This window comes from Heptranchias perlo, chromosome 14, assembly GCF_035084215.1.
Source record: "Heptranchias perlo isolate sHepPer1 chromosome 14, sHepPer1.hap1, whole genome shotgun sequence".
NCBI lineage: Eukaryota > Metazoa > Chordata > Chondrichthyes > Hexanchiformes > Hexanchidae > Heptranchias > Heptranchias perlo.
This window is the reverse complement of record NC_090338.1, coordinates 67033309-67105397: the sequence shown is the minus strand read 5'-3', so window position 1 is coordinate 67105397 and position 72089 is coordinate 67033309. Positions and strand designations below refer to the sequence as shown.

At 44.0% G+C, this 72089-nt stretch overlaps 1 long non-coding RNA gene across 1 annotated transcript; it reads right to left on the bottom strand.

The window, feature by feature from the left end:
* Window positions 1-40754: 40754 nt before the first annotated feature.
* LOC137332189 (uncharacterized) lies at window positions 40755-69092 on the bottom strand. The gene is made up of 3 exons (XR_010965616.1): window positions 69004-69092; window positions 43045-43157; window positions 40755-41619 (listed from the first exon to the last, which is right to left on the bottom strand). It is a non-coding gene; the product is annotated as an uncharacterized lncRNA (long non-coding RNA).
* Window positions 69093-72089: the final 2997 nt, after the last annotated feature.

The window sequence follows — 72089 nt, the reverse complement described above, 5'->3', positions numbered from 1 at the left end:
GGGCTGGTCTCTACAGTGAGATATTAGGGGGATCAGGGGGTTGGTCTCTACAGTGAGATATTAGGGAGATCGGAGTGGTCTCTACAGTCAGATATTAGGGGGATTGGGGTGGTCTCTACAGTGAGATATTAGGGGGATCAGGCTGGTCTCTACAGTGAGATATTAGGGAGTTTGGGGTGGTCTCTGCGGTGAGATATTAGGGGGATCGTGGTCGTGTCTATAGTGAGATATTAGGGGGATCGGGGTGGTCTCTACAGTGAGATATTGGGGGGATCAGGGGGTTGGTCTCTACAGTGAGATATTAGGGAGATCGGAGTGGTCTCTACAGTCAGATATTAGGGGGATTGGGGTGGTCTCTACAGTGAGATATTAGGGGGATCAGGCTGGTCTCTACAGTGAGATATTAGGGGGATCAGGGTGGTCTCTACAGTGAGATATTGGGGGGGATCAGGGTGGTCTCTACAGTGAGATACTAGGGAGATCGGAGTGGTCTCTACAGTCAGATATTAGGGGGATTGGGGTGGTCTCTGCAGTGAGATATTAGGGGGATCAGGCTGGTCTCTACAGTGAGATATTAGGGGGATCAGGGTGGTCTCTACAGTGAGATATTGGGGGGGAACAGGGTGGTCTCTCCAGTGAGATATTAGGGGGACTGGAGTGGTCTCTACAAAGAGATATTAGGGGGATCGGGGTGGTCTCTACAGTGTGATATTAGGAGCATCGGGGTGGTGTCTACAGTGAGATATTATGGGATCAGGGTGGTCTCTACAGTGAGACATTGGGGGTTTGGGATGGTCACTACACTGAGATATTAGGGGGATTGGGGTAATCTCTGCCTTGAGATATTAGGGGATTGGGGTGTTCTCTGCAGTGAGATATTGGGGTGATCGGGGTGGTCTCTACTGTGAGATATTAGGTGGATTGGAGTGGTCTCTACAGCGAAACATTAGGGGGATTGGGATGGTCTCTGCCGTGAGATATTAGGGGGATCGAAGTGGTCTCTGCAGTGAGACATTAGGGGGATCGGGTGGTCTACAGAGAGATATTGGGGGTGGTCTCTACAGTGAGCTATTAGGGAGATCGAAGTGGTCTCTGCAGTGAGATATTAGGGGGATCGGGTGGTCTACAGAGAGATATTAGGGGTGGTCTCTACAGTGAGATTTTGGGAGGATCGAGTGGTCTCGACAGTGAAATATTGGGAGGATCAGGTTGGTCTCTGCCGTGAGATATTAGGGGGATTGAAGTGGTCTCTGCAGTGAGACATTAGGGGGATCGGGTGGTCTACAGAGAGATATTAGGGGTGGTCTGTACAGTGAGCTATTAGGGGGATCGAAGTGGTCTCTGCAGTGAGATATTAGGGGGATCAGGGTGGTCTCTGCAGCGAGCTATTAGGGGAGTCAGGGTGGTCTCTACAGTGAGCTATTAGGAGAGGGGTGGTCTCGACAGAGAGACATTAGGGGGATCAGGGTGTTCTCTGCAGTGAGATATTAGGGGGATGAGGGTGGTCTCTGCAGTGTGATACTAGGGCGAGAGAGGTGGTCTCTACCGTGAGCTATTAGGAAAATTGGGGTGGTCTCCACAGTGAGATATTAGGGGGATCTTGGTGACTCTACAGTGTGATATTTGGGGGATCAGGGTGACTCTACAGTGTGATATTTGAAGGATCAGGGTGTCTCTACAGTGTGATATTTGAACGATCAGGGTGACTCTACAATGTGATATTTAGGGGATCAGGGTGACTCTACAGTGTGATATTTGGGGATCAGGGTGACTCTACAGTGTGATATTTGGGGGATCAGGGTGACTCTACAGTGTGATATTTGGGGGATCAGGGTGAATATACAGTGTGATATTTAGGGGATCAGGGTGACTCTACAGTGTGATATTTGGGGATCAGGGTGACTCTACAGTGTGATATTTGGGGGATCAGGGTGACTCTACAGTGTGATATTTGGGGGATCAGGGTGACTCTACAGTGTGATATTTGGGGATCAGGGTGACTCTAAAGTGTGATATTTGGGGGATTAGGGTGACTCTACAGTGTGATATTTGGGGGATCAGGGTGACTCTACAGTGTGATATTTGAAGGATCAGGGTGACTCTACAGTGTGATATTTGGGGATCAGGGTGACTCTACAGTGTGATATTTGAAGGATCAGGGTGACTCTACAGTGTGATATTTGGGGATCAGGGTGTCTCTACAGTGTGATATTTCGGGATCAGGGTGACTCTACAGTGTGTTATTTGGGGATCTGGGTGACTCTACAGTGTGATATTTGGGGGATCTGGGTGACTCTACAGTGTGATATTTGGGGGATCAGGGTGAATCTACAGTGTGATATTTGGGGATCAGGGTGTCTCTACAGTGTGATATTTGAAGGATCAACGTGTCTCTACAGTGTGATATTTGAAGGATCAAGGTGTCCCTACAGTGTGATATTTGGGGGATCAGGGTGACTCTACAGTGTGTTATTTGGGGATCTGGGTGACTCTACAGTGTGATATTTGGGGGATCAGGGTGACTCGACAGTGTGATATTTGGGGGATCTGGGTGACTCTACAGTGTGATATTTGGGGGATCAGGGTGTCTCTACAGTGTGATATTTGAAGGATCAAGGTGTCTCTACAGTGTGATATTTGGGGGTTCAGGGTGTCTCTACAGTGTGATATTTGAAGGATCAGGGTGTCTCTACAGTATGATACTTGTCAGAGTAGGAAGATCTCTGCGGCGTGATTTTTGGGCTATCAGAGCAGCCTCTGTGCAATAATTGGGGAATCAGGGGAGTCATCTTTGTGCGATCAGAGCATTCTCTCCTTCGGGGATCACAGCGGAGTGATCGCTGCAGAGAGACAATCGGGGGATCGGGATGGACTCTACAGAGAGATATTAGGGGGATCGGTGTGGTCTCTGCAGTGAAATATTGGCGGATCGGTGTGGTCTCTAAAGTGTGATATTAGGGGGATCAGGTTGGTCTCTACTGTGAGATATTAGGGGGACTGGAGTGGTCTCTACAAAGAGATATTAGGGGGATCGGGGTGGTCTCTACAGTGTGATATTAGGAGCATCGGGGTGGTGTCTACAGTGAGATATTATGGGATCAGGGTGGTCTCTACAGTGAGACATTGGGGGTTTGGGATGGTCACTACACTGAGATATTAGGGGGATTGGGGTAATCTCTGCCTTGAGATATTAGGGGATTGGGGTGTTCTCTGCAGTGAGATATTGGGGTGATCGGGGTGGTCTCTACTGTGAGATATTAGGTGGATTGGAGTGGTCTCTACAGCGAAACATTAGGGGGATTGGGATGGTCTCTGCCGTGAGATATTGGGGGGATCGAAGTGGTCTCTGCAGTGAGATATTAGGGGGATAGAAGTGGTCTCTGCAGTGAGATATTAGGGGGATCAGGGTGCTCTACAGAGAGATATTAGGAGGATCACGGTGGTCTCCACAGTGAGATATTAGGGGGATCAGGGTGGTCTCTACAGTGAGATATTAGGGGAGTCAGGGTGGTCTCTACAGTGAGATATTAGGAGAGGGGTGGTCTCTACAGAGAGACATTAGGGGGATCGAGGTGGTCTCTGCAGTGAGATATTAGGGAGTTTGGGGTGGTCTCTGCGGTGAGATATTAGGGGGATCGAGGTCGTGTCTATAGTGAGATATTAGGGGGATCGGGGTGGTCTCTACAGTGAGATATTGGGGGGATCAGGCGGTTGGTCTCTACAGTGAGATATTAGGGGGATCGGAGTGGTCTCTACAGTCAGATATTAGGGGGATTAGGGTGGTCTCTACAGTGAGATATTAGGGGGATCAGGCTGGTCTCTACAGTGAGATATTAGGGGGATCAGGGTGGTCTCTCAAGTGTGATATTAGGGGAATCAGGGTGGTCTCTACTGTGAGATATTAGGGGGACTGGAGTGGTCTCTACAAAGAGATATTAGGGGGATCGGGGTGGTCTCTACAGTGTGATATTAGGAGCATCGGGGTGGTGTCTACAGTGAGATATTATGGGATCAGGGTGGTCTCTGCAGTGAGATATTAGGGGGATTGGAGTGGTCTCTACAGCGAAACATTAGGGGGATTGGGATGGTCTCTGCCGTGAGATATTGGGGGGATCGAAGTGGTCTCTGCAGTGAGATATTAGGGGGATCGGGTGGTCTACAGAGAGATATTAGTGGTGGTCTCTACAGTGAGATATTGGGAGGATCGGGTGGTCTCTACAGTGAGATATTGGGAGGATCAGGTTGGTCTCTACAGTGAGATATTAGGGGGATCGAAGTGGTCTCTGCAGTGAGATATTAGGGGGATCAGGGTGCTCCACAGAGAGATATTAGGAGGATCACGGTGGTCTCCACAGTGAGATATTAGGGGGATCAGGGTGGTCTCTACAGTGAGATATTAGGGGAGTCAGGGTGGTCTCTACAGTGAGATATTGGGAGAGGGGTGGTCTCTACAGAGAGACATTAGGGGGATCGAGGTGGTCTCTGCAGTGAGATATTAGGGAGTTTGGGGTGGTCTCTGCGGTGAGATATTAGGGGGATCGAGGTCGTGTCTATAGTGAGATATTAGGGGGATCGGGGTGGTCTCTACAGTGAGATATTGGGGGGATCAGGCGGTTGGTCTCTACAGTGAGATATTAGGGAGATCGGAGTGGTCTCTACAGTCAGATATTAGGGGGATTGGGGTGGTCTCTACAGTGAGATATTAGGGGGATCAGGGTGGTCTCTACAATGAGATATTAGGGGAATCAGGGTGGTCTCTACAGTGAGATATTGGGGGTGGATCAGGGTGGTCTCTACAGTGAGATATTAGGTGGATTGGAGTGGTCTCTACAAAGAGATATTAGGGGGATCGGGGTGGTCTCTACAGTGAGACATTGGGGGTTTGGGATGGTCACTACACTGAGATATTAGGGGGATTGGGGTAATCTCTGTCTTGAGATATTAGGGGGATTGGGGTAATCTCTGCCTTGAGATATTAGGGGATTGGGGTGTTCTCTGCAGTGAGATATTGGGGTGATCGGGGTGGTCTCTACTGTGAGATATTAGGGGGATTGGAGTGGTCTCTACAGTGAAACATTAGGGGGATTGGGATGGTCTCTGCCGTGAGATATTGGGGGGATCAAAGTGGTCTCTGCAGTGAGATATTAGAGGGATCGGGTTGGTCTCTACAGTGAGATATTAGGGGGATCGAAGTGGTCTCTGCAGTGAGACATTAGGGGGATCGGGTGGTCTACAGAGAGATATTAGGGGTGGTCTCTACAGTGAGATATTAGGGGGATCGAAGTGGTCTCTGCAGTGAGATATTAGGGGAGTCAGGGTGGTCTCTGCAGTGAGATATTAGGGGGATTGGGGTGGTCTCTACAGTGAGATATTAGGGGGATCGGGGTGGTCTGTACAGTGTGATACTAGGGGGAGAGGGGTGGTCTCTACCGTGAGCTATTAGGAAAATTGGGGTGGTCTCTGCAGTGCGATATTAGGGGGCTCAGGGCGTCTCTAGAGAGAGAAATATTTGGGGGATCTGGGCGTCTTTACAGCAAGATAATTACTCCAGAGCAAAATCTTCCACTGCTGAGTTTTTGAAAATTAGCATAAAAAAACAGATGTATAGACAGATGTGTGGTGGAACACTGATTAGGGAAAGATAGAATATAATAAGAGAATAAATACCTGATTAGGAATAAGATTAGGTTATTAGCATAGATAAGCATCCTCAAATAGTCCGCGGAACACAAAGCAGTACCATGGAAATATCGTACCATGAATGTCAACCTGTCAAGGGTGAATTAAATAAGATGCAAAATGATATGGGTAATTATCTGAAACTCCGGGGGGGAAGTGGGTAGATGGAAGCGCAAAGACTTTCGCTGTTTGCTTTCTGTTCGTGACATCGTAAACATGGCATGTAGATTGCCTCTGGTCACTCTTCTAGTGAAGCTGTAATTGTACAATTTTGCTATAAATAGTGAACACAGGAATTCTTTCCACAATGTCACAAGCACACGCGGTCTCTAAGCATCGTGTGGTAAACATGGAAAATGTGTCTGTGAAGATTTCCTCGTGCATTTCTCGCACAATCAAAATCTTCACAAACACATTGTTGCACACAGTAACCAGAGGAAATTTTACCACAGACCATGCTTGGCAGAGAATCCGGCCCTCAAGGGATTAAACAATATGGTAAAGTCCATAATAGAGTGCATTATATAAGGGCTGTGGAAGGAACAGTTTTGAAAAGCTAAATGGTCTTTTCTTGATTCATACTTTTTCATGTTTTAATTTATAACATTTTAAAAATTAATTTTTCCACCGGTAACATTTTGCTCGGCCTTAAATTTTCTAGTGGTAGGCGGGGGTGAAAGCGGGGAGGGGAGGGTGCGAGAGGGGGAAAGAGAGAAAGTGAGAGAAAGAAAGCAAGAGAGAAAGAGAGATGAATGAATAGATTGTGAGAATTTAAAGAGAAGAAATGTTGGAGAGGAAAGAAAAAGACAAAGGAAAACATTACAGGGCAGATCAAAGATTGATAGTGAGAGAATTGCTACAGAAAGACAAGAATATCAAAGGGCAGTGATTAACAAAGAGGGAAATCACAGAGGGAGGTACTGAAGGACATGGATAGAGAGGGGAAACCAAGAGAGAGATAGATAATTTAACAACAGAAAAACATAGCTGGTACTCAAGGGCAGAAATAAACAAAAGGGAAAAACACGAGGGAGATTTTGAAGGAAGAAAGAAACATTGGCAGTGACAGAATAAAGTGGGAGAAGACTGGATAGCAATCTATTAAAGAAACAGAAATGGCTAGAAGAAATTAAAGGGTGAGGAACATGTGAAGGTGAAACAAAGCCAATCGTTTAGAGTACATTTTAAATAAGAACATAAGAAAACATTGGCCAAGCAAAGGCCCGTCAGCCGAGCCAGCCTGTTCCTCCCACAGTCCACTGACATCCCAACCCACCATGGACCCTGTCCAGCTCGCTTAGGCTCTTGAGGAAAGTTCAGAGTTTCTCTCTGACCACTTGTCCCACAGAGGTAATCAGGTGAAACTCCAGCAAATCTATCTACCCAAATAATCTACAATATTCATTCCTGACCGGCTGCTTTCCATAGTATGATACTTTCACCATTAGTCAAGAACCATCTTGTCCCAGACTATTTGATTGTTTCTGTTCATACTTATAACCTTCAAACCTATTTCTAACCAGATATGTTTATAGTCCTCGGTCCCCCACCCCATTGATCCCCTCCTCTCTGATTCATGCCAGAGGGAAGGAGTCCTCATGTGCTAGCAGCCCATCTGTACCTCACCCAATGGTCGTTCCTCATGTGGGCGTCTAGACAATGAAATTCAATCAATAAATGATATCACATGCAAGCTCAATCCTTTCTGAGGCGAGGTTGAGTAGAATGGGCCTACACTCTCTGGAGTTTAGAAGAATGAGAGGTGATCTCATTGAAACATATAAGATTCTGAGGGGGCTTGACAGGGTAAATGCTGAGAAGTTGTTTCCCCTGGCTGGAGAGTCTAGAACTACGGGGAATGGTCTCAGGATAAGGGGTCAGCCATTTAGGACCGAGATGAGGAAAAATTTCTTCACTCAGAGGGTTGTGAATCTTTGGAATTCTCTACCCCGGAGGGCTGCGGATGCTCAGTCATTGAGTATATTCAAGACTGAGATCGATAGATTTTTGGACACTGAGGGGTCAAGGGAAATGAGGATCGGGCCGAAAAGTGGAGTTGAGGTTGAAGATCAGCCATGATCTTGTTGAATGGCGGAGCAGGCTCGAGGGACCGTGTGGCCTACCCCTGCTCCTATTTCTTATGTTCTTATGTTTCCACACTCAACGTTCACTCCCATACACACACATTTTCCAACAGCTAGATACCATCAGGAGCAGGAACCTTGGCTGAATCGTCCATCTCTCCAGCCCACAGGCATTGTAACCAATTCTAGCGCTCCCCCCACACCCCCACCTCCACTGCCGCCTTGACTGAGATTAGCGAACACCACAGATGAGGGATCAAATCTGGGAGACCTTAATGATATGTATGGGTCAGTAGCACACACTGGCTGAGCCATTTGGGACGTCCCAACCAAGCTCTTAATAAAAAAATGGAGAGCTAAAGCCAGTATTGACTGCTTCTGTTCTGTGGGCTGAAACATTTTGTATGCAAGACATAATTTGTATGCATGTGGTAATGCTAACAATCACGGGACAGCCCCTAAGAGATTGTTGCACAGAAACGAATACTGCACTGCAAATTACTCGTAAGTGGGTAAAATTATGTAGGAAACAAGTTGTGAACAAAACAGAAACGGGATGTATCGCCTGAACTCGAGTATGTAAGTTTATATTTTCCAGCAAATATTCAATGAGGTTTTAGGCTTGTGAAAGGTTTGATTCTGCGGTCCCCAAGCTACAGCTGCAATCGGCGCACATGTTCCTTTAAATATTTAAACACCTAATTTGTGGAATATTTTTATGCATTACATTTTTTTTTGCTGTTGAATTATTTCTGTTTCTCTTTATGAGACATCCTGGAACAATAAAATAAAGAGCTAAAAGCTGCAGGCTGCTGGGGAAAAAACAAAGTGACAGGACTACTTGCAGATAGAAGGGGAGTTAAATCTATTGTCTGATATTCAACATGTCAAGTAAGTAACAAATGAATTAAAAAGTATTTGCATGAAATTCCTCTGGCTGTTATTTAAAATGAAGTCATTAACCCACTTAAAATAAGCGTGGAATAGATCATCAGAAGATATAGATAACTCTGGGTCAATGGGCAACTTGAAAAATAATTCGATCAATGCCTGTCAAGAAAGCGGATCGAGCATTACAGCGGTACCAACAGATGCATTTGATTCACATGGCAGGGGGTTGGAGAGACGATAGCAATTTTGAGAGGGTCCATGGCTCAGGTAGTCACACACGGACTCTGCAAGGAGCAAGCTTGATAGATTGAATGGACTTTTCTCATTCCAAGCCTGTTATTCTAATATTGCACAGGAGTTCAACCTGCCAATGCTTCATTTGCAGTTATACTATAGCTACTGATCTCAGACCAATATCTACCACATCCATGAGCAGTCAGTTGTACTGGTTTATGTTACTTGGCTTGGGTCCAGGAGAGAATTCGCCCCCCCATGTGCTTACACACACACGCAGAGTTCCGCCCCGTTAAAGTTTAAATATATGGAAGGTGCAGGTGGGAGCAGTTACACCGACAACCGAGAGAAGTGGGGGAGGAAGGGAGGAAGAAGAGGCAGGGAGGGGAGGGCGAGATGGAGAGGGTGAGGAGCAGTGAGAGGGAGTGGTAGGAAGAAGGAGGAGGGGTGACAGGAGGAAGGGAGAGATGGATGTCCTGTTACAGTTGCAGACTTGTATCATTGTTAAATACACTTATCTATTTACATCACCATGTTTGGAGCTTTGCCTGGAAGAAGTTGATGACCCAGTTATCCTCAGTTTACATGCATCCGTATGCCAGGACCTTACTCTGGAGTTATGGGATCACATTCATATTGATGGGATGCAGAAGCTACTTTGTGATGTTGCTGAAGTTACAGTATAAATGCACTCTTAGTGCATAAGTCCTTGATCAATATATACTGGATGGATACAATTGAATATTTTATTAGATATTAGATTGTTGCATAGCTCCAGATTTATCATTTCCTTTACACAAGTGAAATAATCCTGAATTAGTCACTCCCAAAGCAGTAAGTACCAGACGACAGGTATCCTGTTAATGGGATCGTACAGTTAAAGGGAACACTTGCTCAGACATCATTTTGTTCCGTTTATATTGAGTACTGTGTTTATTTGATATGAAAAATTGGATATAAAAATCCTTTACTTCTCATCAGGGCACCCATTAAAATATTGTGCACATGGAAGTTCCTGACTACAGATCAGTTCTCAATAAACCCTCAGTAATAGTCTCATAAATAACTCATGCAAGGACATTATGACCCACGGACTGGGTGGTGCAATGGCTTAGCAGTAGAACAGTACTCTTCCAGCTCCAAGGGCTGGGTTCAAATCCAGCCCAGACGGACGGGATGTTGTGCGGGCGGGCAATCACAACTTGGCACAACTGAGTTAAATTGGCCGCAAGGATGTGAGAAATGATGCAGTAGCAAGTGTCCTTCCGAGGTTGGGTTTAAAGCAGCTTGACTCTGCATCTGACTGTGCTGCGCTTGACTACATGAGTGCTTACTGCTGACGCTGGGTGTTCAAAGTAGAGAAGTGTTCCATTCCCCCTGGCCTGATGCTCCTCACCTCGAGAAGCACAAACGTTCTTCCAAAAATATCTCATTTTGAATGCTATCCAGTATCAAGGATGCGGTGTGCATTTCTGTGTGCATGCTGCCAGCTAGTGCTGACACAAAGACTAATTAAATCCTCCCAGATCTGATTAAAATAGTCGAAATAAAAAAGCTAATACCAAGGAATGACTGCAAGGCTTTATTCTAATCTCAGGGTTTAGATGACAGTTATAACCTGCATGAGCTTTGCCCTCAGTCTACAGTGTCACGTAACACCTTGATTAGATTACTGCCTTGTAATCACTCCTAGATGTGTATTGTTCTGTAATAATTATATATGAGAGAGATGATGTGGAGATGCCGGTGATGGACTGGGGTTGACAATTGTAAACAATTTTACAACACCAAGTTATAGTCCAGCAATTTTATTTTAAATTCACAAGCTTTCGGAGGCTTCCTCCTTCCTCAGGAAGGAGGAAATCTCCGAAAGCTTGTGAATTTAAAATAAAATTGCTGGACTATAACTTGGTGTTGTAAAATTGTTTACAAATATGAGAGAGAGAGAGAGATTGAGAGATAAATGCTCACACACAATAGCTATGAGTGATGTTTTAAATTCAAGATGGCAGCCAGCCATCACTGCAATGTCACCGCTTAGCTTAGATTATTTTCTTTTAACAGAAGAATTTTCAAAAGAAAAAGAAACAAATAATGGCTTATTTAAACCATGTTGACTTTGGGAGGCTTGGCGAGGAGCTAAACTACTGTGGAGTTGAGTTTACCGTGCAATTGTATCCACAAAGGATGCAATTCCCTTGATTGGGGAATCTTGGTGACTTTGTCAAACTCAAGTCTGTCTTTTTTTTAATCCCTAATGAACAACAAGATGTCGTTCAAATCAAGGAGGTGAGCTGATTCTGGATATCAAGAATTTGAGCCAGATGGAAAGGTTAAGGAAGTTAAACTTGCTTGCTTTGGAAAAAGGAGACTTCAAGATGACCTAACTGAAGTTTATAATGCGGTCTGACAAAGTTAATTCAGGCTAACTGTTTACAATGGTGAAGGATTCAAATACTAGGGATGCAAGTTAAAAATAAGTTTAAAAGTAAGAAAGGAAGTTGGGTGCAATATTTTCACCAAAGGAAAGGAGACATATGGAATATGTTAGTTGGGAAGATCATTTAGGCAAACAGCATAAATGGTTGTAAGAGGCAATGAGATGCATTTTTGCAGAGAAAGGATTGAGGGATATGGTAAGAAGGTCGGTTGTTGGATTTGATCAAACAAAATTGGGCCTAATGGCATTTTCATGTTGCTATTAATCCCTACCTTTATTGTGAATTGCACCTCAGGGCAGGCAGTGATGCAGCGGTATGAATAGCAATGGTCTCCATAACCTCAAGCCCTTCTAGGTCATACACTGCACTCCTGGGCCATGAACTTACCCTGTGGTATACTGGCATACAAACTATATCTTAACCACTTCAAAATAAGCAAGTCAACCTCACCACTAAAAGAAGAGAGGGATTTCAGACTTTCTGCACAGGTCGCATGGGGTCATTTCAGGGTCTTGCTTCAGACACAGCAAAATTCTTCAGGAGACCGCTCACCACAACAATCTCTGATCTATCCTTCTGCTGGTACACAAAGGGTTTGTGGCTCCCTCGCTTAAAACACATGGGGGGTTATTTAAATAACCCCTGAAACCAGCGCTGGGATTGCGGTACATGATTAACCCGCGGCCATTGGTTGCGATGCAGGCAGCACGGAACATTCATGCTACCTGACGATTTGAATTGTAACTGTGTGTATCCAGCGCTACCTGTGCTGTTGATTGGGTGCACGCATCAGCAGGGGGCCCTGATAATGGGAGGGGCTAGTGTTACTTAAAGGCAGCCTGCACCTCTTAAAGACTCTAAAGACTCCCAGCCTGTGACTGCAGGAAGAGCTGGGAGTCCCGGGCTCTGATAGTTGGAAGAATGGCTGCACCTGCGAGAGAGCGTGCTCCAAGATTCTCTGATGAGGCACTAGAGGCTTTGGTGGAAGAGTGAACAGAAGGAGGGGCATATTATATCTACAGGGGGGCAAGAGGCCCTCCAGACGTATGCTCAAGTAGTAGGGGACAAGGTCAATGCCAGGAGCATGGTACCATGAACATGAATGCAGTGCAGGAAGAAGTTCAATGATTTGACACGAGTGGTCAAGGTGAGTGAGTTCAACTGTCAAGTGGTGTCTCCTACCAACTGCACCACTAGCCGCATCCACTGCTCCACTCACTACACTCACCCCCCCCAGCACCCACCTACCAACAAACTCTTTCAATCAGTACTCAACTCTTCAAATCAGATGCTTCATCTCACCCTCACACATTACCACTGTTGCAAGCCACACACCCACAACTCACAGGTCACATACACTAGCAGCTATTCAACCATGACAGCCACATCACCCAAACATCTTGCAGGACACTCACTGACACACTTCCCTCTTTCTTGCATGACAAGATGGCGCATAACAGGAAGCAGCAAGAAAGAACTGGAGGAGGACAGGCACGTCTACACATCCTAACTCCCGTGGGGGAGACAGTGCTGGCCATCATTGGAAGGGCCATCACTGAGGCCTTGGCCGCTGGTGGTGCTGGAGGTATCGATGGTGAGGGCCTCTGTACCTTCTCACTTCCCAATTCTCCCTCATCCCACAATCTTTTCTGCCTAGTCAGAGGAGGCAGAGGAAGATGACATTGATGATGCAGACACCGTCACTCGATCTTACACTCACAGCCACCAGCTCAGGAACTGACACTGCGCGTAGTTTGGAGGCTAGGATAGAGGAAGGATCTGCACATGGTGAGACACGGGGCACGAGTGCGCAGGAGCCAGGGCGAGGGGAACGGATACCACAGGTGTCAAGGGCGAGGTCGCTCACTAGTTCTGCTGCAGAGGAGTCAGATGATGACTTAAATTGGCCAAGATACAGAAGAAGGCCGACGGGCGTACACAACCAAATGCATGATGCACTGGGAAGCCTGGCAGGAAGCCTGCGCACAATGACAAGGAGCATGGAGCATCCAGCTCCAACTTCTCACATGGAACGGGTGGCCACCTCCATCATTACACCTGTGGAACCCACCATGATACAGCATCTGATGACCGATGTCACAGCTTCTATTGCAGCACAAACATCTGTCATCAAAGGTCTAACTGCTGCTTTGGAATCTCAGACTGCTGCTATCGTGGCTCTGGGTACCACTGTTGAAAAGGGGCTTTCAGGGAGTCACATCAGTGCAACAATCCGTTCTCCAGCAGATCACCAGGATTGCTGAGACACCGTCCCGGGAGAGTGGCAGTGACGCCATGGAAGATGAACCTTCTGTCCTCTCTCAGGATGACAGCATTCCTGCTCCCACCCCTGTCACTCTGCCAGTGCCCTTGCTGTTGCCTGTCAGCCAGCCGGCCCAGACTGCTGCAGCCCAGGCCAAGACGGCTACCCCAGAGGGCTGTGAATGCTTAGTCGTTGAGTATATTCAAGACTGAGATCGATGGATATTTGCATACTAAGGGAATCATGGGATATGGGGATAGAGCGGGAACATGGAGTAGAGGTAGAAGATCAGCCATGATCTTAATGAATGGCAGAGCACGATCGAAGGGCCATATGGCCTAATCCTGCTCCTATTTCTTATGTTTTTAGTCTGAAGACAGGCCCTCTCAGCCAAGAGCTGCTCGAGGTCATCCTCCAAGGCCATCTGCACGCTCCTCAATTAAAGGTCAGCAGCCTTCCACCACCCATGCTCCAGCCACTGGGGATGCACCTCGCAGGAGCACTAGGAAAGGTAAAGGCACACGAACGACAGGCACTAAGGGAATGCACAAGGGTGAATAGTATCAGTTTGTTTGAATCATTTGATGTGTTAATTTATAAATGAGGATTTGAATTTGCATTTGGTGGTGGTTTTCATTTCTGCGATGAGCTGAGGGAGGAAGCAATCTGTAATCACAAGGAGGACATTTTGATGGTCATGTGGGAGAGGAAAGGTAAGGAGTATGGGACTGTTGGTGAATGGGGAGGTGTCGTTGAGGTTACTGATATCGCTCATTAATAACCTGATCACGCAGAACCCTGGCAGACAGGGCCTGTCCACCTTGTAGCCTCCCTGCCTCTTCCTCCACTTCCTGCTGCACTTCTTCCTCCTCCTCCTCCTCCGCCTCTTCCTCCTCCTCCTCTTCCACCACTTCCTCTTGCTCAGGTTCTCACCTGATAGGCGGTGGTAAGGACTGTTCCCTCATGATGGCGAGGTTGTGCAGCACACAGCATATAAAGACAAATCGTGATACCTGCTCAACTGAGTATTGCAGGGCTCCTCCAGAGGGGTCCAGGCAGCGGAAGCGTTGTTTGAGGACGCCTATGGTGTGCTCAATGATGTTCCGTGTGGCAGCATGACTCTTGTTGTGGGCTTGCTCTGTTGAGATGAATCTGTTTCTGAGTGCGTACAGAGCCTCAGTGACCTCCCTTATACAGCAGTGCACTGCAAACTGTTGCTTATATCATCAGCAACAGCCTGAAAGGAGCCAGACCCGTAAAAATTAAGCACCACAGTTACCTTGACAGCCACAGGCAATGCTGTCCTTGCTCTGCTTTGAGGCTACAATTGTGGCTGCAGCAGTTGACAAATCTCAGTCACGACCTCTTTAGTGAACCGTAGACGTCGGATGCACTGTCGTCGCTGAAGTTGAGGTGAGAGAATTGGTCCCTGAAGGCCCTCCTTGGATATGGCCTCCTACTGAGTGCCCTCCTCCTCCTCCTCCCTCGTCTAGCAGCTTGTCCTGCTCTGCGTGGCCTCTCTTCAATGCTCCCAGTCATGTTCAATTCCCAGACGAAGCCCTAGCAGGCTATTCATGTCTGAAAGCAACTTTTTTCAGCACAATATTTTAAATGCCACTAAAAGTACTGCAAGACCAGCCAGACCACTCTATAGAATATTGAAGCTTTAGCCAAGTACAGGAAACATCCAAAAACATGTACAATTGCACCAGCAGCCAGAATAAATAATCTAGCAACTAACCTGTAAGTGCTTCATGATCCCTTTAAATAGCATTGGTGGGGGGGGGTGGTCCTTCATGTTGTTTAAGTCCTGTTCAGCTGTGCGAGGTTAAGACAGGGCATTGGCTGGAGTGGGGAGTTCCAAAATGTCACCGGCTGCTTCGAATCAGTGTCGCACATAATCTCCCTACTTTACACGCTGCCGGCGTTCGTTAGGTACCCGTGCGCAAACACCTTTACCAAGATGGCGACCTGTGCACTTCATGTCGGAAGTGTATGCACGCATCTCAGAAGCCATTTTCAAGGCTTAGGTGCCTACAAAACGGGTGCTACGTGGCCCAATTTCGCCCCCATGAAGTCCCTGTATAACTTGCCCTTCACTAGAAAATGCTACACACCTTCCAAATGTAACTATTTGGAATGGGTCAGCTTTATTTTTCCCCATCAGCAACCTGCATTTATATAGTGTCTTTAACGTAGAAAGAGCCTCCCAAAACGCTTCGCAGAGGAGAAATATTTAAAATGGACGCCGTGCCAAAGAGATATTAAGAGGTGTGACCAAAAGCTTGGCCAAAGAGTTGGGTTTCAAGGAGGGCCTTAAAGGAGGGGCAGGTGGAGGGTTTTTTTTATTCGTTCATGGGATGTGGGCGTCGCTGGCGAGGCCAGCATTTATTGCCCATCCCTAATTGCCCTTGAGAAGGTGGTGATGAGCCGCCTTCTTGAACCGCTGCAGTCCGTGTTGTGAAGGTTCTCCCACAGTGCTGTTAGGAAGGGAGTTCCAGGATTTTGACCCATCGACGATGAAGGAACGGCGATATATTTCCAAGTCGGGGATGGTGTGTGACTTGGAGGGGAACATGCAGGTGGTGTTGTTCCCATGTGCCTGCTGCCCTTGTCCTTCTAGGCAGTAGAGGTCGTGGGTTTGGGAGGTGCTGTCGAAGAAGCCTTGGCGAGTTGCTGCAGTGCACCCTGTGAATGGTACACACTGCAGCCACTGTGCGCCGGTGGTGAAGGGAGTGAATGTTTAGGGTGGTGGATGGGGTGCCAATCAAGCGGACTGCTTTAGGGAACAAATTCCAGAGCATACAGCCGCCAATGGTAGTTCCTGTTTTGTACTCAAGAGGCCAGAGTAGGGAGGAATGGGTGGTTTCTATAAGGGGTGGCCGATCCACAAAGCCAGTTTTACACTCCTACAACAAGCTGAAAATCTACATCTTTGTCTATATAAAACACATGGCATTGACGAGAAGGAGTGGTCAGATATCCCCCAGCAATAACTTTAGTTAAAAAAAACAGTCCCCAAGAGCACAGAACAGGAACTGCAGACTGGCTTATAAGTAGAGCAAGACAAATCCAACATCGACAGTCACAGAGATCTAGAATGTAGTCAAGACCCTGTAGATAGGTGTTGCCCTGGGGGCGTGCAGCGTGACAATGTCATCAGTGCAGTTCACCCCTTTGTCTCATATTGTTCCAAGGTACAGAGCCACTAAATCCTCGATTCACGCCACTAAATTGATCCTTTAGAAAAGGCGGGTTGGATTTATGACAGATAATTGTATACAATTAGTTACACTTGCTTTACAGCACTGCAGCAGATTGTCGACCCTGCCTCTCTATGGGTGGTCCCCAGTCCGTCAGTTTATAAATAAGTAATTTCAAATAAGTTCCTGGGGGAAATTTTTTTTCCTTTTTCTCTTGAACAGACTGTGCTCATCATTATTCCTGTTCTCAAGGTACTCTGTGTTCTCATTTACAATGGCCAGAGGTACTGCACTCTTTTAATCCCAGATCCTCAGATGAGTAATGCCAATTATATACATTTATGCACAACACACAGGATGTTCCATATAAATACTGCATGAGAGCCTCTCCAACACAACAGAGGATGTGGCAAGAATAATACTGTCAAGACTTAATTTGGAGTGAGGGTCACAGCAAAAATGTACTGGAGCCTTTCTACGTTTTAATAAAGGCCTGTTACATCCTCCATCCTTTGTAAAGGTACAATGTATGCAGTGTTAGTGAATGTTGATATTATTCACTAACACTGCAACTCTCCCTGCTTCATAAGTCTTTTGGTCCGGTATCAAAGATTCAATTTTCCTCAGGTCCTAAGTCATCAAATCAATATAGTTTCAGGTGCTCCATCACATACCCTGTGCATCTTAGGGTCCTACGTTACACAGCACCTTCAAGCAGTAACAGAAATAGGAACATTGCACCACAGCGGCAAGAAAAAAACAGTTGTTTAAAAAACTCACTACTATTTATATATGTTTTATGTTAATAAAAAAATCAATAATAGACATCTCGCAGTGAGTTAAAGCCAGTTAACTAACCGCAGGGTCCAGGTGATGGACATAGACCACTCAAGCTTAGCTTTTACTGGGCACGATTGGCCCCAAGATAGTGTTAGATTGGATTACTGCTTTGCAATTTACTGAGAGATATCTATTCTCCGCTGTGTAATGTGTATCTGGGGGTGTCCGGACTAAAAATAGGGGGCAGGGGGGGTGTCCGGACTGAAAACCGGGGGAGGGGGGGTTCTGAACTGGGGGGTAGAGAGGGGGTGTCCAAACTACGAGCTGGGGTGGGGTGTCCAGACTACAAACTAGTGGCTTTCAAGCCCTGAAAATCCAGTCTTCGAATCCCAGCCAACTCAGCCCTATTTGCACTGACATTTCTTATTTGTTGGTTTGTCCTCTTGGAATTTTGTGGGCTTGAAGGTTTGGAAAGTGATAATTTAAAAAAAAAATCACTGTAGCCTCATCGGCAGATAATTCCTAAATCAGATCCGTAGTATCAGCATTTTGGGAGATATACACAAATTAGTGACTTCTCACCTCAGTGATTAAGTTTCACAATGTACTTTGCGCAGTGGAACTGTGTGGGATCTTCCTCAGGAACAACAAATTGCATTTATATAGCGCCTTTAACGTAGTAAAATATCCCAAGGTGCTTCACAGGACCGCAATCATACAAAAATTGGCACCGAGCCACAGAAGGAGACATTAGGACAGGTGACCAAAAGCATAGTCAAAGAGATAGGTTTTAAGGAGAGTCTTTTAGGATAAGAGGTAGAGAGGCAGAGAGCTTAGGCCCTAGATAGCTGAAGGCACGACCACCAATGGTAAAGTGAAGGAAGTGGGGAATGGCCAAGAGGCCAGAATTGGAGGAATGCAGAGAACAGGCAGACAGGGCCTCGGTTTAACATCTCATCCTAAGGATCTTACCCCCAACAATGCAGCACTCCCTCAGTACTGTACTGGAGGGCCATCTTACATTATATGCTCACCTCTGTAGAGGGGCATAAACCTAGACTGACACATGAACTATAGCCATTGGATGAGCTATCAGAGGGTGGCTATCGCCTACCTCAGTGTAAGTCAACACTTTCAGGATAGAATGATGGATAATTAAAGGGAAAAAAAGAGGTAACACACATTAATATCTTATGAACAACTGCAAAGCTATGGCCTTAAATGTTCACTACTTGTGATAAAATTATTATAACAAATGGTAATGTACTTACAGCAGTGAAAATTTATTATGCATAGTCAAGAATGTCATACTTAAAGACTATTACCTTGTAAGGCAATTGCTGAACTCGCCGGTTAAGTACAGTAACTGTGAATTATTCTAGTCAAAGGATGTCATAAAACATACATTGATTGTACTTTTCAAACTAAAATATTACACCTTCATTTACACAAGTAATGTCAATTATGTCTAGTGTCTCCGCCAGGAGCTTTGACTGGAACTGGAGGGACTGGACTGTTGGGACTGGAGTCTCTGTTGGGACTGGAGTCTCTGTTGGGACTGGAAGCTCTGTTGGGACTGAAGGCTCTGTTGGGACCAGAGGCTCTGTGGGGACCAGAGGCTCTGTGCTGATTGGAGGCTCTGTTGGGACTGGAAGCTCTGTTGGGACTGGAAGCTCTGTTGGGACTGGAAGCTCTGTTGGGACTGGAGGCTCCATGATGACTAGAAGCTCTGTTGGGACTGGATGCTCTGTTGGGACTGGAAGCTCTGTTGGGACTGGGAGCTCTGTTGGGACTGGGAGCTCTGTTGGGACTGGGAGCTCTGTTGGGACTGGGAGCTCTGTTGGGACTGGATGCTCTGTTGGGACTGGAAGCTCTGTTGGGACTGGAAGCTCTGTTGGGGCTGGATGCTCTGTTGGGGCTAGATGCTCTGTTGGGGCTGGATGCTCTGTTGGGACTGGAAGCTCTGTTGGGACTGGAAGCTCTGTTGGGACTGGAAGCTCTGTTGGGACTGGATGCTCTGTTGGGACTGGATGCTCTGTTGGGACTGGATGCTCTGTTGGGACTGGATGCTCTGTTGGGACTGAAATCTTTGTTGGGATTGGGTGCTCTGTTGGGACTGAAAGCTCCACGGTGACTGGAAGCTCTGTTGGGACTGGAGGCTCAGTTGCGACTGGAAGCTCCATGGTGACTGGGAGCTCTGTTGGGACTGGGAGCTCCGTTGGGACTGGGAGCTCCGTTGGGACTGGGAGCTCCGTTGGGACTGGGAGCTCCGTTGGGACTGGGAACTCCGTTGGGACTGGGAACTCCGTTGGGACTGGGAACTTTGTTGGGACTGGAGCTCTGTTGGGACTGGGAGCTCTGTTGGGACTGGGAGCTCTGTTGGGACTGGGAGCTCTGTTGGGACTGGGAGCTCCGTTGGGACTGGGAGCTCCGTTGGGACTGGGAGCTCCGTTGGGACTGGGAGCTCCGTTGGGACTGGGAACTCTGTTGGGACTGGGAACTTTGTTGGGACTGGAGCTCTTTTGGGACTGGGAACTTTGTTGGGACTGGAGCTCTTTTGGGACTGGGAGCTCTTTTGGGACTGGGAGCTCTGTTGGGACTGGGAGCTCTGTTGGGACTCGGAGCTCTGTCGGGACTGGGAGCTCTGTCGGGACTGGGAGCTCTGTCGGGACTGGGAGCTCTGTCGGGACTGGGAGCTCTGTCGGGACTGGGAGCTCTGTCGGGACTGGGAGCTCTGTCGGGACTGGGAGCTCTGTCGGGACTGGGAACTCTGTCGGGACTGGGAGTTCTGTCGCACATTTACAGGCAGTTCAAGCAGATATTCCAGGGATGGGAAATAGATCACCTTTGGGGTCTGGCTTCATGTTTATGAATCCATAATTTGAGTCTTCCTAAAGAATGAGTGGAAGATCCAATTGTGCCAGATAGGAGATCATCTTCCATTGATGGCCACGAGACGCACTCCCCCCACATTCTCTGGCCAATCATATCTCTTAAGTTCCAGGTATTGTATGAGTCCTGCTTGCATTCCTGTTGGAGTCTCATTTTGTTCCCACTTGCTGCCTACATCACTGAATGTTTCAACTCATCCAGATCAGCTGATTTCACAATGTGCTTGCTGTTTTCTTTGATTTATTCATCACTTGCAAGTGATCCTCAGCAAAACAAACACTTGGGGGTGATTTTAAACCCCAAGAACGGGTGGGCTGGGGGCGGGTGGGAGTTGAAAATAGTTGTTTTTTTGGGCTGCAACCGCAAAATCTTTGGACTTTGCGTTCCCAGTGGGAAACCTGTACTTTTACGCACCGACGTTAAACGTTAAACCCGGAAATAAAGCCGGGTTGCGGTCGCGACCCAAAGAACAACTATTTTCAACTCCCACCCGCCCCCCAACCCACCCGTTCATGGGGTTTAAAATCACCACCCACCCCCCCCCCCACCCTGCATTTTACTCGACATGTGTTAATTTCAGAATGGATCTGGATATAGAAAAAAGAAGGGCGTGCTGAACATTTTGGCGGGGTGCTACACATTGGCCCTTAAAAAGGTTCGTCTGAACTGAATTGGAGGCAGGCTATTCACGAACTCCCTCTGGACATATCAGTCCCTCCGTACCATCAGGGACAACAGATGCACTGTACTGGGGACAGGATCCCCCTGACTAACTAACCAGAATTGTTCAAGGTCACCACGACTTGGATCAAAATCCATCAGAGGCAAAAGTGGACAATCAAAAGAATAATCCTTTTCACTAAATCTAAAGAGAGCCAAGAGACTAACCAATAGGGATGTAGTAGCAATGAGTCCACGAAAGAAGCAATGTGATTACAAATTAACAACCTCAAGCAAAATGAGAGATTAGAATAGAATCCCAGCAAAAGCCATTAATGATGTATTGATTAACAATTTAATAAAGAACTGGCTGTTGGTTAGGAATGTGATTAAGGACTACAAAGATAAAGAATATAGAAATATTGTCAATATAGAAATGATCCCATGCATATGGAACACAAGCCGCTGAGCCCATGAAATGTCATCTGAAGAAAGTAACTGATTAAGGTGAACAATGTAAAAGGTGCATCACAGCTGTTATCATCGGCGAGAAGCGGCTTTGCTTCACCAATGCTGCAGTTAAAGCATGAATGCAGCTAGAATCCAGAGTTAGGGCCCAACTCCCTGGAGAAAGAGATGGGGAAGTCTCGTTCCATTTCACTTCGGGTTCCATTTGATCATGAACACCCGATTTACATCACATAAGTTTAGTGTGGTACGAAGTCAAAATGGCTTAACACGAAGTCAAAATGGTAAATTGATAGTGTGATTACACCCTCAGATGCAAGGATGGAGGGAGTTTCAGGTAATCTATGTTTGAGAAAAAGGCAGGGGCAAACTCTACTGAAGCAGTTTGGAAACTTCAAGAGTAAGGGCAGATACATGGTGAGAAATATAAAATACATTATTATATACAATAAAAGATTAACTCAAGAGAATGGTAAATTGGTATAAGAGATTGCAAACATTAGCCATTTACTTTGAGGAGCTATGTAGTATAATTTGTTCTGTAAATGTGTTATTTATTTATTCATTTGCTTGTTTATTAAATACATTTTCTGAAACTAGGTCTGATACTGTGATGTTCTGTCGCTTTTCATAGATGGGAGAAAGAGTCTGTGGATGTATAGGACAATTCGAGTAGCTGATGTAATTAACAGAAAGGTTTTCTGTTTGTTGCCCTGGGCATGCTAGCAGAAACCTAGAGAAGCAGGCCATTTGGCCCGTCATGCCTGTGCTGGCTCTTTGAAAAAGCTGTCCAATTTAGTCCCATACTCCAGCTTTTTCCCCATAACACTGCAAATTAGTCCTCTTCAAGTACATATCCAATTGTCTTTTGAAAGTTCCTATGGAAGTTGCTTCCATCACCCTTTTGGGTAGTGTGTTCCAGATCTTAACAACTCTCCATGTGAAAAAATTTCTCCTCATTTCCCCTCTAGGTCTTTTGTTAATTATTTTAAATCTATGATCTCAGGTTACCAACCCACTTGCCTGAGGAAACAGTTTCTCTCTACTTGCTCTATCAAAACCCCGTATAATTTTGAACACCTCTATTAAATCTACCCTTAACCTTCTCTGCTCTAAAAACCACCCCAGCTTCTCCAATGTCTCCACATAACTGAAGTCCCTCATCCCTGGTATCATCCTGGTAAACCTCCTCTGCACTCTCTCCAAGGCCATGACATCCTTCCTAAAGTGTGGTGCACAGAATTGTACACAATACTCCAGCTGAGGTCTAGCCAGTGATTTGTAAAGGTTTAGCATGACTTCCTTGTTTTTGTATTCAATGCACCTATTTTGAAGCCAAGTATCCCATACACTTTCTTAACCGCCTTACTAACTTGCCCTGCCACCTTCAAAGATTTGTGAATATGTACCCCAGGTCCCTCCGTTCTTGCACCCCCCTCAAAATAGTACCATTTAGATTACACTGCCTCTCCATGCTGTTCCTCCCAAAGTGCATCACTTCACACTTATCCATACTTATCCACATCAAATTGTACATGCCATCTGTCTGCCCATTTCACCAGCCTATCTAAGTTCCCCTGAAGTCTGCTACTATCCTCCTCACTAATAACGACTACGCTGCCAAGTTTTGTAACATCTGCAAACTTCAAAATTGTACTCCCTATACCCAAGTCCAGGTCATTTATATACAACAAGAAAATTAATGGTCCTCATACCTGGATAATCAGGGCCAATGAAGATATTCTCAGCCAGGACTCACCTGTGATGTAGAGAATGCAGCAGCCAATTTGCGTCCAACACGATCCCGCAACAGCAATGTGATAATGACTAAATATCTGTTGGTTGAGGGATAAATATTGGCCAGGACACCGGGAGAACTCCACTACTCTTCTTCGAAATAGTGCCACAGGATCTTTTATGTCCACCTTGGTTTAACATCTCATCCAAAAGACAGCACCTCTGACAGTGCTGCACTCCCTCCCTACTTCACTGGAGTGTCAGCCTAGATTTTTGTGCTCTAGGGCTCAATTTTAAAAGGACAGCGGGATGGCAGGGGAGGGGGGTTGCTGAGGACAGGATTGGGCTCAGCTGTGATGTGCTCCACAGTCGAATTGGCCACCAGCAGATACTGTCTAGACTAATACATGAAGAATGACAAGGAGGACAACTAGTATCCATGGAAGGAGCTCCGCACAAGTGAGCAACTTCTAGAAAAAAAAGAGGAGGAAATTGGCAATGCAACTTGTGACAGTGCCCTGTGACTGACAACAGTGAAGCTCATGTGGGGAGAACTGAAGCAAGACAAGACAGGAGTGTGATGGAATACTCTCCACTTGCCTGGATGAGTGCAGCCCCAATAACACTCAAGAAGCTCGACACCATCCAGGGCAAAGCAGCCCACTTCATTGGCACCCCATCCACCACCCTAAACATTCACTCCCTTCACCACCAGCGCACTGTGGCTGCAGTGTGTACCATCCACAGGATGCACTGCAGCAACTCTCCAAGGCTTCTTCAACAGCACCTCCCAAACCCGCGACCTCTACCACCTAGAAGGACAAGGGCAGCAGGAACATGGGAACAACACCACCTGCACGTTCCCCTCCAAGTCACACACCATCCCGACTTGGAAATATATCGCCGTTCCTGCATCATCACTGGGTCAAAATCCTGGAACTCCCTACCTAACAGCACTGTGGGAGAACCTTCACCACACGGACTGCAGCCGTTCAAGGCGGCGGCTCACCACCACCTTCTCAAGGGCAGTTAGGGATGGGCAATAAATGCTGGCCTCGCCAGCGACGCCCACATCCTATGAATGAATAAAACAAAATGTAAGAAACACTGCAGCCAATTTGCATGCAGCAAGGTCCCACAAACAGCAATGTGAAAATGACCAGATAATCTGTTTTAGCGATGTTGGTTGAGGGATAAATATTAGCCAGGCCACCGGGGAGAACTCCACTACACTTCTTCCAATAGTGCCATGGGATGTTTTACATCCACCCGAGAGGGCAAATAGGATCTCGGATTAACGTCTCATCCAAAAGATGGCATCTCCGACAATGTAGCGCTCCCTCAGTACTGCACTGGAGTATCAGCCCAGATTTTGTGCTCAAGTCTCTAGAGTGGGACTTGAACCCACAGCTCTCTAGCAATGGAGCGTTGGACTCTCAATGACAAGGCTCAAGTTTCAATCCAAGCCTTAACTAACCATTATATTCCTCAAGCCTCTTGGCAACTTCAGCCAGGTTGGGCTATTTAGATAGGGTGCATTTAGTGATTGGGGGGTGGGGAGGGGGGAGTTATTAAGCCCATTAGGCTCATTCCTTCCATAAACCATGTACAATTTGCCCCAATAAGGAACTCTACCCAACAAACTCAAGCTCCTGAGCGAGGCACCAACTTACCCAATAGCATGAGAGCTATTTACAAGGCACTGCTGGATGTCAATGTGACCATTGCAGCATTTAATAGTTCATTATCTATCTTAACTCATGGAAAATGAAGTTTTCAACTAAACCATATTGAATTTTTAGATTCTTCACAAATGCCAGGATTTGCATCAAAAATGTTGTTAAAATGGGGATGGGTATAGTAGGTTTGCATAAATGTCTTTTCATACAGGGGATCTGGGTTCAAATCCAGCTCAGGCTGCTGTGGTGAAAGTCTCCTCTGCTTCTAAATAATTTGTAGCAAGCCTAAGAATCAAACAGAAAATCCTTGTTACTGAATTTCAGCTGCTGGTTATATCACGTGTCCTCACATGACCTTGTTTGACTTCAGAAGGTGGCAGAACAAACATTTCATTAGACCACAGCTTAGGTTATAAACTGCCATTAGATTTATTAACCAGTATAATGGATAAGTGAACAGAAGCAAAGACACCCTGTAATTACAAGCTTCATTATTCCATCTAAGAAGATAGAAAAATAGTTGAAACTGCAATGTAATCTGGACTAGACACAAGGTCTACAAAATTGGCTAAGGGACAGAAAGCAGAGAGTAGTGGTGAATGGTTATTTTTCAGACTGGAGGGAAGTATACAGTGTGATCCCCAGAGGTCAGTAATAGGACCACTGCTCTTTTTGATATATATTAATGACCTGGACTTGAGTATACATGGCATAATTTCAAGTTTACAGATGACACAAAACTTGGAAATGTAGTAAACAATGTGGAGGATAGTAACAGACTTCAGGAGGACATAGACAGACTGGTGAAATGGGCAGGCACATGGCAGATGAAATGTAACTCAGAGAAGTGGGAAGTGATGCATTTTGGTAGGAAGAATGAGGAGAAGCAATATAAACTAAATGGTACAATTTTGGAGGGGGTGCAGGAACAGAGAGACCCAGGGAGTATGTACACAAATCTTTGAAGGTGACAGAACAAGTTGAGAAGGCTGTTAAAAAAAAATATGGGATCCTGGGCTTTATTAATAGAGGCATAGACTTCAGTTATGGGGAGAGACTGGAGAAGCTGGGGTTGTCCTCAGTAAAACCCTTAATCTCTCCCAATCTGGTAATTTCCTTTGTATGGCCCCCATCTTCGATCCCTTAAGTGCAAAGGGTGCAGACTCGAACGTATATGGTGCACAACTAGTTTAGTTCTACCTCACCACCACCTCTCTCGACCCCTCCACTTCGTCTTTGTTGACAGACTGCTTGTCCAATATCCAGTCCTGGATGAGCTGCAATTTCCTCCACTTGAGAAGGCCACAGTCATTGTCTTCAGTCCCCGCCACAAACTCCGTTCCCAAGCCACCGATTCCATCACCATTCCTGGACACTGTTTCAGACTGAACCAGACTGTTCACAACCTCGGCATCCTATTTGACCCTGAGTTGAGCTTCTGACCCCATATCCTCTCCATCACAAAGACCACTTACTCCCACCTCTGAAACTGCCCATCTCCACCCCTGCCTCAGCTTATCTACTGCTGAAACCCTCATCCATGCTTTTGTTACCTCGACTATCCCAATGCTCTCCTGGCTGGTCTCCCAACTTCGGTCATCTTTGACCCTCCATAAACTTGAACTCATCCACAACTCTGCTGCCTGTATCCTAACTCGCACTAGTCTCCATTCACCCATCACCCCTGTGTTCACTGACCTACATAGACAGTCCCCGAACACCTCAATTTTAAAATTCTCATCCTTGTGTTCAAATCCCTTCATGGCCTCACGCCTCCCCATCTCTAACCTCCTCCAGCCCTACAATGCTCCAAGAAATCCACGTTCCTCCAACTGTGGCCTCTTGTGCATCACTCACTCCTTTCGCCCCACCATTGGCAGCCATGCCTTCAGTGTTTAATTCCTGAGCTCTGGAATTTCCTCCCTAAACGTTTCCACCTCTCCATCTCCTTTAAGACCCTCCTTAAAACCTAACTCTTTGACCATGCTTTTAGTCACCCATCCAAATATCTCTTCTTTGGTTCAATGTTAATCTTTGTCTGGTTACGCTGCTGTGATGTACCTTGGAACATTTTCCTATGTTAAAGTGTGATGGTTGTTGGGGTGGTGGTTATTGCATGGAGTCTCCCTGATCTACCCCTTTCTTTCTGATGCCTTCAGATGGGGTCCCCAATTTGAACAAGGCAGGTTGAGAAATACTTTTCAAAAAGTATGCAAATGAAATTTAAGTATGTGTCTCAAACTTAAAAAGGGCTGCCAAACATATACCTAAATAAAACCAACAAGATGCTTGTATTTGAATTCTATAGCTTTCGCCCTCCCTCAGACACCGAGCCAGACATTTTGTCTATATGTTGCAACCGCTGTATTTTCTGTCAGTGAACCAAGTTTTAAACCCATATGTACTGTGACAGAAAGAAAGCAGCCAATATAATGATGCACTGTAGACAAAATTCTTCATTTTTCCCACAGGATCTGGATGGCACTTTGGATTTGCACAGTATCATTTTATGCTAGGATCCTGCATTCAAATCCAGCCCAAACTTGCTGGGATGAAAGACTCCTCTGGCTGTCATCCATATGGGCCCATTGTGAATGCGTTTGGACAGTATCATCCCAACTCCTGATGGGACGATTGTTGCTGGGGTGTGATATAGTGATCTCACACTGGTGCAGTAGGGAGAGATCTTCGGAGGCTGGGCTTAAGGCACATTGTTGGAAGAGCACAGGGAACTTTACCATGCCTATGCATTTCATTATATTCGGTCTGGGAGTCCTTGATTCACACACTGAGGGGCACAGAGTTGAAAACTGTCCCATTTTCAACACTTGCAACCCTCACTCTGATGAACAATAATTTAAAGGAAAAGAGTAACAGTGCGTAGAATTTCACTCAGGCACCAGGATTTCATTCCAATGGTAAAATTAAATCTACACTCCCTTTAGGATATGTGTACCATGTAATCTAACCAACGTTAATGTTCACAGTTGAGGCAATAAGGGATGTCTTAATGCATCATGAATAATCAAATGAAAATCTTGATCTCAATCCTACAGTCAATGATGATGGAAGGGGATGGGGGGGCGCAGAGGGGGGAAATGACAGGATCAATGGATGCTATGTGCTTCCATACAGTGAAATGGGGTCAACTCCACATCCTCCTCCCCACCTCCTCCTCTCCCTCTCAAGTTGTGTATTTTGTACCTCCTAGCTCTCATATCTAAAATGGCAGTGGAAGAGGCCTGGGAGCCAGTCACCTGCATGATCTCTGGGCAAAAGAAATGGTGCTTAGCTTTGGATTGGGAGGAGGGTGGGGGAGGAGAATAAAGGAGAAGGAAGGGAAATTAATTGAGATAAAATCTACGTCAAAGAAAGCGATAAGTAGCAAAAACAATGCAGGCAAATTTGCCCTGGCATAAATTCACAATGCTGAAGGCTAATTGAGTTTTAAAGCTTTCTTAAGCTAATCAGTGTTTCTGTGTATTTTTCCTTTTACAGAGTCAGATAGATGGAAACATGATCGCGCAATGAATGAGGTTAGTGTGGATCTGTGATTGATAGCTTGAATATCCTAGCAAGTAATTCTCAAAATGCCCTCGCACGTTTGAGTGGCCGTGTATGTTGGTATTTTTATGCTGTTTTGACTTCGTTACCTAGGTTACATTCATCCTTGACATTTTTGTTCAGCAAATCTACAAGGAAATTAATGAGGTATTTTTATGCATTGTCCAAAGTGGTTGTCACCATATTTTTAGAGAATTTAAATACGTTTAGAAGAGAGAGAGAGAGAAAAACTGCTAATTATTTCTGCAGCTCAGACATAATTCTGGGCATGGCACAGTTTCCATGGGATGTCAAACATTGTTTGGAACAGAGACGTACAGTCAAAACGATCCCTCTCATTCACAAATTCCTTTGCCGCGATCAAATAATATTTAACATTTCACAGCCAAAAGCGTAAATAAAACTTAAGATTTAAAATGCAAGGCAGTAGCTCAGTTTAGGAGTAACTGTATGCTGGTGCTGCATATTGGTTTACAGAAATAGAGACACCTAGCGGTGGTTCAATGGAGAGGGAGCTGAGTGAGGATTATTGCAACACGCAAAGGAAATGGGATACCTTCAAAAATAAGCTTGAACGTTGTGAAGTCACTTGTACGAGGAGAAGGGTATACGATGAGAGTAAGTCACATGGGGGCTTGGGCATCTTGCTCGCTAAACAAAGGCATTTCAAAGCTTACAAAATGAGTAATAGGGAGTTAAGTGTTAATATAAAAGAATTATTAGGTAAGATAAAAATTAATCTAGAGAGAAGGATAGTTGAACATAGGTAAAAAAATGGGATAAAAAATCTTTGCTTACAAGAATGAACCAACTTGCATTTATATAGTATTTATACACCTTTCATCTCCACAGGACATCCCAAGGCGTTTCATAGCCAATCAAATACTTTTCAAGTGTAGCCACTGTTGTAATGTAGGCAAACGTGGCAGCCATTTTGCACACAGCAAGGTTCCACAATCAGCGATAATATAGATGACCGGATCTGTTGTAGTATATGAGTTGAAGGATAAATGCTGGCCAGAGCACCAGGGAGCACTCCCCTGCTCTTCTTCAAATAACAACATGGGAGCTTTTATGTTCACCCGAGAGGGAAAATGGAGCCTCGGTTTAACACCTTATCTGAAAGATGGCGCCTCTGATAGTGCAGCACTCCCTCACTGCTCCATTGCAGTGTCAGCCTAGATTATATGCTTCAGTCTAGAAGTCTCTGGAATGGGGCTTGAACCCACGACCTTCTGACTCCGAGGTGAGAGCCAAGGCTGACACCTGAGGAATCATGTCAGGTGTCGGAGGTTGGTTAGAGATAGGCCCATTGCGGGGTGAATCGGCCCAGAATTACAGATGACGACAAGGGCACAGCAGAAGTATTGACCAGATACTTTTTTAAATCTGTTTTTAATGGTGAGAAGGCTGGAACTGCCCCTCGTACAATGGATTAAACTAACACTCAAATGGGTTGCTTACACTTCAAGGGAGATGGTGCACATTACGTTAAAGAGACTCAAGGTAGAAAAAGCATCAGTGCCAGATTTAATTTACCCCAGGGTACTGAAGAAAATGGCTAAGAACCAGGGAAGTTCTGATGGGAGAAAGGTGCATGTTGGTGCTCTTATTTAAAAAAGGATTAAAATCACAACCAGGCAATTATAGGCCAGTGAGTTTGATCTCAGTGGTGGGGAAACTAATGAACACCATCACTGGGGCTAGCACTGATAATCACTAGAACCCTTGGACTTGTTAGAAGATATTCAACACTGCTTCACGATACAGAGGATGTGCTCGACAAACCTGATCCAGTTTTTTGAAGAAGTCACTAGAACAGTAGATGAGGGATATCTGGTCATCTCCTTAGATTTCCAAAAACATTCCATAAAGTGCCGCGAGGAACTCTGGGCTAAAATTAAGTCCATGGTGTCGCAGGGGACGTTGCAAGATATGGTGCAAATTGGCTAAAGAGCCTTAGGAAAGGGCAGTTTTAAATGGAGCCATTTCCAAGTGGAGTCCAGTCAGTAGTGGAGTTACTCCGAGTTTTGCGCTGGGTCCACTCCTATTTGTCAATGATCTGGAGCAGGGCATTGATATTACAGTTATTAAATTTGTGGATTAAACTAAACTGTGCAATACAGTAAGGATCGCAGAAGATGAAAATAGATTACAAGTGGATTTGGATAGACAGGGGAAGTGGACCCAAGACTGACAAATGCTTTTCAATGCAGATAAGTGTGCACTAAGGAATTCAGGTATAGAGTATAACATGAATGGGAGTAAGTTAAAAGGTGACAGGAGGGGAGAGAGACTTGGCAATGGTTGCTGACTGTTCCATAAAGCTTCAGTGTCAGGCAGCTGGAGTCAAAGCAAACTGGGCCCTGGGCTGTATTAGCCAGAATCGGTCAATATAAAACTAGAGCCACAATAATCAGTTTATACAAGGTCAGGTGAGGTCTCACCCGGTGTATTATGAATCCACCTCACGAAGGATATTGTGGTTGTAGAGAAGGTACATGGAAAGGCAACAAGGATGATATGTGGCCCAAGTGAATTATGTAGATAGACTTTGTGCCTTGGGTTTAGATTTGCTGGAAAAGCAAAGACTTAGAGGGGATCTGATTCAGGTCTTTACAATTATTTTTTTTTTTTTTATTCGTTCACGGGATGTGGGCGTCGCTGGCAAGGCCAGCATTTATTGCCCATCCCTAATTGCCCTTGAGAAGGTGGTGGTGAGCCGCCTTCTTGAACCGCTGCAGTCCGTGTGGTGACGGTTCTCCCACAGTGCTGTTAGGAAGGGAGTTCCAGGATTTTGACCCAGCGACAATGAAGGAACGGCGATATATTTCCAAGTCGGGATGGTGTGTGACTTGGAGGGGAATGTGCAGGTGGTGTTGTTCCCATGCGCCTGCTGCCCTTGTCCTTCTAGGTGGTAGAGGTCGCGGGTTTGGGAGGTGCTGTCGAAGAAGCCTTGGCGAGTTGCTGCAGTGCATCCTGTGGATGGTGCACACTGCAGCCACAGTGCGCCGGTGGTGAAGGGAGTGAATGTTTAGGGTGGTGGATGGGGTGCCAATCAAGCGGGCTGCTTTATCTTGGATGGTGTCGAGCTTCTTGAGTGTTGTTGGAGCTGCACTCATCCAGGCAAGTGGAGAGTATTCCATCACACTCCTGACTTGTGCCTTGTAGATGGTGGAAAGGCTTTGGGGAGTTGGGCCGAATGGACTTCTCTAATCCTGACAATATAACATTATACAACACAGCTCGTTTATTAAATAAACAAATGTCAATGTAACCCAGGTACATGGGAATTACGTGTTATACGTTTATTAAGGGCATTGATAAAATGCAAGTCCAGGGATTTTTTTAAGCTGCTGGTGTCGGGCAGCACTGGGAGCCACCCATTGAAGAGGAGAAGGCAGGGAGTGAATCTGGATGAGCGAAAGTTTGACTTTTCTCAGAGGGTGATTGACCTGTGGAACATTATTCCAGAGGTGGGAATGCGGACAGGCTCCTTGCAGTCCTTCAAGAAGGTGTTAAGGATACATTTTTACAAATCTACAAGATCATGGCAGAAGGAAAGTAAGACTTTTGATTATAACCGAAGAATTGGAGCCTTCTGAGGTTTGTCTGATGACCTTTTGAGGGTTCAGAAAGTAATTTTTGACAGAGGATTCATGAATTGGCTACAGGTCTATTTTTTTCTGCCTCTCCAAGAAGATGGAGGTGGCGGGAGGACTGGTGGGGAGGGGGTGTTGTGGGAAGAGATATAAGGAAAGACTGGGACACGGGATGACTCTGCCAAGATACAGGGGTGAGCCTGAGTGGGCCAAATGGACTTCTCTAATCCTGACAATATAACATTATACAACAAAGCTCGTTTATTAAATAAACAAATGTCAATGTAACCCAGGTACATGGGAATTACGTGTTATACGTTTATTAATGACTTCTGGCGTTTGAGAGAGATGTACTTAAGTCCAAAACTAGAGTCTTAAACTTAAATAAAGCCAATTAGATAGGTATGAGTGGTGAGTTGGCTAAGGTGGATTGGGAAATTAGATTAAAAGGTATGACAGTAGATAAGCAATGGCAAACATTTAAAGAAATATTTCAGAATTCTCAACGAATATACATTCCATGGAGAAATAAAAACTCCACCGGAAAAGCGATCCATCCGTAGCTAACTAAAGAAGTTAAGGATAGTATTAGATTAAAAGAAGAGGCTTATAATGTTGTGACGAATAGTAGTAAGCCTGAGGATTGGGAGGGTTTTAGAAACCAACAAAGGATGACCAAAAAATTGATAAAGAGGAAGAAAATAGACTATGAGAGTAAACTAGCAAGAAATATAAAAACAGATTGTAAGAGCTTCTACAAGTATGTAAAAAGGAAGAGAGAGGCAAAAATAAACATTGGTCCCTTAGAGGCTGAGACAGGAGAAATTATAATGGGGAATGAGGAAATGGCAGAGATGTTAAACAAATATTTTGTATTTGCCTTCACAATTGAAGACACAATAAGCATACCAAAAATAGTGGGGAACCAAGGGGCAAATGAGAGTGAGAAACTTAAAACAATATCAGTAGAGAAAAAGTACTGGACAAACTAATGGGACTAAAAGTCAACAAATCCCCTGGATCTGATGGCCTACATCCGAGGGTTCTAAAAGAGGTGACTGCAGAGATAGTGGATGCATTGGTTGTGATCTTCCAAAATTCCCTAGATTCTAGAATGGTCCCAGCGGATTGGTAGGTAGCAAATGTGACTCCGCTATTCAAGAAAGGAGGGAGAGAGAAAACAGGGAACCAAAGGCCAGTGCGCCTGACATCAGTCGTCAGGAAAATGCTGGAATTCACTATTAAGGAAGTAGTAACAGGGCACTTAGAAAATCATAATATGATTAGGCAGAGTCAACATGGTTTATAAAAAGGGAAATCGTGTTTAACAAATTTATTAGAGTTCTCTGAGGATCTAACTATCAGGGTAGATAAAGGGGAACCAGTGGATGTAATATATTTGGATTTCCAAAAGGCATTCGATAAGGTGCCACATAAAAGGTTGCTATACAAGATAATGTGGTTGGGGGAAATATATTAGCATGGATAAAGGATTGCTTAACGGAGAGAAATAATAAGTAGGAAAAACAGATCTTTTCAGGTTGTCAGGCTGTAACTAGTGGGGTGCCGCAAGGATCAGTGCTTGGGCCTCAGCTATTTACAATCTATATTAAAGACTTAGATAAAGGGACCGAGTGTAATGTATCCAAGTTCGCTGATGATACAAAGCTAGGTGGAAAAGTAAGCTGTGAGGAGGACACAAAGAGTCTGTAAAGGGATATAGACAGGTTAAGTGAGTGGGCAAGAAGGTGGCAGATGGAGTATAATGTGGGGAAATGTGAGGTTATTCACTTTGGTAGGAAGAATAGAAAAGCAGAATATTTTTTAAATGGTGAGAAACCATTAAATGTTGGTGTTCATAGAGATCTGGGTGTCCTCATACAAGAAACACAGAAAGTTAACATGCAGGTACAGCAAGCAATTAGGAAAGCAAATGACATGTTGTACTCCAACATGTCATTTGCAATAGAGGCCAAGAGTAAGGAAGTCTTGCTGCAATTGTACAGGGCCTTGGTGAGACCACACCTGGAGTACTGGGTACAGTTTTGGTCTCCTTATCTAAGGAAGGTATATACTTGCCTTGCAGGTGGTGCAACGAAGGTTCACTAGATTAATTCCTGGGATGAGAGAGTTGTCCTATGAGGAAAGGTTGAGTAGAATGGGCCTATACTCTCTGGAGTTTAGAAGAATGAAAGGTGATCTCATTGAAACATAAAAGATTCTGAGGAGGCTTGACAGGGTAGATGTTGAGAGATTGTTTCCCCTGGCTGGAGAGTCTAGAACTAGGGGGCATAATCGGCCATTTAAGATGGAGATGAGGAGGAATTTCTTCACTCAGAGGGTTGTGAATCTTTAGAATTCTCTACCCCAGAAGACTGTGGATGCTGAGTCATTGAGTATATTCAAGGTTAAGATAGATAGATTTTTGGACTCTAAGGGAATCACGGGATACGGGGATCGGGCAGGAAAGTGGAGTTGAGGCCAAAGATCAGTCATGATCTTATTGAATGGCAGGACAGGCTCGAAGGGCTGAATGGCCTACTCCTGCTCCTATTTCTTATGTTCTTTTTTTTAAGCTTGTCTCAAAGTCAGTAGCATTCTCATCTCAGAGGCAGAAGGTCTTGGATTCAAGCCCCTTTCCAGAAATGGAGTAGATAATTTAGGCCGACACCTCGGAGTGTTGCACTGTCAAAAGTGCCATTCTTTGAATGACATGTTAAACTGAAACCCCGCCTGCTCGTTCTGGTGGAAATTAAAGATCCCAGAGTACGACTCATTGAAGGACAGTGGGTTGTCCCAACTTTCTTCCCTTAAACAACATGAGTTATTCTTCTCATTGACATTATGGGACCTTGCTGTGCACAAAATGGCTGCTTCATTCATTGCCATAACAAAGTACAAAGTAATTTGCTGTACATAAAATGCTTTGGATGTTCTGAGAGATGTGATAAGTGCTGTATGAAAGCAAGTTCTTTCCCTTTCTTCCTTCGAGTGTGCCAAATAACCAGAACATTTACACTATCAAATTCTGGCTCATGTAATGCAAGGAAAAGCAAACTACTTTGTCAAGGCTGTTTATCTTCCTGTTGGGATTTATAAAAAAAAACACATGCATAATATTATTTTGACAAAAGTGCTACACAGAATTGTTTGGCTATTCAATGTTTTTCCAAACACTGAAGGCACTGCCCTTTAATAAAATCAATCATTTGTTTTTCGGGATTTTCTTTTCTAAAATATAATTTCCCCAAATAAGAAAGATCCCAGTTCAAAGTTTTACATGCACTCTCTCCTCTCTTTCCCATGAATCACTGCCCAATGTGGTATTAAGCCATATAGGGGAGTATGTTTCCTGGTTCGATTCCAGATGATCACAGTTGAGGTGGTGGGTGTGGGCTCTACAGCTAGCCTCATTGCTCCAGGGCTTGACGGAAGGGAGAGGAGAGAAGATCAGCCTGGGCTCCCACTCCTAACTGCCACCAAATGACCCCAGCTGCAAGTCCACATGCACGGACATCAGATTGTGCCCGACTGTGATAGCCTCGAAGTATTAACCCAGTGCTCACCATCTAGGCTCACGCATGAGCAATAGCGACTTGGACGAGGCACCAGAGGCCAGTTGGCATCCACGTAACTGCACCCCAAGGGCCTAGAAAATCCACGGGGTGGTGGGGGGGTGGGGGGGCGCTCAGCCGGTCTCCTGCTGACAGAAGATTGACAGAACCCACTGGAAAATTGCAGAGACCTTCCTGTACTAGGAGTCTGCCCATTTCCAGGATTTTCTGGCACTCCTTATAAAAGGAGTGAAACCAGCACCTGCTCTGTACAAGGCAAATGTCATGGGCGGGGCGGATCCCGGGGTGGGGGAGGGGGTTGGGTAGAGACTCCCTATGGCGGGAGTTCCCACTTCCCTAGCTCATTTGGGTCCCGCTTTAATACTGCTTTAGGCCGGTATGTTAAGTGAGATCAGGCATACTGGTTCCAGATGGGTGGAAGTGGGTAAGTGGCAGGTGAGGCAGGGGGCCAGGCCAGAACAGCAGCCTGGACCTTCAAAGAAAGGTGCCATTTTGTAAGAAGACAGACCTTGATCAGCACCTTTACACAGGGGGCTGAGGAGCATGTGGCTGAGATCTGGGATAAACCTGAGCAAGCGTGCATTCCCCACCCCCCCACCCCTAAAATGGCAGGCACGCACCAGATTTTCCAGCTGCACCCCCTACCCATGCAAATTGGATGCCCTCCCACTTATCCTGCAAACTCCATGGGGGTGTGGCGGGGGGCGGCAAGTGCTGGGGGGGCATCAGTGGACACGATCCTGGTATAATCATTGGGATTACATCTTCAACATACCTCATTATTCAGTGACCCAAATCGTGAACCTTTGTGGCCTTTCAGACCCTCAGCCACTGCGGCTCGAAGTAAACTGAAATGAGGGAGCAGAGTTTGAATTGGTTTTAATAACATTGACAAGAAAGATAAAACAGAGAAAAGCAGATCTCCTTTTTAATGACAAGAGGGAGCTTCATTGTAGCACAATCCCCAGCTGCATATAAGCAATGAAAAGTCGGAGTGCCATCTGCTGAATGGCTCCAAATTACCCTCCACCCATTTAAGAAACCCTCAGGTGAGGTCTCTCAGCACAAGTTCAAATCTTGTAATTTATTGGGAATAATTTGAGTACAGAATGAATTGGGACTGGTCAGAGTCAAGCATGGTCAATTGCAATTTTGGACTAGTATTCTGAAATCTTGCTTTGATTATCTCTTGGAGCTCAGGGAGTCCTTGCTTGGAAGCTTTATCTGCAATTATTTAAAAAGGCACAAGTATTTATGTAGTGCCTTTCGAGTTGAAATGTCTCTAAGTACTTCACATCATGGGCATTGGGAGGAGTCACTAACAGTATAGATTGTTCACGGTCCATTGGAGGGTATAAGGTTTGATGGGTCCAAAATCCTTTTCTAATTCAGTTCTTATGCAGCTGGTCATTAAAGACCCTGAAGAGGAAAAAAAAAGTGAGAGAGCGAGAGAAAGAAAGAAAGTGAGTGAAGCACAAAATTTCTTAACGTTTAGACATGATATAATCCAGAGATTAAGTTAGCGATTCAAGCATAAATTGGCATTCAATTCTGAAATAACTTAGCAAACTTGTTTACTTCATGAATTTGCAATATTTGAACTTTGCTCTAATTAAAGAATTGTGTTGTTATATTCTATTCAGTTTGTGAAGCGTTACAAGTGCTAAACTATTTGTTGAAGTGAGAACATTGTCCAAGATCCTCCTTTTTAAACCATGCACACTCACTTAAATCCAACATCAGTTCGCCACATGTTTGTTACACAGCACATCATTCCTTGGACTTGTACACTGCTGGCTTTTGTGCTCACCAAGGTATAGGATAATGATGGCTAGGAAATGAAGCATGCTTATTTTCAGAGTGAGAATCCCCAAGTCAGGTATATGATGAGCAGCAAACCACCTCTTCAACAATGTTACTCAACCCCAACCTCAGTACAACATCCCCTAGTGCAAGTGAATTTTTCTTTTAAAATCATGCCAAACATCCTTAGTGATATTCAGAGCAAAATTGCCAATTTAGAGCTGGTTAGATCCCAAGTATGGTGCTGTGGACTCATGCCCTGGAGGAACTGAGGGAAAAATGCCCCAAAACCAATATCACGTATGGCTCCTGCAGTTTGAAAACCGAGGAGACATTCCTCCCATTTGCTTGGGCTGGATTTGAACCCAGGTGTCAGAACTTGAAAGAATAAGGCCCCCATTGCAGGCTACAATCTGATTTGCAACGTCTTGGATTGGTCGCCAGCATACTGCTTGTACTGGCCATGTTTGGCTCCTGTTAATGCAGTTTGTTAAAGATTGCAGTCTCATCAGGAAAGGAAGGAAAAAAAAACAAACAACTTGCAAATTATCACTGCACTGGTAGAATCTATGGCACATTTGATATATCTACACAGCTAAAATACTGGCTTCAGTGAATAGATGGTATCAGTGGGAGCTGACAATCCCAATAATGGGTTGTTTATGGGTGGAACTTGTACAGTATGTTCCAAATGGCCTGTACTCTGTTTCGTTCTCTCACAATTATTATCCCTTCTCACATCTTTATCTCCTTTGACATTGTTCAAACATAGACTTTATAGGTTGACAAACATCCCTCAAAGCACTACTCACTGCATTTGTTGTGCAACCATATGGAGTTTCTATTTATTCAGCAGGAAAATATACTGCATCAGCCAGAAGTTCTTTATTATAATGGGTGGGGGGGGGGGGAAGAATTTGCACTGCTATCTGTAATAAGCTTTTTTTTTGTACCTTCCAGAGGCTGAGCAGCAAAATACAATGGTGTCCTGCTATATACACAAGGTTAAGATGATTTAGAGAAGAAAGTTATCTGGCACCAGACTTGCGCTCAACAGGAGAGGTAAGTAAAAAATAGCACAGCTTTTTGACATAAGAATCTCTTTGTAATATGTACCAACCCCAGCACTACACTGCAAAAATGTCTCTAGTCAGTTAGTTTTGGCATTTGTTTCACTTTCGTTCTGTGTTTGTCAAGGTGAGGAATATTAATGCCGGTGAATGGGACGCCTTCTCATTCCAGGCATCCAGTTTCAGCATCAAGCACTCCTTGGCATCGTTACAAAGGTGAAAGCTCCATCCGCTCAACCCCAACAATACGTCTCAGTCTCGCTCTCAGAAGAGTGTCCCCCTCGGTGCACCAGTGTGATTCTTTTTTCCCCTGTTTCCCATTCCTCTGATTTGCAATTTCCAATTAGAACCAGTTAGTTTTGTCCTCTGGGCCAATGCCCACCAGAAATTGGATTGAGACTGATCAAAATTATTATACATAAGGAGTTTTACAGCCAGCAGGCAGAAGAGACTTTCATCCCATCAGGCTGTAATTTGAACCCAGGTCCCAGAGGCCATTATCTAATGCACTGTACCACCCAGTTAGTCTTTAACCATTTCAACTGGATTTTTTTGTGCAACAGCGGAGAGCGTTTGAAAAGGGATTTTATCAACATTTATCAACAAGTCCTAAAAATGTAAGTTTCTTGATAAACTCACTTGTGATACAAAAATAATACTCACTGCTTCAGAACAGAATATAGTGTTCATATCCCACGTCAAAACGACTCACACGCCCACAATTCTCATAGTTGCGCCATTTAAACCAATAGTGGGGAGGGGGGGCGACTTTTGGATCACGAGCACCCGATCTCTTCCGGCTGCCAAATTGGATTTCTAGGTGTGCAGGGCGCCTAACTCTTTTGTAGGACCCCAAGTGATATTGGTCAGCAAAGGGGCGGAGGTCATGCCAGGTGCTGAGCAGCACTTAACCAACGACCCATAAAGAGTGCTCCTCCTGGCTCCACGAAATTCCTGCAGACTGCTGCTGTCCCAGATTCGCCCTCCCCCCACCGTCCATCACGGAGTTGGCCAGACTTCCTAAGGCCCCGACTGGCAAGCTGCATCAGGATGCCTGATTGGCCTCTGAAGCTCATTCAAATCTGGCCCCAGGCCTAATTTGGCTTGTGCCTCTCGCAGATGTCTTCAGGTGCGCGTTCCGAGTGCGCCTCCCATTTAGCGCCAGAAAGAGTCACGAGTTGAATTTCTCCTCCTACATCTCGTTCCTCACTATTGAGGGCCTCTTGTTCCAAATATCAGAGTTCCCTTTATATTTCACACAGATAATCAACATAAGAACATAAGAAATAAGAGCAGGAGTAGGCCAATCGGCCCCTCGAGCCTGCTCCGCCATTCAATAAGATCATGGCTGATCTGATCCTCACCAGAATATAATCTTTACCTTCAGTGTGCTTGAATTTATATAAAAAACCGGTCTCATGCAGCCGAGCCTCAGGTCTTCAATCTGGGTTATAAATATCGAACTACTCTGATTATCAATTTATCCTTATACTGGTTCACTTGCAGCCTATACACACACACACAAGTTAGGGAGTTGTAAGTGAAATGAAGAGTCAGACAGAACCCCTTTTCATTCAAAGGGAATCATTTTACAGAATAAATGAATGGGGAACTCCATTAAAGACAACTGTTAATTGGGTTCAAGAGATAATTAGACACATTTCTGGAGATAAACCAAGTTTCAGGGATAAATGGAGCAGGTAGGTTGGGTTGATCTATATAAAAAGGCACAACTCTACTGGGCCGAATGGCCTTTTCATGTTCCTAAAATGTTGGTGTTTTCCTATATAAGCATTATAACCCAGTAATCTCTGTAGGAGGGAGACAGTGTCATGTGTTATCTTTTGAAAAAAAAAAGTAGGATTTCTCATTGAAGGTGAATTCCCAATTTTAATTGCGATCGTCAGGGAGTGCAGTGGAGAGGAAGCTAGGTGCTGCAATTCCTCCCCTCCTTCCCCCTGCCCTTCCCATTTGTGCACCATTCCAGTAGCCACTTCAAAAGTGGCACTGGTCAGAGTCCGAAGGGCACTAGCCTCCCCTCGCAACCAGATGATCCAGTGGTTGGGGGGGGGCGGGGGGGGGAAGACCAAAAGAGAAAGGCAACAGTAAAATAACTTGTAAAAACGAGGGAGGAGAAAAAAGGGGCCATATGCCATTAAATGGAGTCATAGTTTATACGTCATATCTAAAATATTAAAATACCAAAAATATTTTCATTGATATTTGCACACTCTCCTTTATGTAACAGCCAGTTTTTTTCTCCCTTCTAATAACAGGACATATTATAGAACAGGACAATCTTTCTGAAACAAAGTCACATTATGAACCTCCCTAAATACAGACCACATGATGTAGTGTGGTTCACTTCAGATGACCCCTTACTTATCTTGAAAATTAATCAGAACATGCCACAAGAACTGAGAATTCCTTCCATACCTCATAATAGTTTGTGCTTGAAATGTCCACCCATACCATTGATTCATGTGGTCAAACATCGATGCCAGGATTTGATGCTGGATTCAATTATCTGCTGAGTGGCTGTCTATAATAAATCCCCATTTATAAACACAAGAGTGAGTGTAAGGTCAGCACACAAAAACAAAAGTATCAGTTACGTATTGCATCATGATCGTTAACCAAGATGGCACACCTACCCAGCACCAAAACGGTTCAACCAACTAAAGACAAATAACAGGAGTTAGTCAGCATTATATTTTGAAACATCTGGTTTACATTGAATAAGGGATAGTCATATAATCTTAAATGTAATGAACGAAGGTTATCTGTGCAGCTCTTGATGCCTCTTGTTCAGCTCTTGCAGTCGCTTAAGGTCATGAAATTGCTCGTTATGTCAGTCTAGTCAGAGGCACTTGTGCAGAATTCCCCTTGCAGGGATACCACACACTCTGCTCCAGGGAAGTGCTGCCCACAGCTCCTGATTATGTCACTGAATTCCCACTGGATTGGACATCATGCCGCCATAGCAAGGAAGTGCTACAGAATAATAACAACAAAAACTTGCATTTATGTGGTGCCTTCTCATGTTGAAACACCTTAAAACATCTCACACAATCAATTACTTTTTGGAATTTGGTGATTGTTATGTAGGTAAATGCAACAGCCAGTCAGCACCAACATAGGAACAAAAGTAGGCCATTCAGCCCCAGAAGCCTGCTTTGCCATTCAATTAGATCATGGCTGATCTGTGCCTCAACTTCATTTACCCATTTTTGCTCCCTATCCCTTTAAAACCTTACCTAAAAAAATGTTTTATCTATCTCAGTCTTGAACTCTCCAATTGATCCAGCACCCACAGTTCCAGATTTCTGCTCTCCTTTGCGTGAAAAACTGCTTTCTGATTTCACCCCTGAATGGCCTGGCTGTAATTTTCGGATTATGCCCTACAAACAGCAATATCTAACGGCAATAATTGTATTTTTATAGTGCCGTAAATGCAATGAATCATCCCCCAAGTACTTCACAGAGGTATGTTGGGAGAGGAATTGGGGGTGATGGCTGAAGGCAAGGTCAAAGAGGTAGGTTTTGAAGAGGCTTTTAGAGGAGGAGGGTGGCGGTAGTGAGGTGCAGGCATTTAGTGAGTGTGCCCCAGAGTGAAGGACGATGTTTCCATTTGGAATTGGCTGAAGGAGGAATGTTGAGCAGGACATTGGCAACATCTGCCTCAATCACCACAACAGGCGAACATGAACCTTAGTTTAATATCTTGTCAAAAGGACGGCACCTCCAACAATATAGTACCCCCTCACTACTCCCCTGGAGTGTCGGCCTAAATTGTATGCTCAACTCTATTGAATGGGGCTGAAACCCACAACCTTCTCAGCATGAGGCAAGGGCAACATGAAATTGGTAAACACAGTTTAAAACTATAGAACATAGGATTGTGGGAATAAATGAACGACAGTAGTCAGCAGCTCCCTTATAAAGATTTAGGATCACTGTACAATTTTCATGTTTCTCCTGTAAACATACATTCCAACTCTTATTAAACTGCACGATCAAGGCCATGATTTGAAGGCGATTTGCCAATCATCTAGTACTCATCCCCACTTCCCTCTGTCCCACTCTTTCAAAACAAACACAGCTTTAACGTACATAAAATAAAACATGAGTGCAGAGAAAAATACAAATTATTTTCCACTTTCTCTCACTCCCTGGCTACCAAAGGAGAAAGAGGTTTCCTTCAACCACTGCCCCCACCCACCCACCCACCCCCACCTTGCTGGTTGCAGAAAGTTCCCTTCCCCCACACTTCGCAGGCTTTCCTCTGGCTCTCAGTGAAAAGGCTGTCCCCTCAGAAGGGTTGGTCTTGTCAGGTTCTTTACAGCTCTGCAGGGTGGGATCCTTCAAAATATTCAAGCTCCCAATTCTCTTTGTTTTAAATCCTGTTTTTGCACTCACTTCTTGCTGGTGGTACTCCATTTCTAGGCCTTGATTTTGCAGCCATGGGTAGGGTCATCCTAGAGTGTCCAGCAATTGAAGATTAATCTCCTGGACATTGATGCGAGCAACCCCTGGAGAAAAATTATAGGGGAATTAGAAAAAATTATGTTTTTTTTCCCCAATTTCTTTGAATATTTTCATTTATTAGTTGGAAAAATATTGGAGATGAGGGAAAAAAGGCTATTTGACCGGGCAGGGCAGTTGGAGGCGGGATGTCATGTGCTGAAACCTCCAGGAATACGTGCAACCAGAGTTGGCAACCCTGGCCGTGGGGCTCACTTCAAATCCATCGCAGGTTTGATATTTAATACTGAAAGAGATAGAGAGAGAGAAAAAAAAGAGTGAGAGAGAGTAAGAAAGAAAGAAAGTGAAAAAGAGTGAGAATAGGACGAAAGAAAGAAAGAAAGAAAGAAAGAGAATTAAAAAAAACTAACAAAGAACTAACCTGCATTTCTGTAATGCCTTATGATGTCATCAGGACTTCAGCGAGTGCTTCACAGTCAAGGAATTGCTTTTGAAGTTACTGTTTGAACATAATAAATAGGAGCAGGAGTAGGCCATACGGCCCCTCGAGCCTGCTCCATCATTCAATAAGATCATGGCTGATCTTTGGCCTCAACTCCACTTTCCAGCCTGACCCCCGTATCCCTTGATTCCCCTAGAGTCCAAAAATCTATTGTTCTTAGCCTTGAATATATTCAACGACTCAGCCTCCACAGCCCTCTGGGGTAGAGAATTCCAAGTAGCCAACAAGGTTCCACACAAACACAGCAAATGAAATAAGTGGCCAGTTAACCTGTTTTGGTGGTGTTGGTCAAGGGGTGAATGTTGGCCAGGAGATGCAGAGAACACCCTGCTGGTTGGGTTGAATTTTTTTTTAAAATCCACTGGAAACCAAATAAAAAAAAACAAAAAATTCCTACCACTCAATATTGGTTCCTACCGCCTATAAATTGGATCTTGTGACTCAACCTGAAAGCTCTATTTTCAACTAACCAACCGGAACTTCAAATAGCAGGGCATGTGAGCACAACAACCAATCAAATTGCTGCACAATAAGCGTGGGGTGGGGTGGGAAATTGAGCAATGTATTTCAGCAGACCAATGCCTCAGGAGTTGGAAGCAACAAACACGTGAACTGATCTTCCATAAAGCAACATCTATCAGCAAAAAGTTCATTCTGAATCTTGTACAACACGATTTCAAGCCAGATATATCTTGGGAACATGGCGACAGTTCTACATTCCGCAAGCTTTTCTCTCTCGTAGGTTGTGACTAATTTGAACCCCATTTGCCTTCTAGTCCCTTGTTCTTGATTTAATGGAGCCTACTCAATCTGCAGCTTCACACATTTAGTAAACCTTCATATCTGATAATTATTCTCAAGATCCACAGGAAATGGTGCCGCCTCAACAGTTAAAATACCTGGAGCTATTGTGTTTAATAAATTTGATCATTATCCCAAAATTTATGAGGTTGGATTGGTTCCCTTTGATTTATTACTAAGGAAGACCATTGGACCAGCATTAGCTCGTCTAGTCAGAAGCACCGCGCACTACCCCTGTTGTGGCACCTTTTTGGTTGTTAAATGAACCAGTGGTTTCACCTCTATCATTCTAACGGGAAAGCCATTCCAAGTGTTGATGCATAGTGATCAAGAACTTCCCGATATTAGTCCTAAAGTTACCTTCTACTAACCTGGACTTGTATCTCCTTGTCGTACTCTCACAATTGAATGTAGAGTAATATTTAGGAATTACTTTCTCCATACCTTTATTATCCTGTACATCTCTATTAGATCATCTCTCTGATGCCTCCTTTCCAGGCTGAAAAGACCGAGTATCTCCAGTCTTACCTCATCTCAGACACTAAAGATTAGCCTTGCGGCTCTTCTCTGCACCGCCTCCAGCATTTGAATGTTTTCCCTCGTACCTTGGTGATCATTGTTGAACATTGAGTCGACCAAGATTCCTAGGTCTCTTCCAACTTTATCCGTAGCTATTTCAACACCATTCATGGAGGGCATATGTGCTACTTATTTTGTTGTTCCTCTGTGGAGCACTTTACACTTATCTACCACTGATCTGCCCGCATACTTCATTTGTCCAACTAACAAATTCCTGAGCTGCTTTCTCCAATTCCACCTCCCCTCCCAGTTTGGTTATCAGCAAATTTGACCACTCTGCATTGAGTTTCTGAGTCCAGGTCATTTATGGAAATGAGAAACAGCAGTGGTCCCAACACAGAGCCCTGAAGTACCCCACTCAGTACTTCCCCAGCCCGACATAACTCCTCCTTCCAGTGCTCATTGATTTCTACCCTTCAGCTAGTTTCTAGCATCCTGTAGGTATTGACTTAATGACATTCATGACTATCCTGACGGAGTTGCCATGACTACAATCCTCCCCCCCCCCCCCCACCACCCCCGTGAGCTGTAAACTTCTTAATCAGATTTGCTCTCTTTTTCTAGTTACCTCTTCGGAGGCAGTGGGGCCGATTTTAACTTGCCATAAAAGGCGGTAATGGTCTCAAAACGGTGTCAATAGACTTAGCGCCCAGTTAACACCAAATCTCTGCCTGCTGCCATTTTTACAGGGTCCTACCGCTGGGAGGCAAAAGTATCTGACTGTTTCAGGCGATAGGCCCCTTTTAAAATGCAGCTCAGGGTCCTATGTTATGCATAGGATCCCAATTGCCATTTTAGAAAAGAACTGGTCAGAGCGTGTGCTGTGAACTCTCTGACTGATGATACGGCCGAAGATGCATCTAAAAAGGTAAGTTTCAAATTATTTTTGAGGGGCCAGGAGTCACAAGAGTGCTCCTCCAGGCTCCCCAAAAAATAACCCGGGCCCCTGCCGTCCTAGGCTCTACCACCTCCGTGATCGCGATCCCCCCCACTCCCGCTCCAGGTCTTACCTCGCTGTTAGCCGGGTAGTCTCTGGGCTGCCCGATATTGCACCAGCCTGAATCCGGCGAGCTGCATCAGGACGCTTGTTTAGGGTGGGACGCTCACCAGTTCTATTTAAATCGAGCCCGGACCTCAAAATGGCTCCAACCTCTTCGCTGCCGGAACGGGTGGGTGGCCAGTGTGCTCAACTGGTCCGCCACCCAAAAGCTAAGATTGACCCCCTTGTTTCCTTCATCGTTTATAATCAGTGCCTGTTATCTATTCATTAATGTAATCTCTTGGGTAGCTATGCAGGATGCCTATCTTTCTTACTAGTTTCATCGACCTTAATCCATCCACTATTCCTATTTCCTTGGCTTCCTTCAGCGCTCATCTCCGAAGCTTGGTAATCCAGTCCTCGATTGTCCTGATCGTTAGCTCTGATCTCTGATGTGAAAGTTGGGATGCTATGATGAATCTATGCAAAACCTCAGTAAGAGCACAGTTAAAGTACTGTGTGCATTTTTGGGCTCCACACTATAGGAAGGACGTTGAGGCCATTCAGCCCCTCAAGTGTGTTCCGCCATTCAATTAGATCATGGCTGATCTGTTCTCAACCCCATTTACCCACCTTTGCTCCATACCCTTACCTAACAAAATTCTAATTGAATTCAATCTTGAAAGCTTCAATTGACCCAGCATCCACAGCCTTTTGGGCGAGAAAATTCCTGATTTCTACTACCCTGTGTGTGAAGAAATGCTTCCTGAATTCACTCCTGAATGGCTTGGCTGTAATTTTAAGACTGTGCCCCCTTGTTCTGGATTCCCCCACCAGAGGAAATAGTTTCTCTTTATCTACCCTATCAAATCCTTTTATCATTTTAAACACCCCGAGACTTCTATACTCAAGGGAATGCAAGCCTGGTCTATATAACCCGGCCTCGTAATTTAACCCTTTTAGCCCTGGTATTATTCTGGTGAATCTGTGCTGCACCCCGTCCAAGGCCAATATAACATTCCTGAGGTTCAGTGCCCAAAACTAAATGTAGTACTCCAGATGGGATCTGACCAAGGCTCTGTACAACTGAAGCATCACTTCCTCCCCTTTATATTCCAGCCCCTTGAGATCAAGGCCAACATTCTATTAGCATTTTTGATTCCTTTTTGTACCAGTACACTAGCTTTTAGTGATGTGTGTACATGGACACCCAAATCTCTTTGCTCCTCCACAGTTCTTAGTTTCTCACCATTTAGAAAAAGCTCTGATTTGTATTTCTTCAATCCAAAGTGGATGATCTCATTCTTCCCCACATTGAACTATATTTGTCACTGTTTTGCCTACTCACTTTATCTATCTATTTCCCATTGTAACTTCCTGCTTCCATCTGTACTACTGACTGTGCCTCCCAACTTACTATCATCTGCAATAGAGCAGATTCACTAGGATGCTGCCTGATATGAGGAAATACAAATACAAAGAAAGACTTGAAAGATTGGAGCTGTTTTCATTAGAACAGAAGAGATTAAAGGGTGATGTGATAAATGGTATTTAAAATTATGAAGGGATGGGACAGAGTACATAGAAACAGACTGTTTCCAGTGGTTGAGGGATCTAGAATGAGGGGACATAGATCCAAGATTAAATGCAAGAGATTTAGGACAGAGAGCAGGAAACACTTTTAAAAAAAATATTAGACTGAGGGTTGTGAGGGTGTGGTATCCACGATAGGGGTTAGTGACTGAAGCAGAAACTCCATCAACATTTAATACGTTCAATAGGTGGTTGAAGAAAAAGGAGAATAAAGTGATATGGGAACAAGACGGGCACACGGGATTAGGACAACTGCTCATGTGGAGAACATAAGAACATAGAGAGTTAACACCAACACGACTGGTTGGGCTGAATGTCCTGTCCTGCTTTGTTGTTATAATTTCTGCGTAATTCAATGCCGTTGTTGATGTCCGAGCACACAAGCTTGGTGCAGGAATAGGGAATCAGATGAGCAGTGCAGCTATACATTTACCTGTAATTTTGTACCTTGTTAAGCCATTTGGTTGGGAATGCAGCACCTTTAATAATGCACAAGTTACCAGTCAAAAATTTAAATGAGTACTTAGAACACATCAGAATAATACCCACTGGCTAGCCGATCAGATCAGTCCAGTTTCTAAATCTACCTAAGTAATGAAAGTCAGAGATTTGGGATGTTAAATTTTGCATTCCTATCTGTTGCATTCCTCAATGCTTCACAGCTCTTCCCTTTTAGATCGCTGATTCTCTTCATTTACATAAGCTCGAGGTTTTAACTTGATTGAGTTGTACAGGAAAGTGTCAATGCTGACAACCTTGATGGAAAATGGTATTGATGCACCACTATGCTAATGTGACCATTTGCACACTATCCAGCTCTGCTTACTTAGTGCTAGAACAAGTGATGACTTTCTTTCTTTGGGGGATTTTGAGTATTTCAGCTAACTGGCAAGAATCCAGAGGAGAAAAAAAAAGTCAAATGTTACAGCTGTAAAAGAGAAATCATTATGGCACCAATTACCTTTTCAAGGCTCAGTTCTTAAAGGTTTTTTGTTGAATATGAATTGGCGTTGTTGGGGGAGGGAGTTAAAGAGAGGAGCGGAGTCCACTCCAACAGAAAAAAAGCCTCAACCACTAAACATGTGTTTAATTTTCACATTGACGGTCTAATCTGAACAAGATGAATTTGAGATCCATCCCTTGCTGAGATCAGGATGCAGCTGAAAATAGGAGGTCAACTGCACCTGAAGTTGTGCAAGCATGGGGGAATGTGCAGAGGAGGCCCAAGCGAAAAAGAAAGGAAGGAAAAGCTTTTAAACATGGATCCTGCAATTCCAGCGAGGGAGGCCATTCGATTATGAGCGGCTTCACGGAGTAGCAAGTTGAAAAGTGACTCCCGCCGCCGAAGGCAAAATGTGGCCGGCAGCCATTGCTCGAGTAAATAGGGTATACCACGGAACAAAGCATGCCCCACCAGAATGGGATGGTAGTGAAAGGGTCAAAGAGAAAGGGGCAAAACTCATCAGATGCTGACATATAGTCAGAGGAGGTCCATGCAAGGCACACTCGAACACCAGAGGAGCAATCAGTGAAGATGATCAACAACCAGCAACGGTCAATACTAACACGAGTGTAACATCCCTGGATGCAGCATCACTGTGGAGAACATAACTTGACAACCCTTAAGGGGTCTATATTACAATATGCCACTAGACAGGTCAAGGAATCAAAGCAAATTTTTTAGGATCTCTCAATTATACATTCATAGAATGCTCCATTTTTATTATATCCAGAGAACAGGATGGAAGAGACACTCAGCTAATTCAGTTAATGTCATGTCAATTAATACATTTGAATAGAAGAGGCAGATGAATATCAGGTTAAGAACAGGATCAAGGACTATAAGCAGAAGTACAAAATTGAATACTTGTTGAAATATGAAGGCCCCTGAGTGCAGGGATGATGAAAATATCATGCCAAGGAAGACAACTGGACAAAAATAGGGTTAACAGAGAATCTAAGATTTGCTCAATGTACCTTTGAGAAGCAGGTAGAAACTTTGCAGAACCTTTGAGATTGAATGGGTCTGGAGTAGTCCCTGGTAGGGGCTGCAGAAGGGCTGAATGGCCTTTTGTTGTCCCATGCTTTCTTACATTATATTTTTGCCAACTTCATTTGGTAAGTTACAATTCAAGCCTTCAAACTATATCCTCCATTACCTGAAAACCAATCCTGAATCTCAAAGTAATCAACCATAAAACCAAGCAGACATCACCAACAGCCAACCATGTATACAGGCCCCGATAGAGTTAAAATATACAATCAATGAATAGACATTAGACTGGGAGCAACTATATTTTTTTTGAATAGGTGCATATAAAAACTAGGATGTAATGTTCAAATTCTATCAAACTAAAAAAGAGAATTACAGCTCTTAAGTAGAATGCACCTGCTAAATGGAAACATCAAAGTTTATATAGAAATGTGAAATCTGTAGAATATATACCACAGATTTGTTTTTATTAATCTAAATAAGGAAGGAGTAAAATGGGATGGGAGAAGGGGTGCAACTGCCAGTGGAGTCTCAAGGCCCGGGGCACGGTACGTATAAGTGGGCCAAACACAGACCAACAGCGACATCCACCCTCAGCTTTTAGTCCTTTAGTGACCAATTTTGGCCAGACCCAAAACTGCAAGCAGAGACCACCAAACTCTGGCATCTTGGGTATTGTATCTTTGACCAAAATGAGCCACTTTTTCTAGATGGAAACCTCTATAACTTCTGCTGCCCTGGATCCAGAGTTGGAATTATCGGGGATGTCCAGTTTTGAGGAATGGTCTTCCTGGAAAATAGGAGACCATGTAGGAAACATCTAGTCTTACTGGCGATTCTGGACTTTGTATTCAAGAACACAAGTCTATACGTGAAGGAAAATAAAGAAAGAAATTGGATTTATAAAGCACCTTCCATGATCTCAAGGACATCCCAAAGCACTTCACAGCCAATGAAATACTTCTGAAATATGGTCACTGTTGTAATGTAGGAAACGTGGCAGCCAACTTGAAAGGAAAAAAAAAATCTGCAGGACTATGGAGAAAGGGCGGGGGAGTGGGACTAGCTGGATTGCTCTTGCATAGAGCCGGTGTGGACTCGATGGGCCGAATGGCCTCCTTCTGTGCTGTAACCTTTTTATGATCCTATGATTATAATTAGCACATAGCAAGGTCCCACAGACAACAATGAGATAATGACCAGATAATCAGTTTTAGTGATGTTGGCCGAGGAATAACTATTGAGGGAGAACTCCCCTTCTCTTCTTCAAATAGTGCCATGGGATCTTTTACGTCCACCTGAGAGGGCAGACTAGGTCTCAGTTTAACCTTTCATCCAAAAGGCAGGATGGAAATACTTCATAAATGGAGAATGGATGTGATCTGAACGAAGCACATGTTAACAATCAATTATATTGCAAATGACACAAAACTTGGAAGGGTAATAAACAGAGATGAGGATAGTGATAGACTTCAAGAGGATATGGACAGGCTGGTGGCATGGGCGGATACGTCGCAGATGAAATTTAACGCAGAAAAATAAGAAGTGATACATTTCGGTAGGAAGAATGAGGAGAGGCAATATAAACTAGAGGGCACAACTCTAAAAGGGGTACAGGAACAGAGAGATCTCGGGGTATATGTGCACAAGTCGTTGAAGGTGGCAGGGCAGGTTGAGAAAGCAGTTAAAAAAGCATACAGGATCCTGGGCTTTATAAATAGAGGCATAGAGTACAAAAGTATGGAAGTCATGATGAACCTTTATAAAACACTGGTTCGGCCACAACTGGAGTATTGTGTCCAGTTCTGGGCACCACACTTTAGGAAAGACGTGAAGATCTAAGAGAGGGTGCAGAAAAGATTTACTAGAATGATTCCAGGGATGAGGGGCTTTAGTTACGTGGATAGACTGGAAAAGCTGGGGTTGTTCTCTTTGGAACAGAGAAGGTTGAGAGGAGATTTGATAGAGGTTTTCAAAATCATGAAGGGTCTGGACAGAGTAGGTAGAGAGAAACTGTTCCCATTGGCGGAAGAGTCAGAAACCAGAGGACATAGATTTAAGGTGATTGGCAAAAGAACCAAAGGTGACATGAGGAAAAACTCTTTTACACAGCGAGTGGTTGTGATCTGGAATGTACTGCCCGAGGGGGTGGTGGAGGCAGATTCAATCACGGCCTTCAAAGGGGAATTGGATTAGTACTTGAAAGCAAAAAAATTTGCAGGGCTACGGGGAAAGGGTGGGGGAGTGGGACTCGCTGGATTGCTCTTGCATCGAGCCAGTGCGGACTCGAGGGGCCGATGGCCACCTTCCATGCTGTAACCTTTCTATGATTCCATGATTCTATATTAGAGTGAACACATCCAGTTGACAGCATCCAGGACGCCACCCAGGACAAAGCAGTCCACTTGATTGGCAAAACATTCACTCCCTCCACCACCGGCACACCGTGGCCACAGTGTGTACTATCTACAGGATGTACGGCATCACCTCACCAAGGCTTCTTTGGCAGCACTTCCCAAACTCACGACTTCCACTATCTAGAAGGACAAGGGCAGCAGATGCATGGGAACACCATTACTTCCAAGTCACACACCATCCTGACTTGAACATATATCGCCATCCCTTCATCGTCGCTGGACCAAAGTCCTGGAACTCCCTACCTAACAGCACTGTGGGAGAACCTTCACCACACGGACTACAGCGGTTCAAGAAGGCGGCTCATCACCACCTTCTCAAGGGCAACTAGGGATGGGCAATAAATGCTGGCCTCGCCAGCGACGCCCACATCCCGAGAATTAACATAGTGGATAGTGGATAGTACTTTCATTGACTGTGATTTGGGGAAAACAATATAAACGGCTGTTCTCCATACAAGTGCATCACTTATCTGTGCGAGACAGAAAGATACCAGTTCCTTCACCTATACTGAACTGAAAGGAACCTCTCGCACCGAATTAAGTTACAGCTGGAATAGCATGGCAAGCAGGTGGGCCTCAGTAGGAAGGCGCCATCAGTCTCGGTAATGATCACGTGTTGCCGAGTGAGTAATGGAACTTCCCTTTAATCTTCGGGACAGCAGTTTGAACCCATCCTTGACCGATAGGATGACAATCCCCATTTGTGAGTTGAAGACTTGTAAATGATTTTAGCTAATCTCGCTCCAACTCCTAGGGGTTGAAATTGTGCCGTACATTACTGGCAACGAGTGCAGTAACAGGGTTGAAATTGTGCCGTACATTACTGGCAACGAGTGCAGTAACAGGGTTGAAATTGTGCCGTACATTACTGGCAACGAGTGCAGTAACAGGGTTGAAATTGTGCCGTACATTACTGGCAACGAGTGCAGTAACAGGGTTGAAATTGTGCCGTACATTACTGGCAACGAGTGCAGTAACAGGGTTGAAATTGTGCCGTACATTACTGGCAACGAGTGCAGTAACAGGGTTGCATGAAATTCTGTTCTCCGCTATTTTAAAGTGCTAACCCGTTTAAAATAAATAGGTTAACACGTTAATTAAAATAGCAAAGGAATTTCAGATGACCACGCTAACACATGCATTACTAATATCCCACAGCATGATTTCATGGGCACAAGTCCCGAACACAAAATTGCTTATGATGCAGTATTACTTATTCAGAGGGACCACAGGGCTGGTTGGTGGAAATGTTCCATTAGTACAATGTTCTTTAAGGATAGGGTTAAGATGCATAGTTGGGATGCTGTAAAGTAAGCTTTATCCTGCATCTAATTCAAACTATAACCATCCTGGGAGTGCCTGATGCTAACTTGAGTGCAACAGTGGAAAAATAATCCATTCATCAGCATAAAAATTCTCACCTTAATGAGAACAATTTTTTTTAAACAAAACATTTTATGGTCGTGTTCGTTCAGGCAATGCCTGTGAATCACCTGCCTCACAGAAGGTTTGACGTGGTCTGTTGTCTCTTGGGTAGCCCTTGTTATTCTCTCCCCGTGATACCGTAGAAAGAAAGGTTACAGCACGGAACGAGGCCATCCGGCCCATCGAGTTCGCGCCGGCTCTATGCAAGAGCAATCCAGTTAGTCCCACTCCCTCGCCCTATCCCCCTCTGATATCCTTCTCTGGTTAAAACTGCAAGATCCTTGATTGTCGGAGTTTCAATCGGTTCCTTTGCTGTTCAGTCTTGCTATCTGCTAGTTAGTAGATATTTGACTGTAGCGGTGTTTAGTAGAACACTGCAAGTGTATTTGGCATCTTATAAATTCTTGAGATGTCAACAGGTGGTACATTTTTCATGATTAGGCATTTACCCTCCCGGTCCACTATTTAAACATCTGGAAATTATTGTCCCTGATATTAGTGGATGAGTACTTAACTCATTCTTCTGCCCAATACAGAGTATTAATAATACTGAATTTTTGTTAGTTATTACTATAATTTGTCGTGTGACACGACAGGTCATAACCCATTATACGGAGGAATATGATATAAGCACTCATCCACTAAAATCACCAAAAGCATTTCCTGGTCTTTTGGCAACCAGTTAGTGTTTCCATTGCAAAGTCACAAGAGGACAGTAAAATGGAGTTTACTATACATCAGGTAATATTCACGAGATCTTTATTTTTTTCAGGCTTTGTGTCTGCTGTTTTCACCATTGAGAACATTAATTACGAAATGGCACAAAACTGGCCTGGTGCGACCTTAAAGATGCATTCAATTTTCATTAAGTTACTTCGTTTACACAATATCACACACCAGGAATTTCCTCGAAGCTGCTCCTGCCCTGCTGCCATTAACTTCTCTGGAAACCCCACTTACATGAGGGAACAGGGTCTCCGCCACACTTCCAGCGAAGTTACAGCAGCAGGACGAGAGCAGCTCCAAGGAAATTCCCAGCCATAAACTGCCCTCCCCCTTAATGTAACATCTACAAGGCACAATTTGGATATCTAGCGATATTGTGCTTTCTATGGCATAAAAAGCAGCTCTTCAGTCCAATTGCTCAATGCCACTTATTTAATTGATTTATTTCATAATATTTTTACCATTATGGCTTTGTCTGTATACTCATGAAATAAATAGGAAGTCCATCAGTGACTTACTGGATATAATTATTTCATGGATGGTGACATGGTGGTAGATTCACTACTGCACTAATCATTCAGGCCCATCTGCTGCGCTAGTGCATCATCAAACGTAGAATCATCGAAAGTTACGGCTCAGAAGGAGGCCATTCGGCCCATCGTGTCCGTACCGTAGTTGCCAGACTATTACCAGAATATAGAGGTACAAACAAATGTTGCATACGAACATCAAAAACAGTAAAACAGTCATGCGAAGCCTTTCAGAATCAAGCTACCAGCTTATAGATAGTTGCAATATCCGGGGGATCTGCAACTGGCTTTTCGTTACTGATTTTTCTTTTCACACCACTTTTAATTGCCTTAAACAGTGCCCAATTCCAAGTTATATCCTGACTTTTTACAAAGAACTCATCTGCGTAACCTCCTCGTTTAAGTCACCCTTGTTGACGTCTATGACTAGTGTGATTTACTTTCACAGATGAAGAAGCCCAGTGTGAAGCAGTAATCACTTGTTTTCTGATTAACTATGGACAGATGTTCCCGTAAAGTAGGAGGTTTTTTTTAATATAAACTGGTTAAGTATTTGCATGCACTATATTCAAATGATAATGAAGAACAGACACTTAGAAGGCTGGGTGATGCAGTGTGTTCGTGCACCGCTCCTTTCAATTCTGGGAACTCAATTTGAATCTAGCCAAGACAGAAGGGTTTCTTCTCTCCAGCAGCTGTTAACGGTTCCTAAGTGAGATGAGTTTGGACAGCGTTAATCCAGTTCTCAGTAGACACAGATCTGCAATACAAAACCACCCTTGGCACTAATTTAACAATCGCATGTCAAGGAGCCACAAGCATGGTGCAAGGAATGAAAATGTCATGCTTACATTAATATTCTATAAACTTCCTTATGTCTATATTAAATTCAGCATATTAATCACAATTTATTCAATGCGCATGCGCAGGATGGACTGTTTGCTAGAAATTAAATACATTATTCAAAATGGTCATATTCTCTCAGCTTCAGGGGACTAGTGGCCAGTATTGTAGGGTAGATTTACAAGGTCCTTTGGTTTGCTCCCTTGGCTGTTAAACTAAGGCAATCCTACCATGTTTATGGGATTTTGGGTTAAGTTTGTGTCTTTTCTCTTGATCTGAGTGCTCTGGTCCATTTTGAATTGATGGCAAACGTGCATCTACTTGCCGTTATCCCACTGAACTTTCTTTTGCCATGCTTCATGTGCTGTACTGTTTAACCCATGGTTAGTTCCCTAGTGTTAAGGCTGCATCTATGAAAACCCTTTAAGCAGTTCACATTTTTTGTTGGGTGAAAACAAAAATCACTGATAAACCTCACTGAACATGGGCATCATTGCTAATCAACCAAGCAATGTTGATATCAGTTTAGCAAAATTCAACACAGGTCAACAAATTAATGTCATGTAATTCACATGGGTAAGAGCCCCCATGTGTCAAACTATTTTAGCAGAAACTAATTGGACATGTGTGTCCCCTATGCATATACCCATTATTACATTATCTGCTAGAATGATTCAACACAATACAGTATTTAACAAAACAACAGCCAGGACTTTACAAACTCTGGAAACCAAGGCTACTTAGGCAGCAACTGAACAGCAATTACATGTAGTTACCTTCTGCTACTTCACCAATGAAGCTTCGCAACCAACATTACATAGGACACCCTGGGGTCACTATCTAAATGCAAGACTTTCTTTCTTTGCAATGAAATTTAAGCTATTTAAAATTTGCACCATTACATCTTAGCAACTGGAAATGATCTGCGTTAAGGAATGGAACCTCACTTCGGTTGTCATCAAGTGTAGAGAAACGACAGGCAAAAACCATCAAGGATGCGTAAGCCATGTCTCAAAGAGCAGCAGTTTTTTAATTTTTATTTTAGCAAAACAATTTATTAAACGAATGTGGAGCATATTTCTCGTCACTGTTTAATGTTGGAAAAGAAAAGTCGGTGCAAGCATAAAGCAGGCACCCACCCAGGGAATTGTGCACTTGATAAGCTGATTACCTGCATCCACCAGGCATTAAACGGCCTGGGTTACATTGTCCAAAAGGCACAAAGAATTTCAACGTTCAACCGGATGCCAAGGACTGCAGAAAGCACTTCAAGGACATCAGAAAGGTGGAAAGGGTGAAGGAGGCCAATACTATAAGGACAAGAATGCAACCGTGCCAGCAAAAACAAAACTGCCTCAAAGGAAAGCAGTCAGATTTGTCCTTGTTATAAAGAGAAGTAAACAACTGCAAACTCCTTGGATTTTTAAAAAAATATATTATGGGTACTCTTAATGCAACGCTGTGCCTCTGCATCACCTGTAGTCCTCAGCAGAACTCTGGGCTTAAATTCTCAGCCTGCCCATCAGCAGGGTGGTGACAGCTGCGATTCAGTGCCATTCCCCATTTTTTTTAAACCTTCTAGCAACAGAAAATAAGAGGATGCCGTTGGGAGGCTGGGTTATCCCAGCATTTATAGTGAAAGTAACGGTATTTCCCATTGTTCCATCATGCAGCGTGTTTGAACATTTCCAAGGCTGACTCTTGAGCAAGACGTTGCTTGAGAACGTGTCCCTCAAAATGTTCCAAATGTTATACTGCGTGTTCTCAGTGACTTGGTGCTTCAACATGGACAACCACAAAGTAGTGGTTCATGAGTTTCTGGCCACAGTTCCTCCACATCTGGAGTTCCCTATCTCAACCGTGTTGTTGTGGGGAAGCTCCAAGCGGAGGCTCGGCACCTTCCTCACGAGTTGGCAGGAAATCGGAGTGCAAGTTGTCAGTGTACTCTCATACAACTCCTTGAAGATGGTTCAGAAAAGTATTGGTGGACTTTCAGACAGCTCACTCACCCACTTGACCACAGTTGGTACATGCCCAAAGAAGCTGAGAAGGGAAACTAAAATAATTATGAATTATTAACTCTATAAACATTTTAACCAAATTTCATTCACTCTAGGTCATCTAAATGATGTCACAGGTAGACCTTGTGCAGAGTAGACTGTGGGCTGGCCAATGATAATAGCCATTGATTCTTGGAATATTGCACTATGCTTCTTGGCTCAGTCTTCCAAACAGAAAACCAGTTGGCCTGCTATTGGAATGATAGTTGAATCATGAATGAAATAGATCACATTGCTGTCCTGCACAATGAGATCAGCATTGCCAGACAGTTCCGTGAAGTACAATCTGCTGGTTTGGTGCCACGGACCAATGTTTTCTTAGTGTCTCACTTCTAGCTGTGGCTTTCCAAGCTTTTCTGAAGCACCCTGCTATGTGCCATCAACACCGAACAAATAACAGGTAAAATTTGGTATGAAACTGTCCACTAAAAACTCTTGATGATTCACAATTTAAGGCGATTGAAAGAGCATGTTAGTAGCTGCAGTAAAAACAGTGAAGAACACAAAGGATTACACTGGTATCACTTGACGTGATTCTTGCCCAATATAGTTGAAGGCCGTATTCTGAATCGACAACCCACTTCCAGCAGAGAAAGAAATCTTTCAGGAGCTGATTACATGCTGCCACCCTTCAAGCTAGGGGCGCAGCATGGGCACAGAACCAGTGATTAAACTGAACGGGCGAAAATCACAGGCGCATGCCACAATTTCCATCGATGCTCTCCCCGCAGGAAGCGCAGTATCAACCCTCCAGTCTGCTCTGGAACAAGCCACCAAGCACAACACAAATTAATGTCCCAAAAGGTGAGGGAAATAGATAGCAACAGTGATTAAAGTGGAATTTGTTGAAGCGAACTCACCCCACTCCCACCCAGCTATTTGCATACCTTTAACTTTGCTCTTACAATACTTGGCTCCCATAACACATCCCTCCCCCTCAGTCCAGCAACTCCATCTAGTATAGAGTTTCCTCCATCAAAATAAATGCTCTTCAGTGTAAAAGTTTCTCCCCGGAATAGATTTGACCTAGTCTTAAGATCAACCCTAGCTGCAAGTGTAAGACAACCCTAGCCCTCAGCCCAACCCCAAACTCCACCTTAAACTAAGACCAACTTTCCCAATCCTAACCCAGAAAGATTTGTCAGCAACAAGGTCACTGGGAAAGACAAGGTGGAGGTGGGTAGAAACAAAGACATTAGGAGTAGCAAAGCCGGAGGCAGCAGTGACAAGCAGAGACTCGATAAAAGGTTAAAATGTAAACTTCTCTGTAGCAAGTAATGGGCAGCTTCAGAAGGATATAGTAGTTAGTCTGAAGAACCAGGAACAAAGTAGATGTAAAAACATTTTCCAATCTCTCGAGATCCAACAGCCAAATGGAAAGAGCCAAGTTTGGAACTCTCGAGAACTGGCAAGCACCTAGTGATTTAAATGTCTGGGTTTGGGGCCTGATTTGACCTTCAACCTTTGGAAGCAAGCAATCATCAACCAGCCCTTTTACAAAATGTAATAATGGACATCTGCTGACCAGCTGGGCGAATGCAGTCCCATGGGTGGGTCACTGAATGATCACTCAATCGACCGGCCTTCTATTAGACTGCGTATTAGACAGTAACAGTGTTGCAAATCCTTGACCATATATCAGACAATATCATTTGGACCGCAAGTTATTGGTCGGCTGAAAGTGGGAAGAGCTCCAGGCTATTTTAATATCAGCCCAGATAGGAGCACATTGGATGTTCAGCAAATAGAAGGTCATTAGCTACACTGGATAAGGTCATGATCAAGCTCAGCTGTGATTCTCCTCAATTCTCAATGGCAGAACATCCTTCCAACACTCACGAATGAGGAATGGGTAGGAATTAGGGGGGAGGATCAGAATTCAGGAAACCATGCTCCAGCACAAGTCAACGCCTACAGAGGGAGAGGAAACTTTGAGAAGCAGTAGATAGCTCTAGCCAATGTAATTTGGTAAGGTCGACCTATAGACCACAAAGTTTAAAGAGGATGATTTTAAAAAAAACATTTGTTCAAAATACCACCCTGATATGGAATACAGCACACAAGATCATTCGACCCATCGTGCCTGTGCCAGCTCTTTTGAAAGAACTCTCCAAGTAGTCCCACTCTCCTGCTGTTTCCCCATAGCCCTGCAAATTTTTCCTTTTCAAATATACATCCAATTCCCTTTCCAAAGTTACACCGAATCTTCTTCCACCACCCTTTCAGGTCATGTCAGCTTACAAGACAGCCATAAGGTACAGTAAAGGAGATGCTCTTTTCGGTCAATGCGTTTAGGTACACCGTCAAATAACTGGATTTCTGCATCACAACAAATCTGTGCTATACCTGACCCGATAGTACTTACTACCGCCTCTGAGATTGTAGAGGCATAATTTTAAATGACATTTCCTAACTATTATCTTAGCTTGGCATTTAAAATAAAATGTAAACACTTCAAAAAAACTGATGCAAGTCCAAATTATCGAAAAAAAAATTCGTAAAAATGTTTTCCACAGAGAGTTAAAATATAGAGAGTGCGTATGTGTGTGTATGTATATACGTGTGTGTGAATTACAATGAAATTTGCAATGGAAAACAGATGCTCTTCGGTTGAGGACATGCAGGTGATGACAGGAGTTGCATTGGTAATAGGTACATGCTGTAAGTCTGGAGCAGCTGGTTCTACTTCCAGCAGCAACATCTATATATCAGTCTTTCCCGACCATAAGCTGTACCCTTCCCTCTGGGACAATTTTATGTTCTGCCAGGTACAGTAATTGGCTATAGCTGCGGCTGCCTACAAATTTTTATAGTACAGCTATTATTTTAATGTTGGAACCGCAGAAGTCCTGGGAGATTACATCAGTTAGGCCCCATAATCTCATAAAATTAAGCAAATTGCATAGCCAAAAATCACAGCAGATCATTGTGTATGATTCACGAGGTTATGCTCAACAACAAGAGGTACGAGTTGAGTGCCCTAATGTTCCGTCGTGCAGCTGATCTCCACAAGGTTCCAGAATGTACTTGCTTTCTGACAACCAAAGACAAACAGGAAGAGGTTCCAGATGGGAAGTGTTCCTTTATCGCAATACAGTGCAGGGCATTCAGCCACGGGCAACATGCATTAGCCACGTTGGTTGGATATTTGCAGTGGTTATTAAACTCAGTTAGCAGAGGAGCCTACAAATAGAGGCCAAGTTAATTTTCTTACTCTTTCCCCCAATTTTCCACCACTCATTTTCTGAAGGTGGTGACCCACAGATCACAGACACTGACAACTCTCCAGTATCTTATCCAAATATTCTTCATCCATGCGCCTGGGTGGCGATTGTTGGTAAGGTTATTGGGGGTATCAAAGCTAAGCACAATCCTATCCTCACCCAATTTCCACACCACATGTACTTTCCATCAAGGAAAGAGCTGGCAACGTGAAGGGGCAGAGGGAACTCCAGATAGAACAACCACTGATGGTACATAGGAGGGAGCAGTGAACAAGGAGTAATTCCATATTTTTTTTATTCATTTATGGGATGTGGGCGTTGCTGGCATGGCCAGCATTTATTGCCCATCCCGAATTGCTCTCGAGAAGGTGGTGGTGAGCCGCCTTCTTGAACCGCTGCAGTCCGTGTGGTGAAGGTTCTCCCACAGTACTGTTAGGAAGGGAGTTCCAGGATTTTGACTCAGCAACGATGAAGGAACGGCGATATATTTCCGAGTCTGGATGGTGTGTGACTTGGAGGGGAACGTGCAGGTGGTGTTGTTCCCATGTTCCTGCTGCTCTTGTCCTAGGTGGTAGAGGTTGCAGGTTTGGGAGGTGCTGTCGAAGAAGCCTTGGCGAGTTGCTGCAGTGCATCCTGTGGATGGTACACACTGCAGCCATTGTGCGCTGGTGGTGAAGGGAGTGAATGTTTAGGGTGGTGGATGGGGTGCCAATCAAGCAGGCTGCTTTGTCCTGGATGGTGTCGAGCTTCTTGAGTGTTGTTGGAGCTGCACTCATCCAGGCAAGTGGAGAGTGTTCCATCACACTCCTGACTTGTGCTTTGTAGATGGTGGAAAGGCTTTGGGGAGTGAAGAGGTGAGTCACTTGCCACAGAATACCCAGCCTCTGACCTGCTCTTGTAGCCACAGTATTAATGTGGCTGGTCCAGTTGAATTTCCGGTCAATGGTGACCCCCAGGATGTTGATGGTGGGGGTTTCGGCAATGATAATGCCGTTGAATGTCAAGGGGAGGTGGTTAGACTCTCTCTTGTTGGAGATGGTCATTGCCTTCACTTGTCTGGTGTGAATATTACTTTCCACTTATCAGCCCAAGCCTAGATGTTGTCCAGATCTTGCTATATACGGGCTCGGACTGCTTCATTATCTGAGGGATTACGAATGGAACTGAACACTGTGCAATCATCAGCGAACATCCCCATTTCTGACCTTAAGATGGAGGGAAGGTCATTGATGAAGCAGCTGAAGATGGTTGGGCCTAGGACACTGCCCTGAGGAACTCCTGCCGCGATGTTCCGGGGCTGAGATGATTGGCCTCCAACAACCACAACCATCTTCCATTGTGCTCGGTATGACTCCAGCAACTGGAGAGTTTTCCCCCTGATTCCCATTGACTTCGAGGGCTGCTTGATGCCACACTCGGTCAAATGCTGCCTTGATGTCAAGGGAAGTCACTCTCACCTCACCTCTGGAATTCAGCTCTTTTGTCCATGTTTGGACCAAGGCTGTAATGAGGTCTGGAGCTGAGTGGTCCTGGCAGAACCAAATCTGAGCATTGGTGAGCAGGTTATTGGTGATTAAGTGCCGCTTGATAGCACTGTCGACGACACCTTCCATCACTTTGCTGATGATTGAGAGTAGACTGATGGGGCGGTAATTGGCCGGATTGGATTTGGGGATATCAAAGGAGAAGAGGATGCAAGCAAGGTTGCATGGCTGGAGGGGATTGCTGAAGAGGGCAAGAAAAAACTCAATAACATTACAGACCAGAGTTTTGCATCGCACTGAGGACATTTTCATTGTTCCAACAGGATTAAAACCAGAGTGTTTGGTCCTCTATGACCATATTTATCCTACAATCATCTTCCATCTTGTAAAGATTTAACTTTCACCTACAAAACTTTGATCTTTTAATCCCAGATTCATCAGTAACAGGTCTATCAGCTCCAATTGCAACTACGAGGATTTGTAGTACAAGTTAAAACAGGCCACCATAGCTGTGGTTTGCTCTCCTTTGCATTTGCTACTGATTGGATCCATCTCTTCAGTGACCAGCTCAAGGTAATACCTAAAACAAAATGCTGGAAACACTCAGCAGGTCAACTGAGTTTTGACAAAGGGCCTGAGCCCGGAATATCAACTTGTCCATTATCTGCACAGATGCTGCCTGAGCTGAAGAGAGTTGAACCATTTTGCGTTTTTGTTTCAAGTCTCCAGCATCTGCAGTATTTTGTTTTGTGTTCAAGGTGAAACCTACATAAATCTAGCACTGACCAACTGGCATCGGGACCACCTGAGCTGGGTCCAAGTCACCTATTGATAACACCTTGAAAGGAATACCAAGCTTTACCTATATTATCAAGCCAATTGGGAGGCACCTGAAACAGAAAGATACCACCTTGGAATGACATCCCAAATTAGTCAGTCAGAGATCGAGACTTCATCTGGGCTCAGGCCAGGCTGATTTAATGCTACAGAGTGCCATATCCTAATATTGCAAGAGCTTCAGAGTTCAAAAAAAAACTATATGCCACCCAGTGAATCTGTTCACAGCTCTGGTTTAATAAAGGTGCTTTGCAGCATTAGTCAAATGTGGAAAAACTTTGGTGAATGGACAATATCAGGAGTACAAAAGAACAATTAAATTTATGTCCATGCCAAGTGCGAATATGAAGAGACTCAGGCATTGACCTTCCAGAGTACACGTTTGAGATCAACTTCAAGGTTCCCAATCAGTCTCCCTTTCAAGGTGGGGTGCCCACATTGTGCATGTTATTCCAAATGTGGTAGTTACATCAAGCTAAATAACCTGTTCTGAAATATAATGCAGTGACCTTGAGATAGAGCCTTAGTCTTGATAATAGTTTCACATTGAGTGGATAATTTGAATTGTCGCATTAATTTTCCTTTTCCACCTTTGCCAACCAATTGGGGGTGATTTTAACCCCCAAGAACAGGTGGGTTGGTGGTGGGTGGGAGTTGAAAATAGATGGTTTTTTTGGGTCGCAAACGCAAAATTTTCGGACTTTGTGTTCCCAGTGGGAAACCTGTACTTTTACGCGCTCACATTAAACCCAGATGTGAAGCCGGGTTGCGGTTGTGACCCAAAAATACAACTATTTTCTACTCCCATCTGCCCTTTACCCACCCATTCTTGGGGGTTAAAATCACCCCCGAGGTGTCTGGATATTGGGCTGGAAATTGCTTGTAAAATAACGGTGAGCCTCCATTATTAATGGGCAAATCAAAGAGCAAGTTCCGGCGACCGAACATGCGCAGTCAAATGCGGAAATCCGAAACTTGCTCTTCCTGATTCACTGGTGATCTGAAAGCTTTGTGTTAAAGAGACCTTGCCAACTGCAATCAATGGACCAGTGCCAACTTGCTCTCCTGCCCAGCTGGATACTAACTAATCTCATCGCAAAAAAGGTACGCTGAGTTTTTTTAGGTCTAAACTAACTGGTAAGTATTAATGACTGCCAAACAACCTCTCTGGCATTGAAAATTAACTTTTAAAAATGTGGAGTCTCATTACTCCTGATTTTAATAGTTTTTGGACATTTAAAAACAAATTAAAATCAAAAAATATTTTTTTTTACTTTTTCTTTGTCTCTTTTATCTTAGTGTTTTACTGTTACCCTCTCTTTACTTCACTATCTCTATCTCATGTTTAGTACATTTACTAACCTTAACCACTTCCTGATTTTTAGTCTGTGCAGTTTGTCAATGAATTTCACTTCCTGGTTCTCACAGCGTGGCTTGCTTCAAGCTGATTGGTTGAGGGGACATAGTGATCTTTCCCCCGCTCACACAGCCCGGGAAAGAACGCTGCTGTTTTGTTAAACTCACATTTCAAGGAAGTTGTTGCCAAAAAGAACGCAGTAGCAGCGTGTGAATTTAAATCTAATGAGCAGTGAGCACTGTTGGTTCACCGCTCGGAGCAAATTATGGGCCATTATCTTGAAGATTTAGAAGGGCATCCAACATAGTAATACTGTAGACAGTTCAGTTCCATTAATCGGCCTTTCATTCTCCACCACACTCGAATAATGTTGCACTGTATTTCTGTGATCCTGCTCTCAATATTTAATACACAAACCAAATTATAGAATAGTGGTAAATGATGTTCAATTCACAATCAGTTCACCTCCAGGGATACCCAACAATCAAGTCTATCAAGAACAAGAATGAAGTCCCATCATCACCCCACCCCCAACCACACTATTCCCAGTCCATTGCTGGGCCCTTACATGATTCCCACATGCAAGTGCTGTTTCCAAGCTGAGGGGAGGGATGGAGACTAACATTGTCTATCCTGCTAGCCTATAATTCCTCTTCTAGTTGGCCAAGCATAAAACTCTATTGGTGGACCGACTAATTCTCCTGTTACTCGTGGGTGCACAGCACACAATAAAATCTAATTTGGCACACATTGGTCGCCTGACTCAAACGACAAAGGTGGCTCGTGTGGGAACTGGAAATAGCACACTGGCGGAATAGGCGATAGTCTCCTGTGGTTGGGGCTGAGGCAGAGTGCATAGGACTTTACACTGCAGCTGGTTGTCCTGTACCTCATCTGAGAATGAGCTTGATGCTGACAATCAAAAGAAAGAGAAAAGTTTAAATTGCTTCAGGGCAGAATTAGCTGAGTGCAGGAAACAAGTCTTCTGCCCACTCTCCGCAGCTGGGAATGGCGGGGGGGGAGGGGCCCAAGGGGCCCAAAGAGAAAGCCGGAGTGAAAAGAGAATAAGGCAAACAAAAATTATAGTTAAATATTTGAAGAGAATCGCAGTTTCCCTTCAAAAATACTTGGACCTGCAAGGTGTTGAGGTTGGCAGCCAGATAACATGAAACAGCCCTGGCTTTCTAGTTGAGGGATATTGATGGTGAATGATATCGGGAGGGATGCCAAGGATTGAAAATCAAGGAAAAATTATAACAAAACAAAATAAAAACCTGCCAGTTCACCCAGGAGCACTGTATTTATAATACCTTGTCGCATTGAAATGTGCCATGGAGCTTCGTGTAAATAATTACTTTTGAACTGTTGCAAAGGCAAACGTCTTTTTGCCCAATGCCTGTTGCACTGGAAGTTATTTACACTCTGGCCATTTCTTATTTGCACCACAATACACAGAAGTTACAACACGGAAACCGACCATTTGACCCAACTACTCTGTGTTGGCATTTACTCTGCACTAATTGTTCTAATCACATTTACCCACCATGTTCCCACATTCCCTTTGTCTTTGTCCACCTATCGAATCCAAGATTGAATGTTGACAGTTTCTGCCTCAACAACTAACTCTGCAAATTAATTCCACAGCCTCACAACTCTGTGTAAAGAAGCTGCTCCTGTCCTCAGTTCCAAATCTCTTCCATGTAATCTTGTTATCTGTGGCCCCTTGTTCTTGAACCCCTCAATCACTGGGAAATGCAGTTTTCAGGAGATGCTCATTTTGACTGTTAAGTGGGGTGTTTGACCTGCTGGGGAAAGCCTCAAGGAAGTTGGCTTCCAATTAGGGAACATCAAGGCAGTGAGGCCTTCGGCAACTCTGTAATTTGTTCATATACTGTTCCAGCACAATGTGCTCTAATAACCTGATTTACATCAAATGTCAGACATGTAGTCTTAGAACAAGTTTACATATTTTATGAAATTAGTTAGAAATGCTTTTATATGTTAAATCTTAGAACTATCACTATGTCTAAGAAATAACTAGCTCCATTGGACCTACCAGTTTTCAGCTCACATGCATGGCAGGAGTAGCATTATTATTGAACACCAAAACTACAAAAAAAAATTAGTTAAAAAAATAAGTAGACTTTAGCTCTGCTTGCCTTGCCAATCTCCCTCACATTCTCTTTTTAACGTTTTAAACCTTAATTTAATTTTTTCTACAAAATTTACCTTTTTCAATACTGCATTTCTCTACAGTGGAATCTAGTTATTGTGACAGATTTGGGAGAGGTTCTCTAATAAACACCATAACTGGATACATTGCTAAATCTGAAGGTGGCAATTGAGAAGCACTGACTGGAATTTCACTTTTCCGCATTTCTTTAAAATTAACCTTTAACGTTCACTCAGCCACCTTAGTTTAAAAGCAGTGGCTCTTGAGTCACACAAAGCTCATTTTGCAGAGTACCGGCAATTTTAGTCACGCATCAGCTGTTTATCGACGGACTGCTTAGGCTGCCAGGACTGTTAACAAAAAGCAAAGAACAATGTTGCCACCTTTAACCAACTCGTGATCAGTAGAACTGATGGAAAATACACAGCCTTAATCCAAACGAGTCTCGGTAAACAGAATTTGCTGCCAATAACAATCGCGACGAGTAGACATCTCTGCACATCAAGTTTTGAGTGCATCTGTCGCACTTCGAAATGTCAAAAAGGCATTGAAGAACAAAAAACCCAGTCATTTCATGCGGAGGTCAATTACAGGTTAATTTCTGCTGGCAAGGGAAGTTTTCAGATTGACCTGGAGCAGAAAATTTACAAGCAAACTTCCCTCACTCACAGCAATTAATCTGTAATTGACCTGTGGATGATATCAGCAAAGGAGCTTTATGACCTTCGAGGAATAAGACAGATCAAACCTTAGCAGCAAAATAATACGTTGTGCATTACATGGTATAAAACAAGGCATTGCCTGAATTACAGTTAGTAGCAACACGAGATATCCACTAAACTCTACCTCCCTTCTTGCTTCTTCTTGGCTTCTACAGTCCATTTTGTAATTGGGATCAAATTGGAAAAAAGAAAGCACGCCCCAAGCCCCAAAGTCTTGTTTGTTTTAATTCATTGAAAGTAAAGATCGGCAAGGTCAACCTCTAATTTGGTTTTGTGAAGGAGAAAGGAATAGAAGGATATGCTGATAGGGTTAGATGAAGTAAGGTGGGAAGAGCCTCGTGCGGAGCATAAATGCCGGCATGGCGTAAGTAAACTCATCCATGGCATGCCAAGAGTTAAGTTAACATCTCTTGTGAGTGCTGATGGAAACCTATGAATTAGGGAGTGTGGGTATTTTTTTATCATTACCTTATATCCGTTTCAGTACATGTCTAGTAGTGAAAAAACACACACTGGTGTAGGAATAGATTCGACCCCCAAACTCCCCGGTCCATTTATCATCTGACATACTATACAATAGGCACCTCCAACTCCTCAAAAACCAAGGTGCATACAAGTCAGGAAGCTTAGAATTTAATTTTGCATTTGATTTTTATTTGATAATAGTGAGTCATTAAACAGATGGTAAAATTGATTTTAAAGGTCAAAACATTATGCCAACATAGCAACAATTTGATAAATTAATTTCAATTTGGGAACATACAGCTCTGCCTGAAATGGAATGTTCTTGCCCTCTACTGATCATACCTACACCCTACGCATTAACAGTGTGATCCAGCCAGGATCAGCTGCTCTTTCCTAGTTAATTCAGAGTTGATTTGATAACACAAGCAGAGTTTCTGTTTCATCCTCTATCCAATATAGAGAAAAACACACACAGAGCTACCACACTGCACACTAGCAAAATTAGCAATCAAAGCATTAGTCCCCAATCACACATAAGCAGGTTAGACATTCACAAGGAAGTGGACTCATCAACTAAGCATGGCAATTAAAACAACACTCATAAAATACTGAGACATTAATTAAGTTGGGTCCCCAAAGCCCAGGCAACTTGTCAGAACTTAGTTCTTTTGAAGTTAGAAGGAGCAGTTTAATTTGTGTGCTGCTTCGCAATTATAAAGTTTTACCTGCTGCGTGGCTGCATGTTTTATTAGAGCTCAGAGCTTTGTAAAACTTACAGCAGTTAATTAGGTTATTACCAAGGCAAATCATTTGCAAAATTTATGCAATTCTTCCTTAAGTAACCCTGTCCATTTTAATACATGGTAGAGTAGAGGTATAAATAAGAGGCCTCATTTTGTTTTGTTATGGGTTATTCTTTCTTAAATTTTGCTGAAAATGTAACTTGCAAGAGTAATAACTATTTCAATTCATCTCTGGGGCTTTATAAACTTAATTAGAACAATAACTCGTAATGATGTTACAGTTGCATGTTAGATTACCTTTAATTATACAAGAGATGCAATAATTATCCTAATTAACAATAGACTGGTTCAGAACCATCCTTTCAGCATTCATAACCACTAATCTGAGTTCAATATCAGTACCCCTGCAGCAGCAACTAGATACAATTGATGAAAAGTACCTTATGAATTGGTGAATTTCTGACAAGCAGAATTGGTCTTGCAGAGCCCGGGTGCCAGATCTTGTTAGCTAGCTGTCCTTTCACTTTTGGGGCCTAGGTAGGAAATTAGTTCATTAAAACCACTCCACAGTGAGCAAGAATAGCCAAGTGCAGCTGCCCAACAACTGGGATTTATATAAAGCCTTTAACATAGACAAACACCCCAAATTGCATAATAAATAAACAAAACAGAAGCTGAGCCAAAGTAGGAGACTCTTTGGAGAGTGACCAAAAGCTTGGTTGAACAGATGGATTTTAAGAAGGGGCTTCAAAGGAGGGCAAGGAGAGAGAGAGGATTTACAGTGGAAGTTCCAAAGCGTGCAACCCAAGTGGCTGAAGGCATGACGGTAGATGGTGGGATGAAGGGAGAGAGGATGCACAAGGGGACAAAGTTAGAGGAATGGATAGTTCAGAGAGTGATAGAGAACGTTACAGAGATAGAGAGTAGCAAGGGCATGGGGGGATTTAATCCCAAGTATGAAAATTTAAAATTTGAGACGTTGGAGTACCAAAAGCCAATCTATGTCGGCAAGGACAGGACTGATAGGCAACCAGGGCAGGAAACAGGCAGCAGAGTTTTGGAAGAGCTGACGTTTAGCTAAGATGGGAGTGGGAGGCTGGCCAGAAGAGCTTTTAAACAGTTGAATCTGGAGGTGATAACGTGTGAATAAGGGTTTCAGCACATGGGCTGAGGGAGGGGAATTAATATGTGGCTTGAGTAAATGTTCCTCAACATATCTAACAAAGTTTCAGTAAGTGCAATGGGTTCTACAACCCAGATAACAACTTACAGCTGTTAAACACTTAATAGAAATTAGATGTTCTCAGCAAAAAAGAAAACACTAACTATAAATTTCACATAAATGAATAACTTTACATAGAATTATACACAATGTACAGCACAGAAACAGGCCACTCGGTCCAACTGGTCTATGCTGGTGTTCATGCTCCACATATGCCTCCTCCCACCCCTCTTCATCTAACTCTATCAACATATCCTTCTATTCCTTTCTCCCTCATGTGTTTATCTAGCTTCCCCTTAAATGCATCTATACTATTCGCCTCAACTACTCCATGTGGTAGTAAGTACCACATTCTAACCACTCTCTGGGTAAAGAAGTTTCTCCTGAATTCCCTATTGAATTTATTAGTGACTATCTTATATTTATGGCCCCTTGTTTTGGTCTTCCCCCACAAGTAGAGGCTTGTACCTCCGACAACACTGCAGCCGCTCACTGTTGTGCAGAAATGTCAGTCTAGATCAGCTTCTGAAGCAGGGTTTAAACCCAAAACCTTTTGACTTCAAGGCAGAAGTGCTGCTAACTGACAATTTGTCATCCCAATCCAATCTATGTTGTTTAAATGTTACAAAGAAATTGGCTATTTGCCAGCTAGTCGATTTGCTAGGCAGAGCGGGGGGCTGGGAGGACGTGGATGAAAAACAACTCGATATTGTAATGGAGGACACTGCAAATAGCAAGGGCTACATAACCGAAAGGTCATTTGTTTTTTTTTTATTCTCAGGATGTGGCCATTGCTGGCAAATAATTGCCCATCCCCAGTTGCTCTAAGGTGGTGGTGGGCCTTCTTTTTGAACTGCGGTGAATTAGTGATCTGATTCAAGGGTAACTTGAGAGGCCAGTTCAGAGGGCGATTAAGAGTCAACCACATTAGTGTGGGACTGGAGTCACATTCAGACCAGGTCGGGTAGGGATGATAGGTTTCTCTTCCCTAAAAAGACATTAGTGAACTAGTTGGGTTTTTAATGACAATCAGACAGCTTCATGACCAGTTTACTGATTCACACTTTCAAACTACCATGGTGGGATTCAATCTCATGTTCTCTAGATTATTAGAGCAGTAACATAACCACTACACTACCATACCACTGTAGTCTGGAAATACTGACAGAAGTAGAAATACTTAATTTCCTCACAGCAAATCCCTCTCACCTTTATTTATTTAACAGATACATTAACTGGTTTAAATAAATTTTAAGTTGGTAGTGCCTTTGTTGAAGTATCAGAGGTGAATTTTGATAAGTGTGTTAAGTCTTCATATGATAACACTGCCAACAGTCATTTTTAAACCTATGTTGCATTACAAGGCAAATCTCTGATCTATGCCTGACTCATGCAAAGCAAAGTCATGCAATGCAGAAATCTGGTGCAATGAGGAGGAAACTATTCACACCAACCCTGGCACTGCCAGCCCTCACCACGAACAAAAAGAGTTATTTTGCAGATCTCAAGGCATACCAGTGATGAATAGAGAAGGTTAAGGGGAGATTTAATAGAGGTGTTCAAAATTATGAGGGGTTTTAATAGAGTAAATAAGGAGAAACTATTTCCACTAGCAGGAGGGTCGGTAACCAGAGGACACAGGTTTAAAATAATTGGCAAAAAGCCAGGGGGAGATGAGGAGAATTTTTTTTTACGCAGCGAGTTGTTATGATCTTGAATGCATTGCCTGAAAGGGTGGTGGAAGCAGATTCAATAATAACTTTCAAAAGGAATTGGATAAATACTTAAAAAGGAAAAAAATTGCAGGGCTATGGGGAAAGAGCGGGGGAGTGGGACTAATTGGATAGCTCTTTCAAAGAGCCTGCACGGGCATAATGGCCAAATGGCTCCTTCTGTGCTGTATGATACTATGATCTTTTCCCTCTGAATCATTATAGCAGTTTACCCGATCAATACTTGTATTAATTGATTGACAACAGCAATCGGCACTGAAAGTTGTTTCGAAAATGAAGTCAACTAGGTGTACTGGCGAGAATTACTGGCAAAAACATGGTTTGAGTGTTCAGGCTCTTTTTTTGGCACGGTTAAAGGATGCACCTGAGGAACTCTTGAAGCTGTTCATTAATACCACCAGAATTTGGACTGTTAATAAATGTAGCTTCAAGTCTTCTGGAAGGCAAGAGCTCTGTTGGTTCCTGTTTTTAAGACTGTGGCCGAGTTTGAGAACTAGCCGGGGGAGAAAGTTCTGGACAAACCACTACCCACAGACTGGAGCCAGACAAAATGAAGTGAAATTTAACACCG